The following is a 72,089-nucleotide window of genomic DNA, read 5'->3' as shown; positions in this document are numbered from 1 at the left end:
TTAGAGGTTCCCACTTTCCGATGCCAGGCTTGAGTGTAATGGAGAAGGTTGATGCATATTAGCCAATTAAGCAACCCTGAGGCAACAAATCAGGAATCAAAAACAACTTTTTGAATTAACTTTCTCACCACTGTATGGGCTAAATACAAAGTTGGAATTAACAAAAGGTGCTCCCTACTGTCCAGTTTCAAAAACTCCACACAAGCTGATTATATGATGAATAGGTTGCATCATATCATGCAACTGAGATTTCTATTTCTGCTTATTACTTTGCAAGCCTTCCAAAATTAAGACCAATTAGTATCAAAATGAGCAATTCACTGCAGAATGCGGCAATGCAACACCGTAAAATGTCATGCAGAAATACAAGTTTATGAAGAGTTAAGGCAGCATCATCTTGACTTCAGCAAGGCTGTAAGTGTTTCTCACATATCTAGATACTGACACCACCACCAAAGATGTCCTTCCCTTTCATATTAACCTGCTTTTTTAACCCTTGACAATTATAGGCAGTTAATTTATTTTTTTCCCCTACATTGCAACAGTCTAATTCATCCAAACCAATCCAAGGTTATTTCATAGACACAAAATGCTGGAGTAACTCAGCAGGACAAGTAGCATATCTGGAAAGAAGGAATGGGTGACGTTTCGGGTCGACACGAAACGTCACCCATTCCTTCTCTCCAGAGATGGAGAGTTACTCCTGTCCTGCTGAGTTACTGTCCTGCTGTCCTGTTCTGTCCTGCTGAGTTACTCCAGCATTTTGAGTCTATCTTTGGTTTAAATCAGTATCTGCAGTTCCTTCCTACACCAATGTTATTCCATTACTGCTTTCTTCCCTTGGTATTGGTACACAACCTGATCTTGTTCAAATATGAACGGATCTTCGGATGTTTTGGAAATTAATACATGACGGATTTGTGGCTTTTGTGTGTTTGATCGTTCAGGCAGAGTTTGCATGAACCATTAATAACTGACTTACACCAGCAATTTAAAATGGCTACTGTGATCCTAGCAGGTTGACTTTATTGCAAATAATTTATTTCTCAGAATTTCCTTCGACATTGTTTAATAAAAGTGTAATCAAATGGAATGGTGCACATTTTATTCATATCAATAAACAGGTCACTTGGAGGATGTGTTTCCTTGACACAGATATTATAGATATAACATTCAATGGAGATCTGAGCTTACTGAGCTGAGTTGTACTTAACTTTTGTTTGAAGGCAGATCCATTACCGTGATTGCAAGAACTATAAACCAAATTAAGAAGTTGAGACACACTGTCAGATTACTGCTGTACAGTGGGGCTTTCACTAATGAATGCTTTAATAGTGACACCTAAGGTATAGCTGCAGTCAATTTTTGGATAAGTATTGAAAATAGTAGGCATTGTGGTGTTGTCACAATTCCATCCAAAATCAAGCTACGTAGAAGCACAAGAACATTTATAAATTGAATAGCAGGTACACAGTAAAGCCATTTTATTTGAGTTCTGCCAAAATGCATTACTCTTCCCATTAATTACATCTTGATTACTTCTTGCTTATTTAGGTTTAGTTTAGATTAGCTCAGAGATACAGCATGGCACCAGGCAATTCAGCCCACCAAGTCCATGCCAACTGTTGATCTTAAATTCACACTGGTTCTATGTTATCCCACTTTCGCATCCACTCCCTAAACACAGTAATTTGGTAATTTACTGTGGCAAATTAACTGATAAACCGGAGGAAACCCACATGGTCACATCAGCACTCGAGACCAGGAATGAACCTCGGTCTTTGGTGCTGTGAGTCAACAGCTCTACAGCTGTGCCACTGAGCCACCTTAAGGTTGAAATCACAAACATGAAGTTGGCACATTCCACCCCTTGAAGTACTAAGTAAACCACTAAGTTTAGGATTGGGCATTGAAATTTAACCCAGAAAGTGAAGTCCACCTGCTGTCAATGAATTAAGAACATAACTGCTTTCCTTATCCATAATTGTATAATCTATAAGATGTACACATAATTTCTCCAGCTTACATTACAGATCATCTTTGTTGTACTGTATGGAATGTACAGTGTAGAATCTATTCGAGAATATCCCTTGTTAATGTATTACATATGTTGACTCTTATAGTATATTGAGATGTCATTAACCTGAATATGAACTCCTTATTTCTGCATAGTTGATGCTTGATTTTCTTAAATCTCAAATACTGTACCTGTGCATGAAAATGGTCTTGTTTATTGAGGAAGTCATTGGAAATATGTTTGCACCATTGCCATGAAGATCAATAACAATGAGTTGCCAGAGCATCATCCTCTACCTTAATGGAGCAATTAAGTCAATGGAGTAAATTTTGTAGCCAGAATAAAATGCACTAAATGCATCAGTGCTAAGTGAGAAGAAATTATTTATTCTCAACAGTCTGATGGAATTGAGGATGACTTGCTTTCATTCCGGCTTTGTTGTTCTGAGGTGGACCAAAATGCAGGAAAATAGACCCTTCCTGCCACCGGTGCCCGACAGGACAGATGAACAAATAGTTTGACATGGTGCACACTTTCTGGCACTTATGCAAGTGTTTGATGTGGTCCCAGTGCATGGCCTCAGGGTTCTCAAAACCATCCCGAATGCTCCTTCTCCAGTTTATGCAGTCATGGTGCAGAGATTTTTGGGAGTCTGTGGGATGTTACATATTTTCAAGGAGGTATTCATCACATCGTTTAACCTTTCCCTTAGACTGGTAACCTCTTTCCATGGCAGAACTGGATATAGAGTAGAGCTGAGAACTCTCAAGGGTCATTGTTACTCATATTAACTCCTCCAATTTAGGGTGATTTCTGCACACATCTCTTTTAAAGTTTACTGGAAAAGCAGTCCTTACCAAAAAAAGTAAGATGACTAATTCATTGGTATTTATACTTTGTTGCCCAATGTAAGATTTTCCTTATCCATAGAGAGTTGTTTAAAATGTTAATCATACAGTTTTAGCAAGTAGTAAAGCTCTCCCTTAAGGTTTGTTTATTGTAATTGTACATCCATTTGTTGTTTTGTCTTGCTTGTCTTTGTTTGAAATGTCATTAGCAGTAAAGAACATTAAAGTTTGTACATATTCATACACATTAAACAAAAATCAATAACATCCATCATTTTCTGACAGTATATTAAAACTGGATTGAATTGATACAATTTGATTGTCTATTGTGTAATAAATGCATGAACTAAGCTTCAGGGATTTTTACAGGCCTCTTTTGATCAATAGCCAGTTCACTTACTCACTTGTTCACATTAAAAAGATAAAAGCCATTGTACAATGATACACGTTTATTGTTGCCTGATGCTACAAAAGACAGTAAATTGATTGCTACTATCTACCAATGCTAGCTTGGATCTTTACAGATGGCATGGATGTTGGAAAGTAACATCCACGTGATCCAAACAGTGGAATATCTTAGTATTTTGCTCAGAAACAAAAAACAGTCAATTAATGTACAGTTACAGTTCAAGAAGATAGTGGTTCTGAAACTTGGTGATATTTTTGTGTGATTACTTTAAAACAATAATAGTTGTGATAGCGATAAAGGTGCACAGGCTGGTATACTCATAGAATCCCAGGTCTCAGTGGGTCAATAATTGAGGGAAGTATTCAATATATTAGCAAGATTATAGATGGATATACCGCTGGGTCAAGCTACTATGGGAGATACTGTAAGAGAAGCCATTCAGTGGATATTCATTCTAACTGCTTGTATTGCTGGGGGCTTGACATCCATTTTCAAATCTCTGATCACAGAACAGGCCCCATACATCTGGAGGACACTAAATGTGATGCCTTTATTCAAGAAGGCTGGAGGAGGTAAATCAGGTAATTACAGGTCGGTGCGCTAATATCACTGATGCAGATAGCATTAGTTAAAATTTCCACAAACAGGTTTAATTTAAACTTGGAAATGAAGGGATTCATCAATGAGTATAAAACTTGTTTAATGAAAGAACCTATCTGATCAATTTGTTTGATTTTAATTTTTTTTAAGTAACAGGGAGTCAAAATTATGGATATGCCATTTTTATGGTTTTCAGTACAGCCTTTGACAAAAGTTCCACATGGGAGCTTGGTTCAAAAGATAAATGCCCAAGGGAGTCAATCCAATTTGGCAAATTGGATCCAAAATTAGCTTGTATTAGTAGGCAGAAGATGATAGTCTAGTTGATTTTTTCTGACTGAAAGCTTTGACTAGTGGTGTACTATAGGCAGGTTACACAAAAAAGCTGGAGAAACTCAGCGGGTGCAGCAGCATCTATGGAGCGAAGGGTACTATAGGCATCTGTTCAGCGATCCTGGCTGTTTACTATTTACCTTAATGATGTGGATGTGAATGAACGACTGGTATGATTAGTAAGTTTTCTGATGTCACAAAATTGCTGGTATTGATAATCTTTGGCCACAATATTGGTGGGTTAGTAAAATAAGTAGAATAATGACAAATAGAATTTAATCCTGAAAATATAAATGGATGAATTTTGAAAGGAAATTCAAAATTAATGAAAGACCCTTAGATGTGCCGAGGAACTGAGGTGCCTTCTTATCCATCTACACTAGTCCCTGGATCAGCTGCCCAGGTACAGACAATGGTTAATAAGGTTCATAGTTATAGAGTCATACAGCATGGAAACAGGCCTTTCGACCCGACTTTTGCATGGCAACCTAGATGTCCCATCTGCCCACATTTGGTCCATATCTCTCAAAACCTTTTCTATCCATGTACCTGTCCAAATGTCTCTTACATGTTATTATAGTACCAGTGTTACCTACATTCTCTGACAGCTTCTTCTATATACCCACCTCCCTCTATATGAAAAAACTGTCTGTCAGGGTCCTATTAAATCGTTCCCCTGTCATCTTCAACCTATGTCATTTGATTTCCCTACTCCAGGTAAAAGTCTCTGTGCATTCACCCATCTATTCCCTTCATGCAATACTTACCTTTGTTAGCCAGAGAACTGAGGGTAAGAACAGGAAGGTTATGATGTCACTGTATAGAACATTACTTATGCCACAGCTGGAATATTCTGCTTGCCACTATATTAAAGGATGTAATTGCATTGGAGAGGTGTAGGAGAGATTCACCAGGATGCTGCCTAGAGCATTCCTGCCATGAAGAATGACACGATAAATTGGTTTGGTTTTCCTTTGAGCGAGCATGGCAGAAGAGGATATAGGGATGTTATCCTAACTGAAGTAAATAAAATAATGTTGGGTATATGTAGGATGCATAGTAAGAAACTGTTACTCCTGGTAAAGATGTCTAGAACCAGAAGCCAGAGGTTTAAGGTAAGGGAAAAAGTTAGAGGGGAATTTGAGAGAGTTTTTTCCACCCAGAGGATGGTTGAAATATGGAATGCACTGGGTGAGAGTGAGGTGAGAACAGGCACTCTCACAAATGTTAGTATTTAACTGAGCTAACCTATGGCATTGAAGGGTACTAGCCAGGGGCTAGAAAATAGAATTAGTGTAGATTAGTAAGGTAGTCATCATGGCCATGGTGGGACAAAGGGTATGTTTCCGTGCAATATGATTTATGGTAGCTTACTTAGTATTTTCTCATGCATCACTCAGTTAACTTTTGGGTGATATATCATTTTTTCTGTCTCCTGATACAGGAAGGAAAAACATTATTTTTCAATTTCAAAATACTGCAATGTATTTTCCACACAATTACATACTCTGAGGAATAGTTGCAGTGCTAATATAGAATGACATTTAGATAATGGGTGGACAGCAAGATCCAACATACAGCGATGAGATCAATTGAAGATAAACTGCTTTCAATATTTAGAATAGTGAAGTGGTAAAGATGTGAACAGCAAGTAAAAGAATAGAGATGAAACTGTGTTTAGGAAGGAACTGCAGATGCTGGTTTAAACCGAAGGTAGACACAAAAAACTGGAGTAACTTAGCGGGTCAGACAGCATCTCTGGAAGGAATAGGTGACATTTCAGGTTGAGACCCTTGTTCAGACTATGACTATGATACTATGGCAATGGTGAGGAGGCATCAAATACTTAGTCTCCAACCAATAGAAAGTGCAAGGTGGGTACAAAGGACAAATATTATATTCTGGGACACTCAGACACTCTTCATTGTGCCACGGCCTCACACTCCTTTCACCACACTGCCTTTAGCCCTGTCACCTCAGTGCATCAATTCACTATCAAAGAGTTGGTACTTTTATTAAATTTACCAAAATTCAGACTGGTGATCAAACTTTGGTCTTAAAAGATAAGAGAAAGGTGACGGTTAAATTCCATGATATATATTCTGCAACCCGTCAAAGACACAATAAGGAACAGTTAATTGACTTGAAGAAAAACAGATTGTATTCCCCCCCCCCCAAATAACCAATAACTTTTTTCTCCCACTAACCAATTCCCGAAACAAAAACGTTTTATTGGTGTTATTAAAAGTAAAATTTGAAACTATTATTTTTGCTCTTTTTTGGACAATAACAGATTATTGTGCTCAGTGGAGTGTGCATTTCAGTCAATTCTGGTCTATTTGTAAGGCACAATATTTATTTCCTGAAAAGCCCCATTTCATGTTATAGGGCAGGCATAATAAATGTACCATTTAATTATTGCTGCTTTGGGGAAAAGGTGAGTATGTGGAGTTGGATCACAGATCAGCAATGATCTCATTGAATGGGGGATAAGACTCAAGGGGCTAAATGGGCTACTCCTGTTCCTTTATGGTCATAAATCATGCCAAGTACAAATAAAGCCCAGAAACCTCACATATTTTGAGCAAACAAGATTGAATAAAAGATGAAAGTGCATAAAATGGCACATAAATTCTTTAATTCCAAACAATAAAGCCTGATCATAATGAATGTAATATTCCACGTGCAATGGGTTGGTATGAAATTATCAGGATACATCACATCACTTTGAATACCGAGAGAGACATTATGGTCTAATGATAAATCCGACTAGGAAATGTCATCATTTGAAACCAAAAGTGTTTCTTTGTGCAAAATAAACCATTGCTGTCTTCTAAATATGTACGACAGGAGTAATAAAATCTTTCATTGTAGACATCTTCTGGGGTGAACAGTTATATTTTGCTTGGCTCAATCTGCACAACTGCTGCTGGATATACCAGAAGAAAAACAACCCAGTGACCTCTTCAGCTAGGCAAGACAGCAGCTGGTCAATAACTTAAGCAGGCACTCGCAATGCCCTTTCCTTAGCACTACCGGGACTGAGTAGACAACATATAAAAAATGACAAGCAAATGATTGATGATGGGTCATATGTCTCATTTCAGCCATACAAACAAAACATCATGCCTCTGCGTTATGGTAATACTGTAACAGTTAGAAATTAGCAGATGTACATTGCATTTTTACTATCGATAACACACCAAAACCACAAAGGAATAGAGAAAGACATTGCTATGTGTCATGCAGCGAATGCTTGTCCATTTTTCATGCTGGTCAATTTATTCCAAATTAGGTTTTTTTTCTGGGAAGTTTTAGAGTAAACATTGACTAAGATGAAATTTGTTGGGATTTTTTTTATCAGTCTATTAGTATCCCTTCATGAATCAACTTAGTTAAAATATAGTAAAGGTGTTCCTAAGACTCTATTGACCATAGAAACATAGAAAATAGGTACAGGAGTAGGCCATTCAGCCCTTCAAGCCAGATCATATTCAATATGATCATGGCTGATCATCCAAAATCAGTACCCAGTTCCTCCTTTCTCCCCATATCCCTTGATTCTGTTAGCCCTAAGATCAAAATGCAACCCTCTCTCGGATAAATCACATACCAATACATCTATACCAAGTACAGAAGCCCTCATACTTTTTGACCCAGCTCAGGTATTCAATGTAATTTCAAGACTTCATTGTCATGGTGTACTGGCTCAGCAGTTAGATAATTATAATTGTTCTCTAACCTTGAAGAAGAAGCACAACTCAAAAGCTTTCACTGCCTTCTCTGTAGTAACTAGGGAGAGGGATGGAACACATGAGGATAAGGGATGGTATTTATGTTTGGAGTCAGGGGATATAGGTGAGGCAGCATACCAGAACTTTGCATCAGGAGTCACTCAGGAGAAGGACATGGTGAGTAGTGAGATTAGCGTGGAGTATATTGATATGCTGGTATAGGAGTAAGGGCATTAAGGCGAAGAAATACCAATGGTGTGATGAGATTTATCCCAGATTATATAGAGAGGCAATAGAGGCGGGAGTAGAAATTGCTGGTGCCATGAAAATCTTGATATCCTCTCTAGCCAAGTACCAGAGAACTAGACATTGGCCAATTTTGGTCCTTTATTTAAGAAGGGAAACAGGAATAATCCAGGAAATTATAGGGTAGCAAGCCTCACATTGATTACAGGGAAACTATTGGAGAGGATTTTCAACGATAGAATTTACTTGCATTTACAAGGGAATAGGCTAATTAGGGGCAATCGGCTTGGCTTTGTGCTTTAAAAGGACACGAGGTTCAGATCAGGCACAGAAATTGGCAGAGAGAAGACAGATAGAAGTTAATTTAGGGAAAGTGTACATTAAATGAACAATATTAATTCAAGGTGCCTATTCAGTACCATGATATGAGGAGGAACGGGATATATTTGAATTTCCTACATGAAAACAAATGGATTGAGTTTTATTATTTGCAATCAAAATAAAATTAGATTAGTAACAATTACAACATTTAAAATACATTTAAACAGGAACAGGATTGGGAAAGGTTTAGAGGGATACTAGACTAAGTGGGACCCATTCACACGGGAGGCCTGGTCCCCCAACGCAACCCATGAAGGGGGGCGTATGGGAGGTACGGGGGCGTGTGTGTAGGGAGACCCAGACCATCGTGGCCACACACTCATCTCCCTGCTATCTTCAGGTAGAAGGTACAGGAGCCTGAAGACTGCAACAACCAGGTTCAGGAATAGCTACTTCCCCACAGCCATCAGCCAAAACTGATTATTAATAACCCATTATCTGTTATTTACACATTATCAGTTTATTTATTCATGTGTGTATATATTTATATTATGGTATATGGACACACTTATCTGTTTTGTAGTAAATGCCTACTATTCGGTGGGCGGCGCGACTCTCGGCAGCAGCGGCCTCTGCAGTCCGTCTGTTTTTTTTATTATTTTCTGTTTCGTTTAAATGTAGTTTTTAATTATTTTTTGTCGGGGTATGTGTGTGTGGGGGGGGGGGGGGTGGGGGGGACTCCACTCAGTGGCCACTGGCCCCGGCACCACACAGCACCTCCCAGCTCCACTAAGTGGCTTGCCCTACTCCACTCATCGGCTTCACACAGCAACTTCCCATGACTCCACACAGCGACTTCTCCTGACTCCACACAGCGGCTTCCCCAGCCTCCAAACAGCTGCTTCCCCCAACTCCACACAGCGGCTTCCCCCGACTCCACACCGCGGCTTCCCCCGACTCCACACGGCCTGTTTACTCAGCCCCGCCTCCGGGGATTTATTCTCCTTGCCCGGAAGGGGCATTACCTTCATGGTGACAGACAGGCAAGAAGACCAATCTGCTGATCTCACAATTTTTAAAAACCTGCATAACCTTTGTAATATTCCACCGATCGGAACAAATCTTGGTGCGCTTGCAGCAGAGGAGAATGGTGAGTAACCTAGCGATATAGGGTACCATTTTTGTGCAAATTAAAAAAAACAAAACAAACCAGGTCAAGATGAGAGTTTTAGTAATAGTATACTATTACTTATACGATGGACCAGGCACTGCAAGTGAGACTAGCTCGGTTAAGCAACTTGGTCGGCATGGACAAGTTGGGCCAAGTTTGCGACTCCAAAAGTCATTATAAAGCTAGCAGATGGTCATTAAATATCTGTGGATCACTAATGTCCTTCAAGGAAGGAAATTTGGTGTGCACTGCATGTAACTCCAAACTTCACCAATCTGCTTTATTCTTCTCTGTCCCTTCCAAGCTACCCAAATATCCTAAAATATTTAGTCTAAAAATATATATATATATTTATATATAGGGAATGGGTGATGTTTCGGGTCGAAACGTGTATATATATATATATATATATATATATATATATATATATATATATATATATATTTGTTTTTAGTATTGTTCACAATTTATAAATGCTTTTTAAACATCAAAACATTTTGAAGAAGGTCTCGACCCGAAACGTCACCCATTCCCTATATATACCCAACTCTCCAGAGATGTTGCCTATCCTGCTGAGTTGCTCCAGCATTTTGTGTCTATCTTCAATTTTAACCAGCATCTGCAGTTGTTTCCTACACATTTTCCAAAACATTCATAATGTTTGACAGCCTCTAACTCAGGAAACATAGCCCATTTGCTGTCAATAGTTTGTCAGCTAGTGTATGGGCAGGACTTGTTTAGGATCACCAATGTGATTCCATTATATCGCTCAAAGCTTTCACCACAAGGAAGCGAGCCAGTACACATAGTGAGCTTCTTCTAGGGATTGCTTCACCATGATATTATCTTATGGCATTGGCAGATGGAACTGCAGATGGTGGAAAAATCGAAGGTAGACAAAAATGCTGGAGAAACTCAGCGGTTGAGGAAGCATCTATGGAGCGAAGGAATAGATGATGTTTCAGGTCGAGACCCTTCTCAGACTGATGTGGGTGTGGGGGGGGGGGGGGGCGGAGAAGAAATGAAGAGGCAGAGTCAGTAGGCTGTGGGAGAGCTGGGAAGGGGAGGGGAAAGAGGGAGAAAGCAAGGACTACCTGAAATTGGAGAAGACAATGTTCATACCAATGGGATGTAAACTACCCAAGCAAATATGAGGTGCTGCTCCTCCAATTTATGGTGGGAATCACTCTGGCCATGGAGGAGGCCCAGGACAAAAAGGTTGGATTTGGAATGGGAGGGGGAGTTGAAGTGCTGAGTCACTGGGAGATCAGGTTGGTTATTGTGAACTGAGCGGAGGTGTTGGCTGAAGAGATCGCCAAGCCTACACTTGGTCTCACCGATGTAGAGCAGCTGGCATCTAGAGCAGTGGATGCAATTATGAGGTTGGAGGAGGTGCAGGTGAACCGCTGCCGCACCTGGAAAAACTGTTTAGGTCCTTGGATGGAGTCAAGGTAAAGCGACAAGTGTAGCATGTCCTGCGGTTGCAAGGGAAAGTACCAGGGGAGGGGTTGGTTTGGGTGGGAAGGGACAAATTAACCAGGGAGTTACAGAGGGAGCGGTCTCTGCGGAAAGCCAAAAGGGGAGGAGATGGAAAGATGTGGCCAGTGGTGAGATCCCTTTGGAGGTGGCGAAAATATTGGAGGATTATCTGTTTGAATGTGGCAGCTGGAAGGGTAGAAGGTGAGGACAAGGGGGACTCTGCCCTTGTTACGAGTGGGGGTGTGGGGATTGAGAGCACAGTTACAGGGTTTAGAAAGAAACCCTAGTGAGAGCCTCATCTATATTCGAAGAGGGGAACTCCTGTTCCCTAAAGAATGAGGACATTTGCGATGCCCTGGTGTGGAACACCTCATCCTGGGTGCAGATGCGGCATCGACGGAGGAATTGGGAGTAGGGGATGGAGTCGTTACAGGAAGCAGGGTGGGAAGAAGTGTAGTCTAGATAGCCATGGGAGTCAAAGGTTTATAGTCGATTTCAGTCAGTAGTCTGTTACTTGCGATGAAGATAGTGAGGTCCAGAAACAGTTGGGAGATGTCGTAAATGGTCCAGGTGAATTTGAGTGCCAGATGGACGTTAGTGGTGAAATGGATGAAGTCAGTGAGTTCTGCACTTGTGCAGGAGGTAGCACTAATGCAGTCGTCGATGTAGTAGAGGTAGAGCTTGGGGATAGGACCATGGTACGCCTCAAACAAGGATTGTTCAACGTACCCTACAAAGAGGCAGGCAAAGCTGGGGCCCATGCGCTTGCCCATTGCTACGCCTTGTATTTGGTGGAAATGGGAGGAGTCAAACAAAAAGTTGTTTAGGGTAAGGATCAGCTCCGCCAGGCGGAGGAGAGTATCGGTAGACAGGGATTCTGCGGTCGAGGAAGAAATGGAGGGCTTTAAGACCCTCCTGGTGGGGCATGGAGGTATAGAGTGACTGGACATCCAAGGTGAAGATGAGGGAATGGGGGTCTGGAAAACTGAAGTTATGGAGGAGACTAGGACCGTGTGAGGTGTCTTGGACATCGGTAGGGAGAGTTTTAACCAGGGGGGGATTATGATGCAGTCGAGGTATGTGGAAATAAGTTTGGTGGGACATGAACAAGCAGAAACAATGGGTCTGCCAGGACAGTCAGGTTTCTGGCTTTTGGGGAGAAGGTAAAATCGGGCCGTGCGGGGCTGAGGAACGTTGAGGCTGTAGGCTTGTGAGGGCAGGGAGCTATAAGTGATGAAGCTAGTGATTGTTGTATTGTATTGTATATCTTTATTGTCATTTCCTGAATATTCGCATACACAGAGGAAACAAAAAAACGTTGCTCACCCAGTGTCCATTCAGTGTGCATGAAAAAATAAATAGAAATAAAAAATATATGTATCATGAACAAATTTAACACTCTACTAAACATTCAACAGCCGTTCCGACCGGCAGCGGCACAACAGTGGCTCTGCTGCAGTGTGGGGGTTTGTGCGCGATACTTGGCAGGGGGCAAAGTCCATTTAACAGTCTTATAGCCTGTGGGAAGAAGCTGAGGAGCATCATGCTGGTTTTGCAGCTAATGCTCCTGTACCTCTTCCCAGATGGGAGGATGGAGAAAATGTCATGCGATGGGTGGTAAGGGTCTTTGATGATGGAGATGGCTCTGTTGATACATCTCTTCCTGTATATGTCCAGCAGGAAGGGGAGTGGAGCACCAATAATCCTGCTTGCGGTCTTCACTATCCTGTCTATCTTGCCGTTCGTACGCCTTGCAGCTCCCGAACCAGGAAGTGATGCCGTAGGTCAGTGTGCTCTCGGCAGTCCCTCTAGAAAAAGTCCGTAGGTGTGTAGTGGGGAGTGGGGGGCCTGCTTTACGTAGTCTTCAGAGAGGGTGAAGTCGCTGCTGGGCTCTCTTGACCAGAGCTGTGGTGTTGGCCGTGGACGTCAGGTCATCAGACAGATGTAGTCCTAGGAACTTCATGCTGCTGACCCTTTCCACATCAGCTCCGTCGATGTGCAGAGGTGTATGGTGTTGTTTCCCCGCCCTCCTGAAGTCAACCACCATCTCCTTAGTTTTTCCCACGTTAAGAATGAGGTTGTGGGATTTGCACCAACCTGTGAGCAGCTCCACCTCCATCCTGTACGCCGATTCATCATTGTCACTGATGAGACCCACCACTGTTGTGTCATCAGCGAACTTGTTGATGAAGTTGTTATTGAGTCTGGCAGTACAGTCATGTGTCAGCAGACTAAACAGAAGGGGGCTTAGGACACAGCCTTGGGGTGAGCCAGTGCTCACGGCTATGGTTTTTGATGTCCTACTGCCCACCCTGACTGTCTGCTGCCGTTGCGTTTGAGATAATGGCCTGGTGCTCATCTGTGGGGGTCATGGTTGAAGGATAAGTAGGAGGAGGTGTCTGAGAGTTGACTACTGGCCTCAGTCTTGTAGAGATGAATGCTCCAGATTACCACGGCACCTCCCTTGTATGCAGAAACCTTACTAATTAAGATAGATCCCATATCTCAGTTGTAGATAGAATAATCTTTCTCTGAATCTATCTTGGATGAAATACTGATAGTATTATGCCATCACCTAGAGTTAAATACCAACAACACTAATATCCAAGTCTTTAAAGAAAAATAGTTCTCAAATAGTGCTGATCTGAATTGAAAACGAAAAACTGTTAATTCGATATTGAAAATTTTGAAATGAAAAACAGAAAATGCTGGAAACACTCAGTTAGGCAACATCTGTCAACATCTGTGGTAGGAGAAACAATGTTAACAGGTGTAAATACTTCAGATCTGATGGCTAGTAGAAGGCAGAGAAGCCATGGACTATTCTAGTACAACATTGAGGGTTCCCCCATTAACCTTTGTGGATCTCTCGCCAAGCTAAATCAGAAAAATTCAGAATAGATCTGAAGAGTTCACAACTGTCATCAGTACCAAAAGGAATATATCCAACCATAACCTATAATTTATTGATTCCGTTTATCCTTCACTCTATGTTAATATTAAGCCAAAGGACTTCAATACTCTTTCCTATAATAAGAGATCAGAAATGGGTTGATGATTGCACTCTTTTCCTCTGATAATTTCCTCATTTCCTCTGATAATGTGGTTGGACCTGGACAATATTCAGGCACCAGCTGGAAAGTGGAAAATAACATTTGCATCATACATTTGCCAGCTAATCACCATCTGCAGCAATACATTATGTGACCACTTCCTTTTGAATAACAACAGAAGAATATGATCAGTTCCCACCATCAATATCATGGGCTCACTAATAATAATTCACTCAACAAGGCCAGACACAAAATACAATGGTTAAAATAATAGATAGAGGGTGAGTGACTGGCCCACTAACAACCCAGAAACATTGCATCACTTCAAAGCATGCCAACATTACAGATGAAGGCTCTCCATTTGCAATAAAAGTTTTATTTGTTTATTATAAAGATGAAGGGCAAACAGTTTGAAAAGCATAGTCACATTCAAATCTGACTTCAATGTGTCAATACAAAGTATTGATTCTATTTCAGGAATACATGTTCTAATTCCAAGTCTGCTCTGGATAATATATATTTGTGAAACTAATCTCACGAGGTCTCACCAGGGCCCTGTACAACTGCATGAAGGACCTCTTTGCTCCTATACTCAACTCCTCTCGTTCTGAAGGCCAACATGCCATTAGCTTTCTTCACTGCCTGTTGTACCTGTATGCTTACTTTCAGTGACTGATGTACTAGGACACCCATGTCTCATTGTACTTCTCCTTTTCCTAACCTGACACCATTCAGATAATAATCTGCCTTCCCTTTCTTGCCACCGAAATGGATAACCTCACATTTATCCACATTATACTGTATCTGCCATGCATCTGCCCACACACCCAACCTGTCCAAGTCACTCTGCATCCTCATAGCATCCTTTTCATAGTTCACACTGCCCCACAGCTTTGTATCATTTGCAAATTTGCTAATGTTACTTTTAATTCCTTCATCAAAATCATTAATGTACGTACATTGTAAAATAGCTGCGGTCCCGGCACCAAGTCTTGCAGCACCCCACTAGTCACTGCCTGACCTTCTGAAAGGGACCCGTTAATCCATACTCTTTGTTTCCTGTCTGCCAACCAATTTTCTATCCATGTCAATACCCTACCCCAATACGATGCACTCTATTTTTGCCCACTAATCTCCTGTGTGGGTCCTTATCAAAGGCTTTCTGAAAGTCCAGGTACACTACATCCACTGGCTCTCCCATGTCCATTTTACTTGTTACATCCTCAAAAAATTCAAGAATTGTCAAGCATGATTTCCCCTTAGTAAATGCATGCTGACTTGGACCGATCCTGTTATTGCTTTCCAAATGTGCTGCTATTACATCTGTGACAATTGACTCGAGCATTTTCTCCACCACCGATGTCATGCTAACTGGTCTACAGTTCCCTGCTTTCTCTCTCCTGCCTTTCTTGAAAAGTGGGATAACAATAGCTACCCTCAAATCCACAGGAACTGATCCAGAATCTTTAGACCATTGGAAAATGATCACCAATGCGTCCACGATTTCTGGAGCCGCCTTCTTAAGTATACTGGGATGCAGACCATCAGGCCCTGGGGATTTATCAACCTTCAGTCCCATCAGTCTACCCAACACCATTTCCTGACTAATGCGAATTTCCTTCTGTTCTTCCGTCACCCTAGGTCCTCTATCCCCTAGTACATCTGGGAGATTGTTTGTGTATCCCTTAGTGAAGACAAAACCAAAGTAACTGTTCAACTCGTCTGCCATTTCCTTGTTTCCCATAATAAATTCACCTCTTTCTGTCTTCAAGGGACCCACATTTGTCTTAACTAATTAACTTTTTTTTTCTTTTTCATATATCTAAAGAAGCTTTTACTATCCTCCTTTATATTCTTGGCTAGCTTACCTTCATACTTCATTTTTTCTCCCCATATTACCTTTTTAGTTATCTTTGGTTGATCTTTTAAAGTTTCCCAATGCTCTGAGTTCCCGCTCATCTTTGCTATGTTTTACATTTTCTCTTTTATTTTTATACTCCCCTTGACTTCCCTTGTCAGCCACGGTCGCCTCTTACTCTAAGGGGAATCTTTTTTCCTCTTTGGAATGAAATGATCCTGCATCTTCTGGATTATTCCCAGAAATACCTGCCATTGCTGTTCCACCACCATCCCTTTCCAGTCAACTTTGGCTAACTCCTCCCTCATGCCTCCATAATCCTCTTTGTTCAATTGCAATACTGACATTGCCGATTTTACCTTCTCCATTTCAAGTCAAGTCAAGTCAAGTCAAGTTTATTTGTCACATACACATACGAGATGTGCAGTGAAATGAAAGTGGCAATGCTCGCGGAACAACAAAACAACCAAACAAATTATAAACACAATCATAACACACATATTATTTTACATAATAAATAATAGAAGGAAAAACGTTCTGTACAGTTAGTCCCTGGTGAGAAAGGCGTTTACAGTCCGAATTGCCTCTGGAAAGAAACTCCTTCTCAACCTCTCCATTCTCACTGCATGGCAACGGAGGCGTTTGCCTGACCGTAGCGGCTGGAACAGTCCGTTGCAGGGGTGGAAGAGGTCTCTCATGATTTTGTTTGCTCTGGAGTTGCACCTCCTGTTGTATAGTTCCTGCAGGGGGTTGAGTGAAGTTCCCATAGTGCGTTCGGCCGAACGCACTACTCTCTGCAGAGCCTTCTTGTCCTTGGCAGAGCAATTCCCGAACCAGATGGTAATGTTCCCGGACAAGATGCTTTCCACCGCCGCTGCGTAGAAGCACTGGAGGATCCTCGGAGACACTCTGAATTTCCTCAATTGCCTGAGGTGGTAAAGGCGCTGCCTTGCCTTACTCACCAGTGCTGAGGCGTGTGATGACCATGTCAAATCCTCAGAGATGTGGACTCCCAGATATTTAAAACAGTTCACCCTATCCACAGGATCCCCATTTATACTCAATGGAGTGTACGTCCTCGGATGATGTGCCCTCCTAAAGTCCATGATCAGCTCCTTCGTTTTTTTGATGTTCAAGAGGAGGCTGTTCTCCTGGCACCAGAGTGCTAGATCAGCCACCTCCTCCCGGTAGGCCCTCTCATCATTGTCTGAGATCAGGCCCACCACCACAGTGTCATCAGCAAACTTAATTATTGAATTGGAGCTGAACCTAGCCACACAGTCATGTGTGTACAGGGAGTACAATAGGGGGCTGAGGACGCAACCCTGGGGCGATCCTGTGCTCAGGGTGAGGGACTTCGATGTATTCCCTCCCATCTTGACTACCTGGGGCCTGGCGGTGAGAAAGTCCAGGACCCAGGCACACAGGGAGGTGTTGAGCCCCAATTCCAGTAGCTTCCCGGCCAGTCTGGTGGGGACTATCGTGTTGAAGGCTGAACTGTAGTCTATGAACAGCATCCTCACGTAGCCCCCCTTCTGGCTGTCCAGATGGGAGAGAGCGGTGTGCAAGACCTGGGAGACCGCATCGTCCGTGGACCTGTTCGGACTGTATGCAAACTGCAACGGGTCCATGTTCCGAGGGAGGAAGGCGCAGATGTGATTCTTCAAATTGCAGATTAAAACGTATCATATTATGGTCATTACCTCCTAATGGTTCCTTTATCTTGAGTTCCCTTATCAAATCCAGTTACTTAATCCAGAATTGCTTTCTCCCTGATAGGCTCCAGTACAAACTTCTCTAAGAATCCATCTCGGAGGCACTCTACATACTCCCTTTCTTAGGGTCCAGTACCATCCTGATTTTCCCCGTCTATTTACATGTTGAAATCTCCCATAACCACCGTAGCATTACCTTTGTTACATGCTAATTTTAACTCCTGATGCAACTTGCACCCTATCTCCAGGTTACTGTTTGGGTGCCTGTAAATAACTCTTCTATTTAACTTCCAGAGTTACCAAACTGTTGGTTCTTAAATGATGTAAAAACCACATCAAGATGACTCATTGTTGCTATCAATCATGTTATTCTTGTAACATCCACCTGATAAATGTCAGAGGATCAGGAATAATATTCCAAATTGAGAGAAGATTCCCCGTTGTAGTCATGCAACAGTCTGAGAGTCATTTTTGTAGCTGGACTTCTCCAGCACATTTCTTGAGTTATCTGCGGTGCACACCTTAAGGTTGGAGCAGCACATTGGTTTACAGGAGGGAGGACATAGGCCAGAGGGCCCTCAATATTGACTGCAGACCACATGAAGCCTCATAGTGTCATTGAGACATTGGCAAAGAAACCTCTTCCTTAATGTTATCGACCACCCTTCCTCGGATAATCAGGGTTCAGTGTATAAGGACACTAGGCAGGAGCATTGAAAATAAGATAAAGGTGTAAAGATAAGGGTGTAATATAATTGAATTGATTGAAAGATACAGCATGAAAACAGGACCTTTGGCCCACCGAGTCACAGGAAACTCTTGCAAACTCCACACAAACAGCATCCGGTCAGGATTAAATCTGGGTCTGTGGCATTGTGAGGCAGCAACTCCACCACCTGTGCCACAGTAGCTAGGTTAAGGACCATGAATAGCTTGATAGCACTACAGCTAACTGAGCTGGCTGAACTCTGAGGGACATATTTCCCCATTTGTGTCTAGAGCATTAGGAAAACCAACCTGACCTCATCCTTACAAACCTTCCATGTGGCAAATGCACTTGTCTGTGATAATATCAGTAGAAATGACCACTGCACAATTATTATAAAGAGAACATCTCATATTCACACCGCGGCTGCTGGCTTCGTCGCCCCGCGTGGCTTCACGACCGCTGAGACCCCATCGCCGCGACGCTCCATCACGGCCAAGGCAGGCTTTTCCACAGCCTCCTGGGAAACCTGTGGGGGTGATTCGGGTCTACCAGGCAGGATCCCTACCGGGCGGGTTCCCCAACCGGGCGAGTTTGGGGAGAGCATATGGGTGATGGAGTGCGTTGGGATGTTGGGGGAAAGACGGAAGTGAGTGGATGGACTCTATGCACCTTAAACTGAATACACAGACACAGCTAATCTCACAACCACCAAATCAGATCAAAGTTCTGCAGACTAATGACATCTCATCATGAATGGTGGTAGACACTAATGTGAACAGGAGACTCCAAGAACATTTCCAATTCATTATCGTGGGGCTGAGCAAATAAATGTTGAAGACAACCATCTGCAGCAGAAAGTACTAAACAAAAGATCCATTTTGACTTCTTCCCAAGATTCCCACCATCACAAAAGCCACTTTTCAGCCAACTTTATTCAATCCACATGATAACATGAAAAAAAATAATTGGACATGGCAAAAAGCAATCAATCCAGACAACATCCCAGTTGTAGCAATAAAAAAAAAATAATGGTTCAGAACCAGCCACATCTCAATAATCAAGATATTCCAGTATTGTTTAACACAGTGGCATCTTCTGGATGTAATGAAAAGTGTCCAGATATGTTGTGAGCACACACGCAGAAAAAAGTAAAATTCCAATCAGGCAAATCTGCTCAATTAATCTACTTCCAATCATAGTCAAAATGATGGAAGGGGAAATCAACAATGCAATCAAGCATTGATGTCACCAGTTTACCTATTTAATGATACACAGCTTGGGGTTCATTAGAACTAAAGGTTCCACACCTTAATCTACTCCTCATTCTGATGTAGCTCAATGAGTTGAATTTCAGAGAAGATGCAAGAGTTACTGCCAAGTTTCAAGGCAGCATTTGACAGTATGTGGTGCTCAGAGCCCAGAACTGAAATCAATTGGCATCGTTCAACATTCCAAGAGTTGGAGTCATGCCTCACACCATGGAAGAGGATTACAATTGTTGATCAGTCACCCTAACCCTGGAATATCATTGCATCAGTTTGCTGCGATGGTGACCTAGGCCTACATATCCATCTTCAGCTTCTATATCTAATGACTTTTCCTTCGACCCAAAGGGTTGGAGGTGGTGTCCTTCAAAGATACTTGCACACAGTTCAATTCTATTCACAACTCCTCAGCAAATGTAACTGTTCTTGCCTGCCTGCTGCAAGACCGAGCCATCTTTGGGCTGATAAGAGATAAATAACTTTTTTTTGTGCCACAAATGTGTCAGGCAATGAACAAAAGAGTCTCATCCTCGACCGTTGACATTCAACGGCAAGTCCCCTGACATCAACATTTTGCAGTCTGTGGTAACCTATCACATTCTCAAGAGTCATTACGGATGATCAATAAATGCTAGCCTTGTCAGTGACATATGATTGCTGCAGTAGGAATTAATTAAATTTAATTTGCCACATAAAATCTCTCCTCAAATTTAATATAGAGGCTATATTATGTCTGTCCATGCTATCCAAGATGTGTGTAGTGATCTACTACTGAGATATATACACATATGGTGGCTCTGACTTTCTTCGTAATTAAACCAAATAGTGAAAGGCCCTGATAGACTGGTTGTGGAGAAGATGTTTCCACTAGTGGGAGATTCGAGGACCAGTGGTCATAGCCTCAGAATTAAAGGATGTTCCTTAAGTAAGGAGACGAGGAGGAATTTCTTTAGTCAGAGGGTGGTGAATCTATGGAATTCATGGCCGCAGAAGGCTGTGGAGGCCATCAATAGATATTTTTAAGGTAGAGATATATGGATTCTTGATTAGTGGGGGTGTCAAGGGTCATGAGGAGCAGAATGGGGTTAAAAAGGCCTGATTGATCAGTCATGATTAATAGCAGAGTAGACTTGATGGGCTGAATGGCCTAATTCTGCTCCTATCACTTATGACCTTATGAATGGATGAACAATGGCTTCCAAGATAACATCTAATTCATGGAATGGAAGTAATTGGTGATGACAAAGCCAAAGTGTTTTTGGCTATAAAATAGGCTGACCTCTGGATAGATTAATAACATATTCAACGAAATCAGTGCCACGTGTATCCTTTTGATTTGGTTACTAGGTTTCATTGTTTTCCACGTTGTAAAAAGCATAGCTTCATGTTGGCACAAAATTATAGCTGTCATCACTGTTATTTGGCTGTTCATGAGACTCTATAATCATGGGATTGCAAGAGGCCTGATTTTGGACACATATTATCCATATGAACACAATGTACTTATTCAAGTTGTTGAACTGCATTGCTGAAGATTGTCTCTGATCAATGACCAGTAGAGTATTGGGCTTGATTCGTTGTTGCCAATGGAGCTATCGTTTCATGCAAGTGTTTGGATTTAACTGCTTTTTCACAGTGATTCAAACTTACAACTTTCTCTCTCAAAACTTTGGATTTAAACAATCATGCATACAAATAAAGCTAATAAAATGAATTCAACAAGTCATATTGCATTGTGTGGGTCTTCTTCTATTGTCTCACCAGGAGTGAACTGTACTTTACTGTTGATTTGCATTCCTCAAAACATAGTAAGTTGTCTTGATGCTGATGGATATGATTTGGATGGTCACGGAAGTTTACCATGAGAAATGTGTTCCTGATAGGATTACAGTATATTAACATTTTAATTCATTTATGGGATGCAAATGTGGGCTAAACCACTATTCACTTGTTTCCTCTTGTTCTTGAAATGTTAGTGGTGAGCTACCTTCAAAATTCAACATGTTGATACTGCTGTGTTGTCTGGGAAGGAGCTCCAGGATTTTTGACCCTTTACCATTGATGAATGCGTTTCCAAGCCAGGATAATGCATGACTTGGATGAGACGGGAAGAATCACAAATATATCTAAATAGGCCAGATTTTGTGGACTGCACAACACACACACAACAGATGTTGTGGTTTATTTTCAAAATCGTATCTCTGGCATTTCCTAGCTTAATATTATGCATTGTAGTGATCAAAAGGAAAGGGAACAGGATGTGACCTATCCCATCTTTTTCAATTCCTTTGAAATCTAGAAATTTATTAGTAGAAACAAGGAACTGCAGAAGCTGGTTTACACAAAATGAGACAACGTGCTGAACGAACTCAATGGGTTCAGGCAGCCTGACCCGCTGATTTACTCCAGCACTGTGTCATTTTTTTCTGGAAAGCTTTGATCTCTTTAGGAAATTGAAAGAATTGCTGAGCCTCACTATTCCTCCAATATATGGAGCTTCAAAGATTCATCACCCTCTGAATGAAGTAAATTATCCTTATTTCAGTCCTAAATGGCCACCCCTTATTTTGAGATTGTTACCCTCATAATTCTAGACTCCAGTTAAGAAAAAAAAGCATCCTTCCTGGAAATCATACAAAGGGATTGTCAGGTCTGTCTGCTCTGTTTCATGTTACTCAGACAATTTTCAATCCACACTGCAACATCTCTTTTTATTAAAAAATCTTCAATCTTCACCAGTATTCTCCATCAATGTTTAAAACAAAATCCTGATGTTAAATGCCACCTCAGTGAGATGCTGTACAGAGACATAAAATAGAATTGACTAGAATTAGGGGCCTGTGGGATTGTTGAGGTAAGCTTCTTTGATACCATAATTTTTGTTTCACTTTAAATAAAACCGGCTCTCTCAGGTGTTATTACACCTACGACGTTCAACTCACGGCCAATAGAAAGATTGAGCAAAACTATTTAAATTCTGCATTTATCAAAAATTTGAAGGCACGATACATACAGATATTGTAGCAGCCAATTTTATACACATCCCATTTCCATTTTGACAATAGAACAGAATTAATTAAGGAATTAACAGTTTTTATTCTCTGATAAGCAGCTTCATACTTTCAATACAAAAAGGACTAGCAAGTAAATATAAAGACAAAAACACACAACTAAAAATGTCATTATATCCACTGTATATGTATGCATTTGATCTAACAATATTCCTTTGAGACAAACTTTGCTACTGTGAATATTTATTATGAATATATGCATATTTCCTTTTGTAACTAAAACAAATTAAAATAAATTCACTGCTCCACACAGCCAAAATGTAAAGCAACACCTGCGTCAAAAAGTGATCACTTTTTGCATCTTTAACACAAGATGAAAATGCAATGGGATTAAAAAGTGAATGCACTAATTATAATACACATAATTGTAATTCTTATTTTAACTTTGTTTGGATCAGTAATGATTTTTTAATATAGCAATTTGCATAAGCAGCAATGAGATAGCTGTCTTACCAAACCTGTGCACTTATGATTCATGCTAGATACATCACAGCTCACAGCAATGTAAAATCACTGTGCTAATTAATAAGCCATTTACTGAACGCATCTAGTTAAGGTGGTCCTACAGCTGACCTTATGGAAGATGAGCTGTCCCAGAAGTGTGTGTGTGTAACTACAAACATAATGATGTGCCAGGAGGGAATCATTAAAAATAATTTACACAAGCCTTCATTTACAAGATCTTTTGATAGCATGCTTCCCCGGTGTTTAGATCCAGAGTGCAGCCTCTACCATTTGGAAAGCACCAAGTGAGAGAGCAAAGAGAGATACCTAAGTGGTTAATTAAGAGCTGTTCGGGCACCACAAGAGCCTCCTGCAAATCCCTCTGATGTCTGCTGTGTCAAGTGGCTCTCACAGGCAAAAGCACAAGAGGTAGCCACCATTGCAGGCTAATTACTGGAGATTGAGAGCAGCTGAGAATGGCCTGGTGCTGGCTACTTGCTGTGAAGCACCAGAGAGTCGATTTGAGCTGAACAGGCTTTGTGCACATCTGTCCTCAGTTTCAAACATTGGCAGATAAAGGATGCAACATAAAGTATGGTATGCAAGGTCCATGCACTTTTCAACAATACATAAAATAATAGTTCACTATTACCAATGCCAGAATATCGAGGTTATTGAACTGAACATATTGAACAACATTAAATACAATTAAGGAAAAGTAATAATAGCTGGTGTTATTTATAAAGGCTATCAGTCAAATTTTGAAAAGGATGAAACTTCTTAAATCTCTGCTTACTATACAATTTGCCCTATACTGAAAAGTAAAGCTACGTTTCTTATAACAATAGTAACTCTAACTAAATATATCGCGTGACATTAAAAAAATAGCAAGACCAGATAATGATGGTTATGTTCTCTGATGCTATTTTAGAATGATATTTTAAAAGCTATTTTGGATTCCAGCATCTGCAGTCTCTTGTGTCAGCATGCTACTTTATTATTTCAATGTATATATAGAAATATTCCAAAATCTGTCATTTAAAAAAAAATCTTTGTCCTCTGGTGCATTGGATAAATCAAGTATTACCCTGTATTCATTTCTGGGTTGCTCAATAACGTGATAAATATGATGGTGCTTAAACGTCAGATGATTCATACTCCACTTTCTCCTAACATGCCCAGGGTTTTTTCTCAGAAAATGTGAGCAGAAACATAATCAAACCAAAGTTCTGGAAAGGATCAAAACATCTCTGATAAATCTGCTCATTATGAAAGATTTGCTTCACTTAGACTATTACCTGTAGAGGTGATTGGGTAATGGAAATCCTTGGGGAAAGTGCACCTCCTCATCCCTTAACTGGCAATTAAAAATACCTTGGAATGCAGACAGAACTCTACTCAACCAATTATCAAGACCCATTGGGAATACAGTGTGATATTAAGTATGTTTAAGTGATTTTGGTGTGCAGATGAATACCGATATTGCTAGGTTTCACTAAAGAGGATTTTGTAAATGTGGTGGTTTTATGGCAAATTAATACTTCCAGTTGCTTGGTTTATTTTTGTTTGACAGGCAGAATGCTTGTCTGAGCTTCTTTAAACACCAAGTGACAATAGCTGATTAGGCTTTTTTTTCAAGGAGTAGGAACAAGCTTGTTATGCAATTTCTGGTCTGTAATTTGACACAATTGACTTATGTCTACTTAATTTATATTGAAATATTTATATCATATTTTTTAAAGTCATTATCTCTTTTTGATTGACTTTTCCCCGAAACAAAATAGTATCTCAAACCAAAATGTGACATTACAATTTCATTGCAAGAATAAAATCTCGCATATTTAATTTTTTAAATATTTATTCGACATGTTCCTTCCAACCAACTTACTACACAAGAACAAATCATCCTTTGACCATTGATATGGTCTTATATGCAAATATTAATTACTTGCACATTACCAAAGAGCAAACAGTGCAGATAAAACCATACACTGGTAAGGAAAGAGAAGGCAAAAGAGTGCAAAATAAAATATTTCTGTGTAATTTAAATTGTTAAATGGTTTGCAGTTTTTTTCATGCTGCTGACGATTCTTGAAATTGGGAATGAGGATATGGCTGGTTATGGCGTTTGCAATAGCAAATAACCTGTAACATTCTTACTGGGAAGCTAGGCCATTGAGGTTAGTCTTAAACATTAGGAACCCCTCGCATGGCCGTCCGAAGGGGGGGTGTGCGTTGGGTGCGACCGCATCCCCCTTTTTCCCCCCAGAGTAAGAAAAAATCCCGAGAAAATTAAAAAAAATATATCAGAGCGCAATCAGCGTTTCCACTTTGACAGAAACCACCCGAAATTCTGGTTCCAGCCCGCTGGATGATTTGGGTGAAAAAAAATGCGACAATCCGTGCCTGCACAGTTGGGGAAGTGACGCAAAATTACCCCGTCTCTCCACGCATCTTCAGTGGGCCCGGGCGGGATCACACTGCCATTTGCACTCCACATATTCAGCTCGATGCCTTGTGTCTACTCCAGGTAAGTAGTAGAATATTGCGTTGCAGGAGGGGGAGTCTACACATGAGGGGGTCTAATCCGGTCCATGAGATGATTTAGAAACAAAAGGGAGTGCCCATTTCTCCTGGCCCGGGGATGGGTGGTGCATGCACGCAGTGTTTGCAAGCCGGAGCCTGGCCAATGGCCAGCGATGGGAGACCGTTCTCCCGCTGGAAATCCTAGGTCCGTGACCCTTACATCAGTTACAGAGAAATTAATGGAGAAGATTCTGAGGGCCAGAATTTACTCACAATTGGAAAATGCATACTTAGCATGGCTTTATGCAGGATAAAACTTGCGTTTTTAAGGAGGTTACAAAGATGATTGAGGTTAGGGCAGTGAATGTTGTTTATGTGGACTTTAGCAAAGCATTCAACAAGATCCCCCATGGTAAACTGATTGAGAAAATTAAGGCATGTGGGACATTGAGATTTGGTAGATTAGGTTCAAATTTGGCTTAGCCATATAAGACAGAAGGTATTGGTGGAGGGGTTTTATTGTAACTGCAAGTCAGTGGTCAGTGGTGTTTCACAATGATGAGTGCTGGTGTCTCTGTTCGTGATATATAATGATTGAGGAAAGTATAGGTACACTGGTTATCAAGTTTGCAAACAGCACAAGTTGGATTTGAGGATAATGAGAAAGGTTATTAAAGGAAGCATCAGGATTTGGATGTATTTGAAATATGGTTGGAGAAAGTGCAGATTTTCAGATAAATTGCAAATAGTCAATCTTATCTGCTGTTTGAGGGCTCACTCAATTCTTTCTGTATAATTTTCCTCTTTAATTCACAAGCAGCCCTATATAGCTGCTTCACATTGACAATCTATCATTGTTAAGTGCTGGTGTCTGGCACTGCTCCTTGCATTATCTCTGCTGATGAGTTGATCCACCTGCTTGAAAGCAATGATAGACTGAAGAATATACCAGACTATGATGTTGCAGATTGCGCTGTTGCTGATGGTCCAAAACATCTCACAGATCATTGAATTTGAGTTATCAGATCTGATTGAGTCTATCCAACTTTATACAATCGTACAGCCTTGTATCCACTGAGAATGTCCTGTGTGAAGACAGAACTTTGTTTCCACAACAATCTGGTGGTCACTTCCTTCCATCTCTGATTTCTACCATCATATCAGAGCTGTACAGCATGGCAAAAGGCCCATGCACAACACGTCCATGCCCGTCAAGATGCTCAAATGACCTAGTCCCACTTACCTACACCTGGCCTATAACCCTCCAAACATTTCCTATCAATGCGCCTGCCCAAATATTGTGTAATGTCATAATTGTACAAATTTCTACTTCTAGTGGCAGCTTGTTCCATGGACACCCAACGCTCTGTGAAAAGCTTAGCCCTTGGGTCCTAATTAATTATTTACCCTTTCAGATTAAACCCATGGCCTTCTGTTTTTGATTCCCCTACCTTGTGGAAAAGACTGTGCCTATTCACCTCATCTACGCCTCTCTTGGTTGTATATCTCTTAGATCACCACTCAGCCTATACACCAAGAAAAAAAATGTTCCATCCTATCCAGTGATTCATTTAACTCAAATCCTCCAAACAGTAATACCCACAAATCTTGTTTGCATCAGTTCCAGTTTAACGACATCCTTCCTATAGCAGGGCAACCAGAAATGTGCACTGTGCTCCAAATATGGCCCCAGCAACCTCTCCGACAGCTGTAACATGTCATCACCATCAAACAAACCTAACCAGTCTTGCAGGGGAAGCAATGTTCACTTGCGCTGCTATCAATTTAGTGTATTATATTTAGTACTTAATGAGTCTCCAATATTCTATTTGATTTCGTAAGTGATAGGAGAAAATTCGGCCTATCAAGTGTACTACTCCGTCATTCAATCAGGGTTGATCTATCTTTCCTTTCTAATGCCATTCTCCTGCCTTTTCCTCATAAAGCCTGACATCTCTACGTAACTTCTCCAAATGTCTTTAGTGTGCTTCTGGAAAATCTCTCTTACCATCTCTATGAAGACTTGCTTTTCACAATACAAAATCTTTGGTGACTGCATGTTCCCATGTTCTTTTAATCATATTTTTCAAATCTAATTAATTTCTTGCAAGGTGGCCAACACTTGTCGCAGAGCGCTGTGCACCCAACCCCATACAGGACTGCACACATATGTGGATGCCTGCACATACACACTTCAAGTAGTGCACCTTTTAAGTTTATGCTCACTGAAACTGCCAGCAAGTATTAGTACTGCACGCTCTGCTTGCACCCAGTCAACACCATGGACGCCATTTGTAGAAACAGGGATTATAACAATAACAGGGTTTGCAAAGTTGCAATTGCTGTATTCTGATGAATTACCCTTCCTGGCATCCATGCTAGGTTTGGAAGAATATCCAATTCAGACCTGATAATTTTTTGCCCTTTATCCTAATAAGGATTTAAAAATATTCCAGCCTTCACTAAAACCAGATTTTGTCGGAAATAATGTTCCAATGCATCACCATATCATTATTAATGTTTGTAATGTTGGCTGCCCTCTTCTACAACTCGATAATACAGCTTCAAAGCTTCGCTCTACAGGAAGTGGATGGATTTGTTGAGAGAAATGTAGAACAAACAAGTTAATGCATCTAATATGGTGTCATGCTTTCAGCGTTGAAGATATATATAACATAACTTTAGATATCGGGCTTTTAAGTTGATAGACGGCATGTAAATTGTGACCTACATGCCTACAAAAAAGGGCGGCATAGTGGCGCAGCGGTAGAGTTGCTGCCATTTTCCGGAAGTGGCGGCGCTGTTGAACGGTGCGGCTCGCCAGCAGTCCGTCTGTTTTTACTTTTTTTTTTTTTTTTTTTTTTTTTTTGTCTTGTTTAGTTAAATTTTTAGTTATTAGGCTGTGCTATGTGTGGGGGGGGGAGGGCTGAAACAGGGCTTTCTGTCTCTCCCTTCGGGGGAATGCGACTTTTTCTTGTCGTATCCCCCTTCTCTGCCTCCGTCTGCGCTGAGGCCTAATGGCGGAGCTGGCGGCCTCCAACCTGCGACCGACCTCGAGGCTCTGGAGGCAGAGCCAGCCAGGACTCACCAACGCGAGGCTGGCCATCTTCAAGCTGTGGCGGCGTTCAGGCGCTCCAGTGGCAGCGGCACGACTCGGAGCTCTGGTGAGGGCGGCCTGGTGCGGGGCTGGGACGGTGCTGGCTGAGATGCTCCAGTGGCAGTGGCACGACTTGGGGCTGGGACGGTGCTCCCGTGAGGGCGGCCCGGCGTGGGGCTGAGACGGTGCTCCGGTGGCTGAAGCGGTGTTCTGGCGGCGGTGACCTGAATCCGGGTCTCGGCCACGGGCCAGTGGACGACATCGTCGGGAGCTCGCAGGTCACAGGCTGGTGCCTGTTTTCCAGAGCTCCCGCTGCATCCGCTGGACTGGAGGGCGGCAGCTATGACCACCCCGGGCCGCGGAGCTTTAACTGGCCCACTCGCGGAGCTCGGTGAGCCGCGGGACTGATTACCATCGCCCGGTGAGGTATCGCCTCAGCGCAGAGGGAGAAGAAGAGGGAAGAGACAGTAACCCTAGGATTTTTGCCTCCATCACAGTGAGGAGGTGCCTGGTGAACTTACTGTGGTGGATGTTAATTTGTGTTTATTGTGTGTTTTGTTGTTTATTATTACATGTATGGCTGCAGGCAGCGACATTTTGTTCAGACCGAAAGGTCTGAATGACAAATAAAGGATCTAAGTCTAAGTCTAATTCTTACAGCGCTTACAGTTCTGAAGACCTGGGTTCGATCCTGCCTATGGGCGCTTGCCTGTACAGAGTTTCTACGTTCTCCACGTGACCGCGTGTGTTTTCTCGGAGATCTTCAGTTTCCTCCCACGGCCGAAAGACATATAGGTTTGTAGGTTAATTGGATTGGTATAGTGTAAAATTGTCCCTAGTGTGTGTGGGATAGTGTTAATGTGCGTGGATCGCTGGTGGGTTCAGATACGGTGGGCTGAAGGGCCCGTTTCTGTTCTGTATCTCTAAATTAAACTAAATTGATATCAGGAGAACATGAAGTGCATTCTCAATCTGAGTTTGTACATTAATACTTTAGACTGTATAAAATGGGGAAAAATGCTACTATCTGAATATTTTTGCACTTTGACTGCATGCAACAAACTCCACACTCCAAACATTTCTAAGAATGGCAAAAATGTTTTAAAGTCCTCAATCTAATATGGATTTTTAGCTATGTTCTTTTCCTCTGTATCCTTATTTTGTGTTTAGGTGGTTTGTCCAGCATTATCTGCAAGAGTCATTTGAGTAAAATGTATCCTGGCGTGTTTGGTTTGATTGAACAATTGAGAAGTGACTCCCCTTCAATTGCAAGGCAACTCTTTGGTCTGTCCACACTTCTCCAGGCCCTCAAACTGAAGAACATTGAAACACATGGTAAACTGACACAATATGGTGCACTTGTGCTGATCCCAATTAAGGTTTTAGGTAAGGGGATTTTTACTTGCATGTGACTGGTATGGGATTGCGTGTCCATGCAGACAATTCCAGACCCTTGACACAATCTTGTACAATAAGCAGATTGGGACTGCTGCTTTACAAACTACTGACATGGCAGAAGTTTGCACAGGTCAGCTAGTTCTTAGCACTTGAATCTTGAAATTGCAAATGATTATTGTGACTAATAGTTATTTTGTAGAGAAATCATTGGGTCCACAAGATTTGTAAGTCCTGGTGATTTTGCTACTGCCACTTCTATACTCATTTTAAACTCATTAGTTCTGCATTTGAGTTACAGAAAATGGAATATATTCACATTTGGGTTGTCTATAATTAACCTCATAAGAAACAATTACAAAGCCAATAAGTTCAAATTAAGTGTGGGAAGAAACTGCAGCTGCTGGTTTAAACTGAAGATAGACAAAAAAAAGCTGGAGTAACTCAGTGGGTCAGGTGATGTGAGTTACTCCAGCTTTTAGTGTTTATTTCAAATTCAAATAAAGATTAGAACCATTTTCTTCTCAAAGTAGATTTGATGTTTTTTTCTTCTGCAGTCATAGTCAAACAGTGTGGGAACAGGCCCTTTTGCCCAACTTCCCACACCCACCAACATGCCCCATCTGTGTTAGTCCCACTTGCCTGAGTTTGGCCCCTATCCCTCTGAACCTGTCCTATCCATGTACCCGTCTAATTGCTTCTTAAATATTGCAATAATCCCTGCCTCAACTACTTCGTCTGGCAGTTCTGTCCAGGCATCCACCACCCTATGTCTGAAAAAGTTACCCCTCAGATTCTTATAAAATCTTTCCCCTTTCACGTTACACCTATGCTCTCTGGTTCTTGATGCCCCTATTCTGGCAAGAGACTCTGACCGTCCACCCAATGTATTCCTCTCATGATTTTATACACTGTAAGATCACCCCTCATCCTCTTGTACTTAGGGAATAGAGTCCAACCTCTCCCTATTGCTCAGACCCTCGAGTTCGGGCAACATCCTTGTCAATCTTTTCTGCACCCATTCCAACACAACAACATCTTTCCTAAAACATGGTACCCAGAACTGAACACGATACTATTAATGCAGCCTCACCAACGCCTTATATAACTGCAACCTGACCTCACAACTTCATTTAGACCACCCCATCTAACTGTCATGCCGCCTTCAAGTCATTCTTCAATTTGTTCAAATACTTTAGTCTCAATACTACAATTCAGTCAATACCTTAGTCTTAATACTTTAAGCCTTTGACGTTGAAGACGATTTCCCATTATATAGTGGGAATATAAATCATATGTTGTGGTCCTCGCTGAGAACCATCAGCTTTGACACTGTTGTATTCTTGCACTTTGGCATTGAAATAGCAACATAGATTTTAATGATGAGTCTTCGGAGCAGCTTGAACCCACACTTTTCTCAGTAATACGGGTGTTGTCACTAACACAATTTATCCAGTTGTGAAGGCAAATAAATATCAAATACAATTCGATTTTTGTTTGTAAGGCAGAGGCATTTCAATTATTTTTTTCTTTATCATATTGATTCTCACAGAAAGGTTGTAGAAAGTGATATATTTTATAATGATACCTTTCACCCAAATTATTTGGCTTCCATTTTAATATTGTATTTTGAACGTTAATTTAGTTTAATCTTCAGCTCTCTCAAAGTAATCAGTAATGAATACCAATTACATTCCAAAGGACAAGTATCACAAAGACCAGAAATTAATTTAAAAAGTAAAACTATTCTTGCTACTCCAGCTGTAGATGACAGTCATTTCTCTGCCAATCACTTTGTGCAACTGGAATGGTTTTCATCCGAGATCGTAATGAAAATTGAACTTATGTAGTGCATTATGTTGTCAAAACCTTGTCAAACAATCCTCATCTGTTTTGCAATTGAAGGCACATTATTATTACAACTTTATCAATGCAACTCATTGCTATTTTGCACCAATGTCCAATTTGAAGCATAAATCATTTGTCAGCTTGGCCATCCTCCAAAGTGAAGACATCTGTAACTCACTCCAAGAGCACTCTCTGCATACTCTCATGTGATCGGTGAGTTAAATATGGCTCAGTTACTCAGTGGCACAAAGCAGCGGGGGACACTTGCGTCATCGCTTGTCCAAGCCGACCCTGCAAGCCGACCGGACAACGGGCCTTTATGACCAGCTGCACTTGAAGGAATTTGTCTTTGAAAATGGTACCAATGCCTGGCGACTCTTGTATATTGTCTCAGTGGACTATTTCTATACATTTTGTACTTAATCTAAGAATGTGTTTATGTATTGGTACAATTTACTGAACTGGTATGCAAAAAATAAAATTTACTGTACCTCAGTACACGTGACAATGAAGAAACATTGAAGCATTGAGTCTCCTTGTTTAACCATCTCAAACTTTAAATAATTGGATAGTTTAAAAACTGTTATCCACATTCTCCAAGACTGGAAGATAGTGCCAAACAGAGCTGTCTTGTACAGCAGAAAGTTTGCATTAAATGGATGTTTTACCCCTATCTGTATCATAAGGAAAGAAGATTCTAATTTTGATGGGAGAATCCATATCCACCTATCAACCCCCACTTCTTACCCCATCCCATTTACCTCCCAAGCAAAAATCTGGACACCTGGCAATTCATTTTCAAGAGCTTTTCTCATATAGGGCATTTAAATTGGTGCAAGACTGCCAATGTTATTTCAATTTGATAGTGTGGTCCTGACTTGACAGTTAAACGAAGATAGAAGCACGGATCAACATGCAGGTGAGCATTTCTACCTTCAATGTGCACCCAAGCATTATAGGTCATTAGTAGTATTCCAAACAATTTTTCCATAAAGTTTTAAATGTATCTTCCTTTTCTGCTCCTTGATCCCTCTGCACCATAATATTGCTATTTAAATCAACTTCTTAAGGTCACTGATTTTCTAGTATCATTGCAAACAAATGGAATAGGAAAATGCAATCACATTATTCAAAGTAATTTAAAAATATATTTTACTGGGTCAGCATTGGCTCAGTCACGAGTCCAACCCTCACTCCAAAACCCTGAGCATATATTATGTGGGCTGATACATTATACAGGATTGTTGGATCATTGAACCATTAGTAAGCCCTATGGATTATTTAGGAGCGTGCACTTGATGTATTGGCAAATATATATACCTCAACCTGTATTATCAAAACAAATTGTTTTGGATTCTTGTCTGTCATACCAAAGCATGTCCAGCAACAAAAAAAATCCAGTCCTATGCAATGCCACCATGTTAAAGCCAGACGTCAGGTAAATGCTAACACTATATAGCTAGTGCTGTATAGAACTTAGTGAGTAATATTTTGGAAGTTCTTAGCCTTTCATATACAATTTTCAATAATTTAACTTGACAGATATCAAAATTGGTTTGACCGATGTCAATGCAAAGTTGTAAAAATATTTTCTTTTGGATTAGTAGAGCTGAAAAGACCATCTAGGACATAAATGGAAAAATGTTACATTAGAAAGTCGTTAAAAAGGAATGTACATAGAAAAACGATTTCTACCTTAAAAAGGAATAGAGGAATGCCAAATGGCATTCAATCTTTCAATTTAATTTCATCTGCCAAGACTTGATTGTCCTTAAATGGAATACCATGGAGAATGACATACTGCACCTTATATTCTTTCACTCAATGTCCAAGTACTGATCATTTTGATACCTTGAATCTGGTATTCCACCAGGAGAAATTTTTATTAATGGACCTCTCAGGATTTGTCTACTAGGTCACTCAAAAGTCAACAATCTGGAGTCTTGAAACAAAATATGCGTTTGACCCAGTTTGTGCAGAGCCTACCACTTGTCTCTGTCAACTGTCCTGTTTGTTTTTATGGATACTTTTAACATCCTTTTATAGTGCACAGGATTAAAATTTACCTTTTGCTGTGCTTGTCCAGCTTCTTTTGACCGATGGATGAGATCTAACCAGTGATGGAAATGGGGGGGGGAGGGGGGTATGCAGGGGGATGGCATTCCCTACTTTTCAGTTTCCAGTTTCCATCATGTGCGTGAATTTGCAGCTTTATCCTGCGCTACTTAATCCAAGCGCGAGCGAACGAGCGGACAGACGGACGAAAGCAACGATCATAGAGGGTAATAGGTGACATTTTGGGTCGAGACCCTTCTTCAGACTGACAGTCAAGGGAATAGGGAAACGGGAGATATAGGCATATTGTGGCGGCTTCCAAGGGTCGTGCCATTATACTGCCGAACCCCTCGGCACAGGAGTGGTGCAGTCCGGAGGCGGCCCTCAGCCGGAGGGTTTAAAAGGCAGGGGTTTGGGTGCCATCTTCCTCTGGTTTCATCTTCCCTACAACCGGGAGGAATAAAATAAAGGTGCTTCTCAAAACACTGGACTTCGTGCCTCCTTTCGAGACCCACGCACCACATTGGTGACCCCGACGTGATTTGAACACGCAACCCACGCACCACAATATCTTCCATTCATTTGTCCGTAGTACCATCTATATCTCTTGTTCCTCTTTCCCCTGACTCAGTCTGAAGAAAGGTCTCGACCCAAAATGTCATCTATTCCGCTCTATGTTCATTGTTTTTGTCCGTGCACCTTGGATTAAGTAGCGCAGGGTAAAGCTGCGAATTCACGCACACGATGGAAACTGAAAAGTAGGGAACGCCACCTTCCTGCATACCACACCCCCCCCCCGCCATTTCCATCACTGGTTAGATCGCATGGGATCCAAGAAGAGATAGCTGAATGGATAGCAAATTGGCTCCATGGAACGTAACAGAGGGTAATGGTGGAAGGTTGTTTCTCAGACTGGATGCCTGTGACTAGTGGTGTGTCTCAGGGTTCGGTGCTAGGCCCATTACTGTTTGTCATCTACATCAATGATTTGGATGAGAACATGCAGGGTAGGATTAGCAAGTTTTCTGATGATACAAAAGCTAGTGGAACAAGGACATGGCAGACCAATTGAATAACTACTTTGGTTCTGTCTTCACTAAGGAAGACATAAATAATCTGCCGGAAAAAGCAGGGGACCGGGGGTCAAATGAGATGGAGGAACTGAGTGAAATCCAGGTTAGCTAGGAAGTGGTGTCAGGTAAATCGAATGGATTAAAGGCCGATAAATCCCCAGGGCCAGATAGGCTGCATCACAGAGTACTTAAGGGAGTAGCCACAGAAATAGTGGATGCATTAGTGATAATTTTTCAAAACTCTTTAGATTCTGGAGTAGTTCCTGAGGATTGGAGGGTAGCTAATGTAACCCCACTTTTTAAAAAGGGAGGGAGAGAGAAAACGGGGAATTACAGACCAGTTAGTCTAACATCGGTAATGGGGAAACTGCTAGAATCAGTTATTAAAGATGGGATAGCAGCACATTTGAAAAGTGGTGAAATCATTGGACAAAGTCAGCATGGATTTATGAAAGGTAAATCATGTCTGACGAATCTTATAGAATTTTTCGAGGATGTAACTAGTAGAGTGGATAAGGGAGAACCAGTGGATGTGTTATATCTGGACTTCCAGAAGGCTTTCGACAAGGTCCCACATAAGAGATTAGTATGCAAACTTAAAGCACACGGTATTGGGGGTGCAGTATTGATGTGGATAGAGAACTGGCTGGCAGACAGGAAGCAAAGAGTAGGAGTAAATGGGTCCTTTTCAGAAAGGCAGGCAGTGACTAGTGGGGTACCGCAAGGCTCAGTGCTGGGACCCCAGCTATTTACAATATATATTAATGATCTGGATGAGGGAATTGAATGCAACATCTCCAAGTTTGCGGATGACACGAAGCTGGGGGGCAGTGTTAGCTATGAGGAGGATGCTAGGAGGCTGCAAGGTGACTTGGATAGGTTGGGTAAGTGGGCAAATATATGGCAGATGCAGTACAATGTGGATAAATGTGAGGTTATCCACTTTAGTGGCAAAAACAGGAAAGTAGACTTTATCTGAATGGTGGCCGATTAGGAAAAGGGGAGATGCAACGAGACCTGGGTGTCATGGTACACCAGTCATTGAAAGTAGGCATGCAGGTGCAGCAGGCAGTGAAGAAAGCGAATGGTATGTTAGCATTCATAGCAAAAGGATTTGAGTATAAGAGCAGGGAGGTTCTACTGCAGTTGTACAGGGTCTTGGTGAGAGCACACCTGGAGTATTGCCTACAGTTTTGGTCTCCTAATCTGAGGAAAGACATTCTTGCCATAGAGGGAGTACAGAGAAGGTTCACCAGACTAATTCCTGGGATGGCAGGACTTTCATATGAAGAAAGACTGGATAGACTCGGCTTGTACATGCTAGAATTTAGAAGATTGAGGGGGGATCTTAAAGAAACTTACAAAATTCTTAAGGGTTTGGACAGGCTAGATGCAGGAAGATTATTCCCGATGTTGGGGAAATCCAGAACAAGGGGACACAGTTTAAGGATAAGAGGGAAGTCTTTTAGGACCAAGATAAAAAAATCATTTTTTACACAGAGAGTGGTGAATCTGTGGAATTCTCTGCCACAGAAAGTAGTTGAGGCCAGTTCATTGGCTATATTTAAGAGGGAGTTAGATGTGGCCCTTGTGGCTAAAGGGATCAGGGGGGTATGGAGAGAAGGCAAGTATGGGATATTGATTTGGATGATCAGCCATGATCATATTGAATGGCGGTGCAGGCTCGAAGGGCCGAATGGCCTACTCCTGCACCTATTTTCTATGTTTCTATGTTTCTATGTTTTGCAGACAGTGAAGATGGTTTGTGAGCAAATGCAGCAGAATCTGGATCGATTGGCCAGGTCGGCGGAGGAATGGTTGTTGGAATTTAATACAGAGAAGTGTGAGGTGTTGCATTTTGGGACGTTGAACAAGGGCAGGACCTACACAGTAAATGGTAGGCCTCTGGGTAGTGTTGTAGACCTGAGTGATCAAGGGGTAGAGGTGAATGATTCTTTGAAGGTTGAGTCACAGGGAGATATGGTGGTCAAAAAGGCTTTTGGCACTTTGGCCTTCATCAGTCAGAGTATTGAGTATAGAAGTTGAGAGGTCATGTTGCAGTTGCATAAGATGTTGGTGAGTCCACATTTAGAATATTTTGTTCAGTTCTGGGCACCACGTTTTAGGAAAGATGTTGTCAAGCTTGACAGGGTTCGAAAAGGATTTACGATGGTGTAAGCTATAGGGAGGGGTTGAGTAGGCTGGCTCTCTATTCTATTGAGTGCAGGAGGATAAGCGATGTGTATGGAAGTGTATAAGATCATGAGAGGAATAGATTGGGTAGATGCACAGCCTTTTGTCTAGAATAGAGGAATTGAAGACCAGAGGACATATGTTCAAGGTGAAGGGGAAAAGATTTAATAGGAATCCGAGGGGTAATTTTTTCACACAAAGGGTCGTGGGTGTATGGAACAAGCTGCCGGAGGAGGTAGTTGAGGCTGGGGCTATCCCATCATGTAAGAAACAGTTAGACAGTTACATGGGTAGGAAGGTTTGGAGGGATATGGACCAAGCACTGGCAAGTGGGACTAGTGTAGCTGGGACATTGTTGGCCGGTGTGGGTGAGTTGGGCCGAAGGGCCTGTTTCCACACTGTATGACTCTAAAACTGGTAAATAAACTGATTTGGGGTAGTTAGGCATTTTAACACTTCAATTTACTTTGGTAAAATTACATGCAAAATTTGGAGAACATTATTAGAACAACTGCAATTGAATGATATGATCTACAAAAAGACAGATTGTGTCTGTATATAAAGCAAAGCTCTAGGTTGTTGTGAAGCATTTTTTCCACAATCTGTACTTACAAATTAAAATCAAGTGAAGGCAGTACTCTATTTCTGGCCCAAATATGTCAATTGTGGCCAAAGAACAGCCTGTATTTAAATCCAATTGTACAAAATACTCAATATTTCTTAAAAATAGCAATGTGCAGGCAAGCGAGGGGACTGGAAATTCAAATGTGGCCACAGAACAAACAAATCCTGAGGTCCATTAATAATAACCAGATTTGCTTTATCAAAGCTCCAGGACATTGAGTGAAAGAATATAAGATACAGCATGCCTGTCTCCATTGTATTCCATTTTCGGAAAATCAAGTGCTGAAAGACAAATTTGAATTGAAAAATGGATAAGAAAGATGAAATGCTCTAAATTCGCAAACACACATGAAACCACCTGGGTTTTGTAATTAACCGGCACTGGAAAGAATCCTATTGTTTGAACCCCAAATGAACCAGGTAGAGTGCACAAGATCGCTATTCTACGCAGATTACAAAGTTCTTGCTGTCATCTGCATCATACTACATGAGTGCAACACCAGGAGAAAACCCAGCTATCTCACACACTGTGCCCGAGTCTATGATGTGCAGCAAAGAGGCAGTAACCACCTCCAAGAAGGGGCAATTAGCATAGTCTGCACCTGCCTATCCATGTCTGTGTAAATGCTTCTAAAATATTGTTAGTGTATCTGCTTTTGCCTCTTTATCTGGTAGCATGTTCTGGGTAACTACTACCTTCTATTTAAAATGAACATGTCTTGTATACCTATTCCTGGAGTTAGTATCTGGGAAGCTCACAATCTTTCATCCCTGATCTTCATGTTTACCTGCGCAGGTTATCTATAGGACTCTATAGTCTATAAAGGGTTGATGGTTGAAAAGACAGCCTTGGTTTTCTGTCCCCCCCCTCCCCTCATATTCTATGTTCTTACTTTGTGAAAGGACAGCAGGACAAGACCTATGGGTTAAATAACTGGAAGATTCTGCAGGGGTGGGTGTTAACTTTATGAGAGGTTTGAAACTGACTGAGGATAAGATTGAATATTGGTTGTTTTTTAAATGAAAGGCAATGTGAGGCTGCAATGAATGAGAGGTTCTGGACTTTCAAACTGAGTGGATGTGTGGAACGATGTGTACAAGTAACCTTAAGAGGGCACATTAAGTGGGTTGGAGACATGGTCACATCAGGATGTTTCACCCAGAGAATTGTGAATCTGTGGAAATCTCTGTCACAGAAGGCAGTGGAGGCCAATTCTTTGGATGTATTCAAGATAATATAGCTCTTAGGTCTAACGGAATCAAGGGATATGGGGAAAAAGCAGGAACGAGTTACTGATTCTGGATGATCAGCCATGATCATATTGAATGGCGGTGCTGGCTCAAAGGGCTGAATGGTTGACTCCTGCACATACTTTCTATGTTTTTATGTTTCTATATTCCTATGAAAATGTGACACCCTTCTTGATCCAAGTAGGTTGGGGCTTGTTGAGGTTCTAAATCCAGGAATGAACTCAACTCCTGCTTATGATTTTCTCTCAGCCTCCAGCACTACCCTGCAAGCATCAGCCACTGATCTCTTCGTCCTGTCAACAGATAATGGGATACACCTCAGACCCTATAATGAACTCCAGCATGGCTGGGTAAAATTGATCCAGCAAATGCAGAAGATTTCAGATCTACCATCCACATGTGGTCTCCACACGGACCTTTCCAAGCACACATCCACTCATCTCATTTCTGTTCTCCACACCTGTGTACATTCAGAGGAAAAGTGTGGATAACTTTGAGACAATATCTGGTATCAACGGGCTTGTACACCAAATTGAGTGCATGATCAGGAAAGGAGAGAGAATTGTGTGAATGCCTTCAGGTAGGAGGGAAAACAGAGGATGGCTTTGAGGAAAATGGAGACGTGCATTGCAGTACAGACTATGCTGATAATGTCAATTCAATCAAACAGATGCAAACATAAGAGTCATCAACTAGAAAACTACAACACATAGCGAATGATTGCTAAGTTGACAGTCCAGATATAGTCATAAATGTGTGATATAAGTCAATCAGCAATGTTACCCAATTCATCTGCAGACATGAAGGAAAAATAATATTTTTAAAACCAGTGATAGGACCTATTGAATGCACTTCTGCATTTATATGGTTGTGTTTACATACCTTTCCTCCCTGAGATCCCACCTGCATCCTCTATTGTTTTGCGAATCAAAGATGATTTATTTTGTAAATCAGAAAAATAATCCCTCTGCTTGTGTTTGTCCTTTTTTCCCAGTGTGTATTTTGTAGTGTTCATATACGTTTCTACATCATTAATTTCACATCCTCGCTATTGATCAGACTAAGCCGACATTCAAGTGGGAGGATATTTTAATCTTTCAAAAGTTAAAAAAAAACGTGCAGATCTTCCAAAATGACAGCCTTATATAAACAGATCTGTAAAACCGCATTGGAATTTGGAATGAGTTTATGAAACAGCAAATTATAGCCCACTCAGTGTTATAAGCAACATAGCAATTTCATGACAAAACAGCCTTCATCCTTACATGCCTCACGATATTCTTCCACTGATGTCAGAAAGAGAAATAAGAAGAGAAAATAATTAGCATATTAATCTTTTTTATAACATCATCTTTCAGACCTATGCGACCATGGTGTAATTTAAATCTAAATGCTTTCTTGGCATTAGAATTCATTTTAGATGGGTCAATTGTTCCATAATAAAGGGATAGAAGGTGTACTTCATGCAAGAGATTTACTGTATGTTTGCCATTTGTTTATATTCATGTGCTACTGAATACCCTCAATTCAAATGGTGATGGCTGCTCATATCAGTATACATCCAGCACAGCAGATCACTAACCGGCAGCAATGAATTTCATTTGCAGGACAAAAAATACAGTGAAATTAACTCCAACAGTTTATTGATTTTTGCTTAACAGAAGCTGGTATAACAGCTCCATTGCCCTCATAATGATTAGTGACAAAAGTTTAATTAAGCAATTATGAAGCCAATAATAGAGTTGTCTGGTTTGCTTAGCTTTAGTCCGTTTAAGACTTATCTCCCTCTTGCACATCATAGCAGCTGGAATATGCTTGAAGAGATTAATGCTCGGAGAACACAGATGCCGACTTTAATTCAGCTTCACGATGCTGTTTGAATGGAGTCAAGAACACAAGCTACCCTTTATCAAATTACAAGCCAGCTTTTCATGAATATGTAGTAAAATTCAGTTGTGGCTTCAAGGTGTAATTATAAAGACATAGAACAAAAAAAGACACACAATTCTGTTGCAGTAATCCCTTCAATGAAATATGCATGATAATTTACAGCTGAATAAGTCCTACAATGTAATAAGGGGCTTTGGCATCATGCAGTTACACAAACAACTGGCAACACTTTTGCTGTACCAGATCTGAATTTGCTGAGTTTGTTTTTCTCTTTGTGTTTTCATTGGTTTGATGTTGTTTTTTCGACTGGTTAGGAGGGGCATTCCTGTAGCTTTGAACTAAAACGAATTTCAGGTTACATTTCTTATCGTCTTTCTAAGACAAATATAACTGATCAGTATCAACGTAGTGACTGACATTCCAGTCAACTAGTCATGAGTATAATGTATCATAGCAATTCGCTGCAGATCCACTGGGTGGGATCTTTTCAACGAGGTAGGATGTTTCACCTTGCTGAAAGGGAGGCAAACATATGGGTGATGTTATCCCTTCCCCACCACAAATGCATTGGAGTGACACCAGAAATAATAGGACATCTGTAGCTAAATCAATTCATTGAAGAAGGGTGTACGGATTAATTTTGTGAGGAAGAAATTAAAATGTTCAAATATTTCTTCAATCTCCTGAGAAATATGTTTGATGCTTTTGCAAAAGCTACCTGCTAGGTAACAACAGAGTGAGCTGTGGTATAACAAGGAATTTAAGTGTTCATGTCTTGTACTATGTTTGGCGAGTAATGATTAGCCAGTGAGAAACGAGTTCTGCAAATTTTACAGCTAATAGACTGACTTTGGCCGCTGGCTGGGTGAAATAGCCTGGGGCAGCAATTCCAAAAGGTGTTCTAATGACTGGAAGAGGAAAACAGATACATAAAAAAGAAACAAAATAGTGGATGTGGGATTAATCATATGGGAGTGTCACTGGGACTGGAATGAGGCTCAGGGAGAAGTAATAATGGATGTGGGAGTTAGAATATGAGGGAGGAGGTAGGGCTGCTTATGCAATTAGCACCAAATAAGGTCAATGGTACCCCATGATCCTTCCCCTGATGGTTTTAAATTTGCAGCAAATTAATTTAAAAAAACTATCCAATTAGCTTGGAAGATTCTGTTGTCCATTTGCAGCAGTACATAATGATTATAAGGCAATGGCTTACTAAGCAGTAGATAAAAAAAATAAATAATGGAGAATAATGGATAAAGGAATTAAAAGATTACAATATAGATGAAAACGTATAAAAAACCATCAAACACCATTGTCTCTCCTTTGAGGTTGAAATAAAGCCATGAAAGTACTTTGCAATGGATTATTTCAATATTATCGACACCATTGCAGCTTTATCAGATAATTTTATTTCTTTTTTTGTCAAAGGTTGGACAATTACTTTCACAAAATCAAGTTTATATCAGACTTTATCTTGTACTAATTGTTGTACCCTTTATCCTTTAGCTGTACACTGGAAAACTTGATTATAATCATGTATAGTATTTTCTTTAATGGTAGCACACAACAAAAAGCTTTTCATGTGATTAAGAAAGAACTGCAGATGCTGGAAATCGAAGGTACACAAAAGTGCTGGAGAAATTCAGCGGGTGCAGCAGCATCTATGGAGCGAAGGAAATACGCAACGTTTCGGGCCGATACCCAAAGCTTTTCATTGTACCTCGGTACATGTGACAATAATAAACTCAACGAGCTCTCTCAAAAATGATCCATTCCTAATTATCTGAAATTTGTGAATATGGTATGTATTATAGCAAGGTAACAATGGTTAACTAAACTAAAAACACAAAATTGCCATATACAGTAGAAAAACAATGTGCTCAAGATAATATACAAACACGGCTAATTGATTAGGGCAGGACAATAAATATTCACCAGACAATGATATCCAACCCCACAAATGAATTAAAAAAATAGATATAATTGTTCCAGATTGTAGCATCTTCCATATTCTGTCAAGTCCAGTTCTGAAACCAGCACTAAATTCAGCAAAGTTGATTTTAGCTATCAAGCTTTCTCAACTCAGCAAATAATTTCTAAGCCTCGGTTGCCTCTTACCTAAAGTTCTTTTGGACAGTATATAAGACTTAATTCATTATTTATTTTTAAGCACTTCAACAATGTGATTGTGCAGAGGTCAGTAATCATCAAGATCTTTTGTTTAAATATTTGGTGTCTCTAAACACTCTGGTGCAAATGTTTGGAAAACAGTTGACCCGATAAAGACCAGAGTTATTCTGGGGATGCCTGGTCTACAATTATCTGAAGTTTCACAAAAAATAATTATTTTTACTATATTTTACATCCTATTTATAGTTCAGTTTCAATCAACGTCTGCTAATTTTAAACTGTGGCAATCACAAACATAGCATTGTTAAATTACAATGTTCATTTATGTTCTGATGCAATTATGTTGACACACCAAACCAATTATGCACATTAAAGATACCGTAGGATAAGCCATAGTTTACATGCCACATTGGAAGACCCTGAAGTAGCAGTTTTGACTGTAGAAACACAATTACTGAGTCAAACCATTTACATTTGGAAGCATTGCAATGCAATTATCAGTAGATAGAGCACTAGTAATGTGAGAGCAGATTGAACATCTCAAGTGCTTGTAAGGTTCAATAACGCTTGTCCCCAAAAAGTAAATGGGTGTAGATTTGTGGTTATTTCAAGATTCTGTCTGCCAGTAACTTGCATCACTCGCTTCAGTAATTCTAGGGTTGTCAAAAGATATCCAGTATGCATGAAGCAAGCTCATGGCTCTGCACATATGTACACAACAAAATAGAGGCTGCAGTAGCTGACCAGTCCCTCAAGCCTTTCCTGACATTCACTGGGATCCTGGCAAATCCATGTTGGCCTCAATTTCTCTTCTGCATTGATTACCCATAACCGCCAATGCCCCAATTTGTCAAATGTTTATATATCTCCATTTTAAACATTCCTAAAGATTTGGCCATCACCACACTCTGGAGCAAAGAATTCTAGAGATTCACTACTCTTTGAGAGAATACATTTTTCAACACCTCTGTTTCCAATGATTGACCCTTGTCTTATAGCTATGTCCCTTTGTTGTTGAATCTCATTTGTGAAAACATATCAACATCTAACCTGTTAAGTCCCCTCAGGATCCAATAAGTTTGAATAAGTTCACCTCTTCATCCTCTCAACTCTAATAAATATAATCCAAGCCTCTCTTGATAGGACTACACTATCATCCAAGGAATTAGCCTGGTGACTCTCCTTTGGGCTGCCTCCAATGCTCCTATTATTTTTTTTTGTGTAAAGACCTAAACCAGTGAACACTACCCCAGGTGTGGCCTCATAAACGTCATGTGCAGCTGCAACAATCTGAGCTACAATAATTAAGCCATCCAGCCCATCAAGTCTATTCAGCCAATCAATCTTGGCTGATCAATCTCTCCCTCCTAACCCAATTCTCCTGCCTTCTCCCCATAACACCGGACAATATTTTTGCAGCATTCTTCATGAAAGATAAAAACAAGAGAAACATCTGAGTGGGATAAACATAGTTTCTCCTAATATGAGGTGCCGATTGCGAATAAAACACATTAATGGGAAAAGGATGACAATTTCCCTCCTAGCAGAACAATTGTGAACCTGGTAGATTATTATAACAATCCAGTAGTTTCATGATTACTCTTACCCAATTTAATTTATTTTTAATTCCTGATTTCATACATTTCATTTTCAGGTCAGTACAGCAGGAGGAATCTGTTCTGGATCCTCAGGTATTCAAGATCTACAGTATGTTTATAAATCAAATGAAGAGACAAAGGATGATGGATTCAAGGTTGCTCATTGTACAAAATTACAATCTGTAAGAAGGATACAAAGATTATGTAAAATCATATAGCTAGTTTAAATTAGTGGACACAAAGGTAGCAGATGGTATACATTGTAGGAAATATTTTGAGAGGAAATATAGGAAAACAGATTTGTTTTAAGTGGTGGTATGCTTGTGTAAAATTCAGCTTGGTGTGGTGCATCATGAGGCACAGAAAGAAAACTTATTGGTTCAGAAAGCAATTAGGAAGGCAAATGGTATATTAATCTTCATACTGAGGATGTTAAAGAACAAAATAAGAAAGCCAAATAGAGAGTGCAGGGTTTTGATGAGACTCTGCCTCAAGTTTTGGTTTCCTTATTTAAAAAAAGGGTAAATTTGCTTTGGGGAGTGTGTCAGATCCCCTATATTAATTCCTGGCTTGAGAAGGTTGGCTAATGAAGAGAGAGGACTAGGACTGGCCTGACCACTCTGACGTTCAGAAGAAATGTCAATTCATTGATGCATATAAAATTTTGAGAGGGTCTGACAGGTGAGATGAGCTACTGTATATATTACTATTGCAAATATGACACTTATGAAGAGTAAAATCCTTGCACAGAGAGAGAAGCATCTCTTTTACATTAATCTACAGTGAATTCAGCAGAGATTACCTTGGTTGGGTAATGTTATACTTCCTTAATGCTGTGTTTTGCTGTCTCAGCAGTTACAGTTCTGCTCATTCACTCAATCTAACCTAGCCAAAAATGGCTCGATGCAATAGCCAGTGACAAGTGATGTAATCCAAATATGTTAAAACAAAAACTGCATATACTGGAAATATGAGGTGAAAACAGAAAATGCTGGAAACACACAGCAGGAAAGGCAGCAGAAAAGGGAAACATAATAAATGTTTTAAATAGAAACCCTTTGATAGAACTGAAAAGGTAAAACAAAATTAAGTTTTAAGTTGTAAAGGTGGGGAATGGATGGATGGATTTATGGATTGATGGCTTGATTGATGGATGGATGGATGGATGGATGGATGGATGGATTGATTGATGGATTGATTGATTGATTGATTTTTCACAAAGAGAATTGTGAGTCTGAGGAATTATTTGCCTCAGAGGGCGGTAGAGGCCGGTTCTCTGGATACTTCCAAGGGAGAGCTAGATAGGGCTCTTCAAGAGTTGGGGGATATGGGGACAAGGCAGGAATGGGGTACTGATTGGGGAAGATCAGCCATGATCACATTGAATGGCGGTGTTGACTGGAAGGGCCGAATGGCCTAATCCTGCATCTATCGTCTATTGTCCATTGTAATGTCCAACAACAAAGCAAAATGGTGAATATATATCGGGAGAGTATTTGACTTGGAGGTAAGTCTACAAGCATTGGTGTTCCTATGCACAGGCTGTATAAAAACCTGCTTGTGGAGTTGTCTAAGGGAGTATCTGCAGAGCACTTTGTAAATACACACTGCAACCATTGTGTGTTGGTGCTGGAGGTGGTGAACGTATATGTGGTTGAAAGGATACCCTGAATTTAAAGTAAGGATGAAGCAGGCGTACTTTCCCTTAAAGTGCCCCTAAAGAAATCCTAGCTGAGGGTTAGGCTAGAGAATTATTCCCTGAGCATCCCAACCTGATATATTTCTTGCTCTTACCTTACCTCTAGTTCTTCCTGTTTGTCCTTCACCTTATTTTCTCAATCATATGTTATCCCAAGAGAAGCTGAAGCACATCATAATATACATTTATGTAGAAGCCTTGAAGTTGTATCAGAGTCTCTTCCTTATGCCCATTACATCCTATAGTTTTTTTTAACACTTGAAAGAAGGCTTAAAACTCCAAAATATTAGTTCCAATATGTCAATAGCAAATTTTTTAAAAGTCAAAAATATGGATGTGCTTTTTAATCAAGCTGGTAAGGAGCTTTGTCCACATTTAACATTGCAAAGTTAAGAGAGAACATTACTGGAAGCATTTAGCATCATACAAATATTGTATATTCATCGTAATTTGCTTACTGAGCAAACAGCCATCAAGATAATAAATACCCTCTCTAAGATGGCACAACTGGTTCACAGGTATGTATGTTTGGAGTTGGACACCATTTTAAAGCAGAAACTTCTTCCACAGCACTCAGCAATGGGTGCTTCTGTCATAATTTTGTTCCCAATCGTTTTATGGGCATGGATCATTATCATGCATTAGCAAACATAATCCATATTTAGTATGCATTAATATCTGTTTCTCGTTTGGCTTTCACATTTTACTTCAGTTCAATTCACTGGCCTGAGTTTATTAGCATGAATTAGCATCCGTCATCTGCAGTATGCAAAGTACCTTGTTCCCCATTGTCACCTTCAATTTTTCTGTAAGATTCTGCAAAACTATCTTATCTCATCTGAAATACTTAACAGTGCCAAAGTAGATTATTATTTCATTGTGCCTTACATTTGAGAGCATGGATCTACATTGCATAAAATGAAACTTATGAAAATTTGTCCCTTCAATTGTAGAGTAATATAGTTAATGTTGCAAGCAGCGGAATTTATGATAGTTTATGCACAATAGCTGCAAATGAAATCTTAAAGATAGGCTGCAGATCATTCACCCAGGCTTAACACTATAAATGCATGCTAATCATGTGGAATTGTCAAAACCTGTTAACAAACTTGCACAGAGTAAATCACCTTCACTGAGAAAAATGCTCTCTCCTTTCATGCAGGGGAGATAATATGCTCAAACTACTGATTTGACAGCTTGTGCCATTGCTTTGCCTGGTTAATAATAAATAGTGAGTGAATTGTTTAAAACTTTACAAGATTTTGTGACAGTTTCATTGCAATTAAAAATTATCATTTGGTTAATGGATTAAATAATGATTACTTTTAGTAGCAGGAAGGAACTGCAGATGTTGGTTTACACCAAAGATAAACATAAAATGCTGGACTAACTCAACAGGTCAGGTAGCATCTCTGGAGAAAAGGAATAGGTGACATTTCGGGTCGAAACCCTTCTTCAGACTGAGAGTCAGGGAAGAGGGAATCTAGAGGTATGAAAATGTACAGAACAAATCTAGATGGCAAAATAGCCCACAACTGGTCCATTGTTGGCTGTGGAATAGATGATTACGAAGGGATACAAACAATGAAACTGGCAGAACAACTAGGGTGGGGGAAGGATGGAAGGAAAGGAAATGCAAGGGTTACTTGAAATTAGAGAAATCATTAGTCATACTGCTGGGTTGTAAGCTGCCCAAGCAAAATATGAGGTGCTGTTCCTCCAATTTGCATGTGTTAGTCAAATGTTTAATACACTGCTACTGGTAATGGGTAGCATTAGTCATTTATTGTTAATTGCCACGTGCCATTCTCATGGGCAGAGTGAATAGATGACAAGAGGCTATAAAGCATAGTTGGAACTGCCATTGGCAACCAAGAGACAAAATGCTCCTATTACAGTTCAAAGAGCTCATTAAACACATGGAAAAGCATGTCAAATTATTCAAGTCATAATATTTTGTCGCATCGCTACTGCAAATATGTGTCTTTGAATGAACTTACAGCTGTATTTTGGTGGATTCTAGAGCATTCGCTATCCCATCAGCCTGTCAGATTTCCCAGTATATTAGTCAAGAGACTCAAAATGAAACAGGACAATGAAATTCTTACTTGCAGCACAACAGATATGCAAACAATTTATTACAATGTATGCGCAAACATTTATTTTTGTTTTGTAAACTCGGAGGATAAATTCACCAGTTCCTCAGCATTGAATAAGAGCTAGGTCTGAAAGACATATAAATTGTGGATTTAATGCTCTTGTGTTATGTTCATTTCACTAATCTGTACTCCATTCAAGTGCCCTTCTGCAGACACTGGAAATGTGAATTTGCTCTCAAATCTTCAAGCCATTTTGCCCTCCTAGAGTGTCCACTGATGGCACTCTCTCATGCCTATGGCTATCAAGCTCCCTCTGGTATCTCCTTCAGATGCTCGGAGCTCAAACAGTGTATCAATGCCTTGTTCAAATATTGATCATAATCCACCAAGTTGGATTTTACACTTACGCACTTTTACAGAAGTAGACACCAGCTGCCAATCTTTATCAGAAATCTGATTTGTTTTCCTTGGTTTTGAGGCTGCTTAATCAATTGTAGTGCTTCAACTCAAGCTCCTGAAACAAAGATCATGAATTGCCTCTGGGAACATTTTGATCTGTACTTGGCTTCGATATACTGTATGAATAGTGTAATTGTTGACAAAGATCTGGGGAGATCTATATTTATATATCTTAAAAAGAATCACCTATGGAATAAATTAACAATGTCCAAATGAAAGTGTTCTACAGCACAAATTTAGCAAAGTGATATTAGATCAATCAATTAATTAATTAATTTTGCATTGGAAATCATGTTACATTATTTTGCCAGTCATTTGTAAAAAATGTGATGATAAGTAAAATATATTAAAAAATACTGTAATATATTTGCTTTTATATCTCCCATAAACTTAATTTAATACTATCAGTTCCAATACAAGAACAAGTTACATTATAGTGTTTAATTGCGTAATGTGGAAATAGTTGTAAAGGGCTCTGAAGTCAATTTATTTGTGACACTTTATTAAAAATGTAAGGCATGACTCAACCAGAGTAGAACTATGGCTTGTACAATAACATGGATCAGTAATTCGATTGCTCAAGAATAAAGGAGGGTGCAGAAAATGGTGGACATAGTCTGATCCGTCACTGGTATTGACCTTCCCGCCATCGAAGGAAGTTACGGTAAGCGCTGTCTTAACAAGGCAGTAAATATAATTTTAAAAAACATACCTCTGGCCATGGTCTTAATTCACTGCTACCATTGGGAAGAAGGTATAATTCTGTCCAGTACTGCAAAAATTGCAGAGTTGTGGATGTAGCCCAGCCCATCACACATGTCAGTCAGAAGTCATAGTCATGGAATTGTACAGCACTTAAACGGACCCTTAGGCCCAACACATCCATGCTGATCATGGTGGCAATCTATGCTGATCCCATTTGATGTGTGTGGTGGAGAATGCACTGATTTGACAAAGAGTGATAATGAGCAGACTGATATGATGGAAAATGTGAGGGAGAACACCACCCTTGTGATGAACCAGGAAAATAGAGGGTAGCCATGCCCTCCAGGATCCATTCCTCCAGCTCAGCTTCTGAAATAATTCACAAATGCAGACATTCTGACGTTGAAGGCATCATATGTAGTTCCCAGAAATATGGCCCAGGCAATGAGGTACTTATTTTTAACGATGTATAACCATCCACACATTGAGAGAGTGTAAACCTTTCCTGATGATGGAAAGATCCCGAAAATGAATGTGACCTTATGGGCACATGTCTGCAGTCAATGGCAGCCTATGTTTGTGGCAAATCACAATGTTCAAATGGTAGTCGCCCCTCATTGAACATCAAAGTACATGAAATCACCTCTCTGTGAATACAGTAATTGGACACCCTCTATGTTGCAGCAGTGAACAACAAACACATGGAGAGTTGTGACAATAACCTTTTACAACTGTCTGGAAATATCCTTTGGAAAGGAAGCTGAGGGTGAAGGAATCCCACGGAAGGAGTGGTCCAGGAAAGTGGGCATGGCTAAATGTCTTCCCACAGCACCGCACATATCTCAGCCTTGGAAAACCTGAAGCTGCAAATATCTTGCTCATCTGAAAGATCCAGTTAAAATATGGTATATTTGAAAATTATATGGGGGTGTAGTGTTTCTTGGTCTGTGGTCCCGATCCAATCTGTGTTTCCATATTAACTGCTCCAGTAATGTTACCATTAAGGGACCCTTTTAATATTTCTCCAGCTAAATGCTGGGGGTCAACATCTCCGATGACCTCTCCTGGACCCACAATACCTCAACTCTGGTCAAGAAGGCTCACCAGCGTCTATTCTCCCTGAATAAACTAAAGTAGGTCCATCTGTCTCCTCAGATTCTGGTGAACTTCTACCGCTGCACCAACGAGAGCATCCTTACCAACTGTATCACAGTATGATGTGGCAACTGCTTTGTCTCCGACTGGAAAGCATTGCAGAGGGTGGTGAAAATTGCCCAACGCATCACCGGTTCCTCACTCCCCTCCATTGAGTCTGTCCAAAGCAAGCGCTGTCTGCGAAGGGCACTTAGCATCGTCAAGGACTGCTCTCACCCCAACCACAGACTGTTTACCCTCCTACCATCCAGGAGGCGCTACAGGTCTCTCTGTTGCCAGACCAGCAGTTAGCATCTTCTGGGTGAGATGCTAACTGCATTTCGTTGTCTCTGTACTGTACACTGCACAATGACAATAAAGTTTGAACCTGAATCTGAATCTAAATGCTGGATACAGCATTCCCTTTTATTTTAAGGGCTCACTGTGGACTTTGAATAGCTGTTACACACTCCAGACAGGTCTACCATTTGGCGGAAATCCCGGGGGGGGGAGGATGGGAGGGCGTGTGTCCCCCATGTTTTGAGAGGTGGGGGACAATCCCCCCCCCATGTTTTGTCATGAGGCGATCGAGGCTTCTGATGTTGAAGCCCCCGCCGGTTGATGATAGATCCCGCGGCCCGATTTTAAGCCACGCCGGGCGATTAAAGGCCCTGCGAACGGGGCAATTCAAGCCCCACGATTCGGGGTAGAAGAAGCTGCTGTTGTTGCTGGAGCTCCCGAAAGCCGGTCATTAACCAGGGACCTGCGAGCTCCCAATGTTACCGTCCACAGGGCTCGTGGACGAAGCCTCTGAAGTCGAGTCGCAGCCGCAACGCCACCACAGCCTCCGAAGGCAGCCAGCAGCATGATGGTAAGTCCACAGGGTCTGCGACCGGAGCCCTCAAGGTTGATTCTAGTTGGAGGCCGCTAGCCTCTCGATGTTAGGCCTCAGTGGAAATATATATCTATTTTAAGTAACACCATTTTTGGCCTTCTTTCACTGTCTCTCAAGTCTTCCCCAGGCCCCAGGATCATTCAAGATGTGTGTAAGATGTGTGTGTGTGTGTGTGTGTGTGTGTGTGTGTGTGTGTGTGTGTGTGTGTGTGTGTGTGTGTGTGTGTGTGTGTGTGTGTGTGTGTGTGTGTGTGTGTGTGTGTGTGTGAGTGTGTGTGGTGGTGGGGGGGTGTGGTGGGTGTGTGTGTGTGTGTGTGTGAGAGGGGGGGGGGGGTTGGGGGGTAGGGGTCCCAATGACAACAGAAATGTCACAAAATAACAACCATATAGCATGTTGCACTCACAATTGAAATGAGAATGTGCTCTAGTGGTCACATGTTACACCTTTGAGTTCCATCTTACTTTAGAAAGGGAAGAAACTGATGTTGCATGAATAACATGTAATTAACTGTACGTCTGGCACTGGGAAAATGAGCAGCAACAGGAATAGCGCACAGACATGCTTGATCTAATTTTGTGAAGTGAGCAAATTCACAATCTATTCTGGATTAAATTGATAGTTGCAGTACATAGTGTATATAATTAGATAGGATTCCTTGTCACATTTCAGGAGGGCAGTAGTTCTTCTATCATGAAGGCAGTAATTTGTAGCCCACTTGTGATCTGCTAAGACTGAGAGGTAGAGGACTGACAATCTAGAGGCATACAAGAAATCCAAATTTCACAGTGAATGGTAGAGCCCTAGGGAGTGTTGTAGAGCAGGGAACAAGGATTTGAGAGTACAGGTGTAGAGTTCCCTCTAAATGGCATCACAAGCAGTGGCGGACTGGGTCTAAAAATATTGGTTGCCAGGAGACAAAGGAGGCCCACTTCATCAGGGGCCCACTTGATATAGGGGGCCCACTTCATCAGGGGCCCACTTGCCATCGGGCAAGCTGACACCCTGGCCAGTCCACCACTGATCACAAGTAGCTAGGGTGGTAAATAAGACTTTTGGGTTATTTGCCTTCATCGGTCAGGGTATTTTATATAGAAGTAGGGATCTTATGTTACAGTTGTACAATACATTTGTGAGGCCGCATTTGGAATATTATGTTGAGTTTTGGTCACCTTGTCATAGGAAGAATGTCATTAAACTGAAAAAAGTACATCGAAGATATACGAGGATATGGCCTGGACTTGAGGGTCTGAGCTATGGGGTGAGATTGGGCAAATTATTCTTGGGGGTGTAGGAGGTTAAAGGGTGGTCTTAGAGGTGAACATAATCATGAGTGGACTAGATAGGGTGAATAGTCTTTTACCCAGAGTAGAGGAATCAAGAACTGGAGAACTCAGGCTTATGGTGAGAGGGGAAAGATGGGAACCTGAGGGGCAACATTTTCATTCAGGCGGTGGTGGGCATGTGCAATGAACTGCCAGAGGTGGTGGTTGAGGGAGGTATTATAACAACATTTGAAAGACACTTGGATGGGTACATGCATAGGAAAGGTTCAGTGATATGGGCCACAGTGATATGCAGGCAAATGGGACTAGCTTAGGTGAGGCTCTTGGTCGGCGTGTACGAGTTGGGTTGAAGGGCTTTTTTTCATGCTGTATGACTCTATGACTATCACCTCCTGAAGGCTACCGTGAGCCAAATAAACTACTCAGGTAAGCTGGAGTCACAGACAAACCCGCACAGCTGCTGTGGCAGGGCTTGCTTGCTGTCATCACTTAGATTAGATTAGATTAGATTATGCGGTAAACACTGGGTAGTATAAGACCATGTCCAAAATGGGGACAGGCCACCCCACTGTCAGGTAGCTGGTATCTATCATCCCACCATCCAGTCGTGTCCTTTTCTCATTTCTATCATCAGGCAGGAAGTATAGAAGCCTGAAGTCCCACGCCACCAGGTTCAAGAACAGCTATTTTTCTGCAACCATCTTGCTCTTGAGCCAACATGCTGAGCCCTACCTTGGTAATGGAACACTATGGACCATCTATTGCTATAACCACCTATCCTGCACTCGTTTTCTAATTGCGTTGTCTTGTTTTTTTTGCAGTCTTGCACTTTTCACTGTTTTGTGGAACATATGTATAATTTTGCATAATGTATGGCTTTGTTTGTTGTTTGTGTCTGTGTGTCTGCGATACTGCTGCATGCAAGATTTTCATGGTATTGTAGCTCACTATATTTGTGGAAATAATAATAAACTCAATTTGACTTACTTGTCTAAGACTTTCCTGCAAATATTTTATCAGTGAGAATCAGCACCCTTAAATCTATTTCTTCCTTGTTAGTACTGACAATAATGTAATTTTTTCTGAAATACATTCAGTCAGAAAGTACTTATTTTTATCTGTCTTTCCATTAATACAAGATATCATCAACTGCATGCACATTTCAATTAGTTTAGTTTGGAGCTACAGCATGGAAACAAATCCTTTGGCCCATTGAGTCCACAGGTACCATCGATCAGCCACTCACACATTAGATCTATGTTATCCCAGTTTCTCACCCACTCCCTTCACACTAAGGGCAATTTGACAGCAGTCAATTAATCTACAAGCATGCATGTCTTTGGGATCTTTGAGGAAACCCGGACACCAAGAGGATACCTATGCAGACAAAGGGAGAATGATCAAACTTCACACAAACAACACTGGAGGTGAGGATCGAACCCGGGCCTCTGGTGCTTTGAGGCAGCATCAATTAAGGCACCACCAGATCATGCAGGTGTGTTTTTAATCTGCAAAGCTTTTGACTGAAGGAGGCACAAGGAACTGCATTTGGTGGAATCATCAGTAAAACACAATGTACTGGAGTAACTCATCAGACCAGACAACATTCTGGAGGACATGGATAGGCAACATTTCTTGTCGGGACCCTTCTTCAGATGGTTTTGCCTGCTCTCTTACTCATCATCCCAAACAAACTTGGCACAAACTAGCCTGCATGCAAAAAAAGGGCAAATCACAAATGGGGTGGGTGGAAAGAAAGAATATTCTTGTGACAACAATGTGTAATCCCGATATACATACACATGAACCAATATAATTGGTTTCTATTCCCTTCATTAACACTGCTGCATGCGACAAAATGTGCTTTCACCAGAAAAACTGCTCAGATTTCTTCTCAGAATACAATAGAAGCAGATAGAATCACAACTTTTAAAAGACGTGGACATGTCAGTCTGATATCCCAAATTAATTGACATGGACGAAGGAAGTGCAGAACTTGTTCCCGTGCTATGTAGATCTATGACTATGACAGAAATGCTCTCGGTCTCTGGATTTGATAACTTTGACATTCTCACCAAATATTGTATAACCAGCCCCAGAGTAGGGAAGACTCAAACATTATGAGACAGTATATTAGATGTTGAATGGGGATGAGAGGGGATTACTCATGAGAATCGTGTTCGGAACCATTTCTAGCAGGTTTATTTTTAGTTTTTGAAACTCTATTAACACAACATAAAATAATTGTATTCTCATCAAGATAAAACAGGGTTGTGGTGAGCAGGAATAAATACCTGGAAGTTTGCTAAAAATAGAAAATACTGGATGGTTGCAGTAGCTTTTACTGCCATTGTTAATTCAACCCGACCAGTTGAACAGGCTTTTTCTCTGAGGCTGCCATGATGCACAGACAGCTGAAATGAAAATCTCAGCAAGCAATGGAAGCATTCTTCCAAACAATGAAATATGTTGCACCTACATCTATGCACACTTTTATATGGGTAGTATCTTATTGAACTTTGTCCCTCTATTTGCCTCCTATCTGCTGTTCAGCACCTCTTGCTTCACTCTGCTGGACACATGTCACTGGATATCTTCCTCCTGTGCGGATCTCGCATGTGTGTGTGTTTTCTTAATGGTTCCCCACCCTTTTATGAACTCATTACTCTTCTGTGCACCAAATATATGTATCTCTTCCTTGCGTGCTTCTCTCTGGCGCACCTATCTTCTAGGCACCTGCTGATCTCACAACAGCATATCGTCACTGCTACAGATGCCAGTTGTCTTCCTTGTCTGAAGTAGTGCTGAAAAATGCATGGCACTCACATCTTGCAACTGCCAAAACAAAAACCCTAAAAGGCTCAACAAAGTCATCTGAGCTGACAACAACAGACTGTGAAATATTTGCCAGAGGGAACTGGCAACATATTTGTAAGCACTGAGCCTCTACTGCAATTGGAATATCTGAACTTTAAAGACCCCCAAGAAGGGCACTTGAAACTCGCCCCCTTAACATTGACGAGTTTCCCATGCTCGGCAAACCCGTGCTGGAGGCTGCATCAAAGAAATCTTCAAATGAATTGATATTCTCCATGTTTTCATGTGCCACACTCTCATTGTTATTATTGTTTGGTCCCAGCCAGCCTGCACTAATACTCAAAATGTGCAGGAAGGAACTGCAGATGCTGGTTTATACTAAAGGTAGACACAAAATGCTAGAGTAACTCAGCGGGTCAGGCAACATCCCTGGAGAAAAGGAGTAGGTGACGTTTCGGAACAGAACCCTTGTTCAGACTGAGAGTCAGGGGAGAGGGAAACTAGAGGTATGAAATGAACCATCATATTTGTGGTTCTTTGTACCATTTCTGAAAAAGGGTCTCGTCCCAAAACGTCACCTATTCCTTTTCTCCAGAGATGCTGCCTGGCCCTCTAAATTACTCCAGCATTTTGTGTCTATCTTTTGTACTAATAGTTCTTGCTCATATATACAGGTACTTTCACACGGCCAAATACATCTTATTTTAACTGAAAAGGAGATTAACTCAGAAGTTGAAGATTAATATGCCTCTGATTTGTGATTAGCCTGACCCATTTTTATTCACCTGTCACCATTTCCTCAAAGCAGTCACAATGGCGTAGCTGGTAGAGCTGCTGCCTTACAGTGGCAGAAACTCGGGTTCGATTCCGACCTTGCGTGCAGTCTGCATGAGGTTTGCACATTTCCCCTTTGAGTTTCTTCCGGATGCTCCTATATCCTCCCATGTCCCAAAGATGTGCAGGTTTATGTTAATTGGCCTCTGTAAATTGACTAGTTTAGGGAGTGGATGCATAAATGGAATAATACAGAACGAGTGTGCATGAGTGATTGATGGTCACCATGGACACATGGACTGAAGGGCCTGTTTTCCTACTATATCTTTTAATTCAATCCATCAATTCATACCCTTTAATTTAGCATTTAATCAGACCAGAGCATTAATAGCCTTGCACACTAAACAAAAGCAAGTAAAGGTGCCTTCCAGTGATTGCTCTATTAAATGTCCTATGGAATAATTGCATCCTTGATGAGCTAACTGACCATAATTAAATGTCACATGTTTGAAAATGAAATGTAAAGTAAAACTGGTGGCCATGTCGAAACCTGAATAAGGAAAATAAATCCATTAACTCCAAACTACTAGCTATCTCTTGACCTCGATTTCCAAGTGAAGTTTGACCACCTTGATAATTAACGATGCTCTAGCTTGCAGCAGTAGTGTCTTCAAGAAATAATGGTGATAAATGTGGGTGGGGTGGGGGAATTATGATTTTGATCTTTACTTTGGAGGCTGAAGAGCAGCAAGATTCACAGTGACTACCTCCAGTTGCAGAGTTAAAAGGATATGTTGAATTTATTGACATAATTCTCTAACAGCTTTTTTATCTATCTTCCAGTCAATCGCCTCAGTGTCTAAATCCCTCTATCCAAAAATCAACAAATTAAATTTACTTAATAGTTCAATAAAGCATCAGAGCAGACATTGATATGCAAAAGCCTTTCTTATTCAAAGCACCACCATCATAATAATGATTTTTTTTTATGTTAAAGGAATAAAAATCTAATAAGTCCGGTGAAATGCAGTAGGGAAATAGTGTGAGGCAGCACAAGAATGACGGCCTATAGATGGTTTATTTCAAGTTGCAATGATCCATTCTCTCAGTTTCTCCAATCATCCTGTTATACAAACAGAAGCAGTTTTGAAAAATGCAGCTGCTTCCTAATGGAAAGCCCAGCTTGTTACTGGCACTTATTTGCAGTTTTCCTTAACTTGCCATGATTACATTCTAGGGACCTTTCACTTTTCCCCAGCTGATCCTCGTCTTGTTACACTACATTAATGACACTTCAGTCATTCTGGCTTTCAAGTAGAGCCCTTCCAGCCTGAACAGAGGGTTGACATTTCCTGACATTCTCCGAACTAATTACAGTACAAATAATTAAGCATGTTCTCATATGTAACAAACGAAGGCAACGCCGTCTGTCAGCAACAGTGATTGATGACACTCCTGGAGACTTTATCTGATGGGTCCTGCCATGAGGTACAGGCGAAGCAAATTTATTAGAATGAACAATGCAAATTCCACTCATCTGATGGAGATGCGCACCCAGTCAGTATCCATGTCAAGGTGAATGTGACAATGAAAGCAAAATATTTGCATTTTGTTTTACCAGTCGAGGAGAGAAATCAGAGCGAAAGGATGACAGGCCTAATTATTCTTGATTGTACAGGCCAGGACAGCTATTTCTGCTGTCCAGAACAGGGATGTCACTGAGGTAACTAAGCAGGTCTATGTATTAGCTTGTGTCCAACACTATACAGTAAGTGCATACTTGCTCTGGCTTGCATTGATATTACTGCCATTCTCTTCAAAGCATTATATGTGTCAGAGTGTAATCTCTCTGTGTGGCAGTCATCTCTCTGCTACATAATTACTTGTTAGTAAATTAATTCCTATCTGTCAGTATCTGTGCCACTGGCAGCATCGACCATGACAAATTATAATGTCACTATAGCAACACCTCCCACAGCTAAGGACAAAAAACAACTGGGCCAGCAGGAAATCAGGCTGCTTAAGCAACATCAGTTACAGTAAAGCTACAATTCAAGTATTGCTTATAGTGTAATCCCAAGCCCAGCCTGACAACTGGATAACAACAGTGGAATCTCATTATAGCCCCAGTGTTATTACAGTTTTTGTGTTACTCTTTTCCCAGAGTACCATTTGAAGCTTGTTGAAGAGCTGCTGAAATTGCAATAATAAATCCATAACAGCAGCTGCATTATTGGTCTTATTGGTTGTGTGTCCTTTTTAAACTGTCTCACTTTTCCTCAACAATGTGTTTTATCTCTATCACAATCAAATGTTTACCTCTGTGCATTTTGTTTCCTGACAATCCTCTTCAGCAAATTCTTGACGTGTTGATCGAATTGTTAGTCAGACCACATATTTGACTTAAACAGCAATTATATGCTTCTTGGTAAAGTCTCAAAGTTGTTTGGGCAGTTTTGATGCTTCTTCACTTTTTCCTCTGTTCCCTCAGAAAAAAAGATATATGAAATCCACATTCTGGACCAGCTGAGCTCAAAATGTCAAAGGCTGACTACAAACTTTAAATTTATACACGGGAACAAACTTCAATTGGTGAAATTAAATCTTGAAATCAAACTTAATGAAAAAGATTTTTTTAACTGTCAAAAACTGCTGTAAGCATAATGCTTTTTAATTTACAGTGAATGGAATTCAAAGCATGTGTTATAATAATGAAATATGAATCATTGTCAAACAATGCAACTGAATCAGGCTTTTTAGTAACTATTTCAACTTGAACTTTCAATTGCATTGATAAAATGGCACATTCATGAATGTCATTATAGCTTTCAAAATAAGGTGGAGTTGACAATAACTTACATTTATATAAAACAATTTTAATGGGATAAATTGTTTTGGGGTATTATATAAGCAGGGATAAGACAACAATTACTAAGGCATGAAAAACATAGTTATTGTGACTAATTTCCAAAGTCACAAACTGGCAATCTGAATTGCACTGATAAATGTATGAATTCATGAACAGAAATCTAAGAAATAAATGAGTAGTTAGAATATTTCTATTATTAGGGTTCAATATTCTTCATTTCAAGGAAAAAATGACACGTTAACAGAAGTTCAACATGCTGTGTCCTACAACAATATTTTGCATTTCTCTGCAGACATTTAGAGATAAATCTTGAATCTCTCAAAATGTTTGTAGGTTAGAGTTGTGCTAACAATTTTCTGAATGAACTGGAAGAGGAAATGAATTCGGCCCAAGCTGTTCATGAAGGACAATGAGTAGTGGGCAACCATTCCGTGAGAAAGATACATGGTTAAATACCCAAGTACTGAAATTAGGTTTATTTCCTTCATTTTAACAGCAAATTTCATGCAAAAAGTTGTCTTCAGAACAGTAGCACTAAACATATGACAAAATGGCTTCAACGTGTTTTAACCTGCTTCTAAAATTCAATTCCATGGTACTCAATGGAAGCAAATCGTGGAAGTGGATATGTTTTCCTTTTGTGTGTCTTTACAGGTTGGGGGTTTTAAGTCAGAGTCTTTCATGTTATAGTCAAGCATTGTCTGAAGCATATGATGAAAATGTTATTTGTCTATTTTTTGTTCTCTCCTGAATGTTGCCAATATCGTGCTGCATGCAAATGTTTAATTATGGTGCTTTGGTCATCAAGCAATGAAGGGCAGGCTTCATGAGCCACCTTTTCTTTTTCTGCACATCATTATTTTATTAATTTGTACAAAAGAGATCAGGTACCAACATGCTTGCTGAGACTGCTGTTAAAATATGCTATGCTTTAGCTGATGGAATGGGGACAAGACTGGAGTTGTCAAATGGTGGTCGAGGGTTAATTACTGAATCTATGAAAATCCAGGTGCAACTATAAAACATGTGGCATGCTGTCTCTTTGATGTGTCACTGCTAACTAGTTTACTATTCATTCAAGTACAACTAAGTGTATCCCTATGTCAGAATTATCATTTGGATGTTGTCATGGTCAAGTATCCTGCTGAAATTTCTTTCCCACAATAAAATTAATATATTATAATGCAAAAGTAAAATTAAATCACCAACTAATTCTAATTTATTGATTGAAACCATGGTCAATAAATTATCTCTGAAATAGACATCTAATTTAATTGCATTTCATTTGAACTACACAGTCATATTGTACTTCCTACTTGTTACATATATTATTTTTGTTTTGTAATTAGGAAGTTTCTTAACCGATCAGCAATATAGTAACAGATACTGATTGTCATCTCAGCAAAATTCATGCTTATCGATCAGCTCTGAAAGCTTAATGATAATGCACTTCTAATACCACTTACATTTATTGTGCAAGATATATTCACAGTCTTCAAATTAGTTTAAAAAAATCAGATCTATGAGAGCTTTCTAATACCAGAAATTAATTATTCTGAGTTTATCATGTCCATCACTTGATAGACATTGTGAATTTAGGAATAGACACAGCTTGCTAGTTTCAGGCCCTGAGATTTCTTATATTACCAGAGATTAGAACTTTAATTTAACCAAATATATACATTTAAGTATCATAATGGAATGTTGGGATGAAAATTATTTGGTGTTGATTCAAGATTGAAACTTGAATACATTTTTGAATTTCAACATTAAAAATATTTGTTATTGCCTATTTTTATTAGAATGGATATGTCAGTATCTTCCATACACATAAAAATAAACCAAGATTGGTGACATTAAAGATTTTATTTGGATAGTTTAAAGGTATGTTTCCTCTTATTATCTTTTAGTTTGCAAAGGTGTTGACTTATATTCTAATGCAGTTCACAATGTCCCTAGAGCAATCTGCCAACGAGACAGTTTTCATGTGTGCTGTCGCTGGAAGACCATTTAACATGGTGGCCATAATGCATGTTCTGAAAACTGTCCTCCATGAGCATTTGCATCTGTATATTTTCAGAATCAAATGAAGTATACCAATTAGAATTGTGAACTCTCCACTCTAGCCTGTGGAAAGCCGATGATTGAAACACTCACGTTGCAATCTTGTCTAAATTTAGTTAAGTGAGCTTCATTGTTGAATAAAACATTTTTTTTTATTATTAGATGGTATATCTTGGTATCACATTTCAGGAAAACACAATCTTACATAAACGCAAATGCCCTTGAGCTGTCTCCACCATTCTTTAGAATATTTCCGATCCACATTCAAAACCAGTTATCTACCTTTATTTCACAGCCCACAATATGTTTATCTGAAATATTTATTAATCTTCATCTTATATTAATAAACTTGTTATCTAAACATAAAGCCAGCATAGTGGCGTTGCTCGCAGATCTGTGCCTCATGTTGCCAGATGCTGGTTCGATCCTAACCTTGGGTGCTAATTGTGTGGAATTTGCACGTTCTTCCTGTGACCACATGGGCTTCCTCCAGATTTCCTCCCACATCCCAAAGACGTGCGAGGTTGTAGATAGCCTCTGTAAATTACATGAGTGCTTAGGGAGTGGATGCCAAAGTAGAATAACGAAGCAGCAGAATTGCACGACGAGGGCGGCACAGTGGTGCAGCGGTGGAGTTGCTACCTTACAGTGCCAGATACCTGGGTTCAATCCTGACTGCAGTTATTGTCTGCATGGGGTGCTCCCTGTGACCACGTGAGATTTCTCAGTGTGCTCCGCTTCCCTCCCATATTACAAAAGGCTTGCAGATTTGTAGGTTAATTGGGTTCTGTAAATTGCCCCCAGTCTGTAGGATAGAACTAGTGGATGGTTGAATGAGGTTTGCGTGGACTTGGTGGGCTGAAAGACCCATTTCCATGCTGTATCTCTAAACTTAAAACTAAAACACTAAAAAAAACAGTGTGAATCGGTGATCATTGGTTGGCATGGAATTGGTTGTCCGAAAAAGCCTGTTTCCTTGCTGAATCTGTCAATTTGTGACCAGAGTGTCCAGCTACTTGCAGTGTGTGGAACTGGTGGTAAGCGACAACTCAGAGCATGTCGCAGGAAAACAGAATCAGTTGGCTTGTAAAACAAGATGCTGCTTAATTATTGTCAACATTGTTCCAGCATTCAAGACCAATTTCACACCTCCTCCACCCCTGCTTCATACAGATTGCACATTGATTTGATAATGCTAATAGTCATAGTCATAACCATAGAGTGATACAGTGTGGAAACAGGCCATTCGGCCCAACTTGCCTACACTGGTCAACAATGTGTCAGCTACACGAGTCCCACTTGTCTGCACTTGGTCCATATCCCTCCAAACCTGTCCTATCCATGTAAACCTGTCCAATCCATGTATCCATAAACAATGATCATCACATAACAATGGAAAATCCTAACATTCAAATAAAATTTCTGAAGATGTGCCAATAATTACACTTTATAATAAACATAAAAGATGATTGAGATGCCTCATCAAAAGGATGGAATGGAAAATCTGCCCCTTCATTTGCATTGGTGTTGGGTAATGCAACATATCTAAGAAGATTGCAGTTGATAAGCCTCACTCAATCCTTTGAACCTGTTTGGTAGCATTAAGGTATGTCAGTGTGTTTCATTTTTCTAGTTGTTTCTTTTTTCCCCTTTAATCCACTGTGATGCTGGCTGTATGACAGGCTGATCTCAAATCACACAGGCATACATCTGAATATAGACCAGTAACAAAAAAAGGGCTCATCCTCTAGGTCATAGATCCATGTACATAATGACCGTCAAACAGAAATGCCATGTGATTGCCCTGGCAAGTGTCAGTACAGGGCTGCATGTATAAGGAAGTGCTGAGATGATTTATTGGTTAAGAGAATGCTGTCGCCATTTGAGAAAGTACACTTGAGACGCATGTAAGAATAGCTCAGCTAACATTTGAAGTTCAAAGAAGCAAAGAATCCTCCGTAGATAATCATCTCCAAGCTTCAAAATAGAAGAGACAACATGAAAACATATGAAATAAACTTAAATATTGTGAATCATATGTTTGTAGCAAATCATTGATTATCTGATGAATATTAAAATATAGATAGAACTTTTAAGAACACAAATATAAGACAGTTCCTCAAAAGCAATTTTATTTAGTCCTGTCTACCAGATCATGGGGTCTCCAGGTGAGACCCCAACACCGACATAATACAGTCAGGTCTTTGATCAGTGCCCTATATGTTCTTTGAATTGGTAATGTTAATTGTTTATACCGTTTATCCAGGGAACATTATGTATTTAATTTTACAGAAGAAGGAACCACCCACAATGTGATGGGTCCACCTAGTTTCATTCAATAGTATTCATCAGGAATTGGAGTAGAATTGGGCCATTTGGCCCATCAAGGCTACTCCGCCATTCAATAATGGCTGTTCTCTCTTTCCTAACCCCATTCTCCTGCCTTTTCCCCATAACCTCTGACATCTGTACTAATCAATAATCTATCTAACGCTGTATTGTCATTGCATGTCAAGGGAATGCAATTAGGTGCTGCTTCTAAGAATAGTTCATTTCTTGCACTCTATAGTTTGAATTTTACATGCTTCTTACCAGTTTATTTATGGCTCCTTATAACTACACCAATGATTCATTTAATACGTTTTTATGGTTTTCAGTTTCTCAGGCTTTTCCAATATAGGCATCCTTTTCATTTACTCCTCTTCCCCATTCAGAATGATCCATGATCTTTCCACTTCTTCTTTGAATGATGGCCAAGTTTATATTCGAGCCCCAGCCCTCTCCTCGATCTGAATGAACTTGTTTTCAAATCAAACGTTAATCAATTTAATCTTCAAATCTTCTCATTCCCCCAAAACAAAATGTGTGCCTATGGACAACCACGAGGATCCTACGTATGCCTGCCTGCATTATTGTAATATACTTGAAGATCCATGTATCTGTCAAAGAGATTCAGCATGCTCTTTTCGCAACATGCATGTCCATGCTGACTTTCAAGCACCCATTTACACTAATCCTTCTCTAACCTATTTTGTTCTCCCCACACTCCATAGATACATAGGCAATAGGTGCAGGAGCAGGCCACTCGGTCCTTTGAGCCAGCACCACCATTCAATATGATCATGGCTGATCAGTACAATCAGTACCCCTTTCTTGCCTTCTCCCCAGGGCTGGCCTTAGGAGGTGCGGGGCCCAATTGGGAACAATTTTGGTGAGCCCCAGGTTCCCAGCTAAGGTCAGTCAGCCTTGTTATTTAGTATATGTTATGAAATTGTACACTAAGGTGCTATGGATTATAATCTGTCTTAATCTCTCCTGCTCTCGCCTGACTGTCAGTACCTCTGCTGGTTTCCAACATTTACCATAGTTGCTAATTACCATTCAACTGCATTATTTGATTTGACACAATGCCCTTGGATACAGCGGGCTGATTGGACAGGAGACCGATTTGTTGATTGGACTGGAATTTTAAGGGAAGCTGGTCAGTGATTGGTCACAACATCCCTCGGAGACGGCGTCGATTGGCCGCCGAGTGACCAGCACATTATGTGATTTGACCCAATGCCCTTGGAGACAGCGGCTGATTGGACGGGAGGAGAACGATTTGGTGATTGGACGAGAATTTTAAGGGAAGCTGGTCGGTGATTGGTTGCAACCCCCTTAGAGTCAGCAGTTGATTGGCCGCCAAATAATCGGGCACAAAAAGTTGACAAATAGGAAAACAAAAAATAGGAATTACGATTTAAATATGATATAAGGTACATAGGGTGGGTATCGATTAATTCTAGACAACAGATTAAAAAAAATAATCCAACCCCATTAATTCACTCAAGGTGTATTATGATGTGTTCTACAGTATGAAGTGTACAGCAAAACTTGCGCTTCCAGATTGGTCTATCGTGGTGTTTCTTCAACGGACCACGGATTTATTTTAAGAGCAAAACATAAAGTGCTGGAGGTCAGGCTGGATCTATGGAGGGTCCGAAGAAGGGTCTCGACCCAAAACGTCACCTATTCCTCCTCTCCAGAGATGCTGCCTGACCCGCTGAGTTATTCCAGCATTTTGTGTATCTATGGAGGGAATGGCTAGGTGATGTTTGGGATCGGGCCCTTCTTCAGGCATTTTTTAAAGGGTTGTGAAAGAACCAAAATTTCACGTATTTCAATTTGTTGTTACGAATATAACTAGCCATGTAGGATATGACTATCAACACGATAGTCCCCACCAGACTGGCCAGGAAGCTAATGGAATTGGGGCTCAACATCTCCCTGTGTGCCTGGGTCCTGGACTTTCTCACCGCCAGGCCCCAGGTAGTCAAGATCGGAGGGAATACATAGAAGTCCCTCACCCTGAGTACAGGATCGCCCCAGGGTTGCATCCTCAGCCCCCTATTGTACTCCCTGTACACACATGACTGTGTGGCTAGGTTCAGCTCCACATCAATAATTAAGTTTGCTGATGACACTGAGGTGGTGGCCTGATCTCAGACAATGATGAGAAGGCCTACCGGGAGGAGGTGGCTGGTCTAGCATTCTGGTGCCAGGATAACAGCCTCCTCTTGAACATCAAAAAAACGAAGGAGCTGATCATGGACTTTAGGAGGGCACATCATCCGAGGACGTACACTCCATTGAGGATAAATGGGGATCCTGTGGATAGGGTGAACTGTTTTAAATATTTGGGAGTCCACATCTCCGAGGATATGACATGGGCATCACACGCCTCAGCACTCATGAGTAAGGCAAGGCAACGCCTTTACCATCTCAGGCAATTGAGGAAATTTAGAGTGTCTCCGAGGATCCTCCAGTGCTTCTACGCAGTGGCGGTGGAAAGCATCTTGTCTGGGAACATTACCATCTGGTTTGGGAATTGCTCTGCCAAGGACAAGAAGGCTCTGCAGAGAGTAGTGCGTTCTGCCGAACGCACAATGGGAACTTCACTTGCCCCCTTGCAGGAACTATACATCAGGAGGTGCAACTCCAGAGCCAACAATATCATGAGAGACCCCTTCCACCCCTGCAACGGACTGTTCCAGCTGCTACGGTCAGGCAAACGCCTCCGTTGCCATGTGGTGAGAACGGAGAGGTTGAGAAGGAGTTTCTCCCAGAGGCCATTCGGACTGTAAACGCCTATCTCACCAGGGACTAACTCTACTGAACATTTTTCCTTCCATTATGTATTATGTAAAAGAATATGTGTGTAATGATTGTGTTTATAGTTTGTTTGGTTGTTTGTCTTTTGCACAAAAGTCCGCGAGCATTGCCACTTTCATTTCACTGCACATCTCATATGTGTATGTGACAAATAAACTTGACTTGACTTGACTTGACTTGACTTGGAGACAATTCCATGCCATAATTGCTACATACATACCCAAAAGTAGAAATGTAGAAAGTTACAGTGTGTTAAAAATAGATATTACGAGCTTTGTAGTCTCCTTGTACCAATCTAACGGCAAATTCAAAATTCTATATTTTGAAAATGGGCAAAGCCAAAAGTAGTATGTTCTCTAGAAAGGCTTATCCTAAAATAATTGATCGGGAGGGTGTGATTTTCAGTCAGGACGTCTGTATCATTCAGTCAGTGAGCTCGCGGTACGGAGCCCTTCTCTATTACCACTCTACATAAAAACAAAGTGTCAATGTCTCTTCAAGGTCTAGTAATCCACCCGTAGCTTCAGTTGCAGGTACAGCTGAAGGGATTTGGCACTTGGGCAACGCTATGAATTTATATGAATTTTAAAAATCCGATACGTTTAAATCGTTCAAAAGCTACAACCACAACGTGATAAATAACTAAATAAAACTGAAGCAAATAAAGGCAAACAGAACAACTAACCTTGAAGGAGAGAGAGAAAGCAACACTCATAAACTTATTTTTATTAAATTCATATAATATCCCTAAATGACGGGTACAAATTATTAAATAACGTGAGTGGACAAAAATGCTGGTGAAACTCACAGGTGAGATGCTGCCTCACCTGCTGAGTTTCTCCAGCATTTTTGTCTATCTTTGATTGTTCCAGCATTTGCAGCTCCTTCTTAAAATAACGTGGGTGAACGACTGTACCTGCACAGAAGAAGCCCATGCACGCGGACCGGAGCCCTTATTGACAGTAAATTTAAAGAAATTCTGCTGTGAATTTTATTCAAAGGATTGCGGCGTCATTAATACTTGGTCAAAACACAATTATATTGACTGTGGAATGCAGATCGATGTATTGGTGACACATTGTATAACTACGTGTTAACTACTGGCTGTTAACAAGTGCTAACAAATCGTTTTCGTCTCAGTTGAATCAAGTGATAAACGACTCCAATCTTTCTGCAGTACTCATTAAACCCAAGCTGGAAAATGAAAAGTAGGGGAACGCCGTCCCCCTGCGTACCGCCCCATTTCCATCACCGGTGCCGGTGACAGTATTGAGAGTTAATTACGGGGCTGCGTTGTTGCCGGTGAGGAATTTCACCTACTGGGTTCGCTGCTGAGGGGATAGAGTGTGTTGCCCACCAGCCTAGCGCGGGTGCCCAATTGGGAGCAATTGGTCCAATTGGCAAAAGGCCAGCTTTGCTTCTCCCCATACCCCTTGATTCTGCTAGCCCTAAGAGCTTTATCTGACGATCTTTTGAATGCACCCTTTGAATCAGCCTCCACTGCCTTTTAAGGCAGCGAATTCCACAAATTCACAACTCTCCTTCTGAAAATGTTTTTCCTCATCTCAGTTCTAAATGACCTACCCCTTATTCTTAAACTGTGGCCCCTGGTTCTGGATTCGCCCAACACCGGGAACATGTTTCCTGCATCTAGCGTGTCCAATCCCATATGTTTCTGTAAGAATCCCTCTCATCCTTCTAAATTCCAGTGAATACAAGCCCAGTCATTCCATTATTTCATCATATGACTAACCTGACACCATTCAGATAATAACCTGCCTTCCTGTTCTTGGCACCAAAGTGGATAACCTCTAATATATCCACATTATACTGCATCTGACATGCATCCGTCCACTCACCCAATCTGTCCAAGTCACTCTGCATCCTCATAGCACTTCACAGTTCACACTGCCATTCAGCTTTATGTCATCTGCAAATTTGCTTGTGTTACTTTTAATTCCTTCATCTACAGAGTGTAAATCATTGATGCATATTGTAAATAGCTGCAGTCCTAGCACCGAGCCTTGCGGCACCCCACTAGTCATGGCCTGCCATTCTGAAAGGGACCCGTTAATCCCTACTCTTTGTTTCCTGTCTGCCAACCAATTTTCTATCCATGTCAATACCCTACCTCCAATACCATGTGCTCCAATTTTGCCCCCTAGCCTCCTGTGGGACGTGATCAAAGGCTTTCTGAAAGTCTAGGTACACTACATCCACTGGCCATGTCCATTTTACTTGTCACATCCGCCTCCTCCATATTCTGCAATTTGCCTGCAGACTAGCAGCAAGTTACAGTGGCCAATTAACCAACTTTTCCATGTCTTTAGCACATTAGAGAAAACCGAGTATTGTGAGGAAACCCACTCACTCACAGGGAGAACTTGAAAATTCTACCCAGACCAGAGATCAGGAGTGAACCTAGGTTGCTGGAGCTGTGAAGCAGCAGCTCTGCTAGCTGCACCATTGCACCATCTAAAAAAGAGAATTCTTCATTAATTTGAGTGTCACTTTGTTCAGGAGCCATGCTAATCTCTAGAGCATTCCAAGTTTAATGTTTGCGCTACCACAGTGATGTGTTTATAATTCTCTACTTAGGGAGTCGCAAGCTCATCTCTGACAAGCAGGCAAAAGCAAGCACAAGCATTTTTGAGCACTGTGGCCAATGCAATGGTTTCACCTTTGAGAATACCTAAATAAAAATTTAGGGTAAACAGAAACTGCAAGAGATTCACCATTGAATAGACCAACAGTTCTGTGGCCTTGCCTAAAATATAACAAGTTTATAATAGTGGCTGATGGGCAGGTAGTAACCTTGGGTACTTCCTGTGTGGAGTTTATACGTTCACCCTGTAACCATGCGGGTTTCCTCCAGGCACATTAGTTTCTTCCCACATACCAATGACATGTGGTTTGTAGGTAAATTGTCCTCTATAAATAGCCACTAATCTATAAGGAGTGGATGCAAAAGTGGAATAATATGGAACAGGTATAAACAAGTGATCAATGGTTAATGTGGATTTGGTTGGCTGAAAGTCCTGTTTACCTGTCGTATCTTTCAATCAATCAAAATTGCAGCCACTTTTCTGGCCACATGTGTGGTTTCTGAGGGAACACAGACTGACACAAAATGCTGGAGTAACTAAGCGGGTGAGGCAGCATCTATGAAGAGAAGGTATGGGCGGGATTTCAGGTCGAGATCCTTCTTCAGACTGATGTTCGAGGAAGGAGCAGGACAAAGATAGAATGTAGGCAAAAACAGTAAGACTAGTGGGAGAACTAGGAAGGGGAAGGAGAGAAAAAGCAAGGGCTATCTGAAATTAGAGAAGTCAATGTTCATACCACTGGGGTGTAAACTACCCAAACAAAATATGAGGTGCTGTTCCTCCAATTTGCACTATGCCTCACTCTGACAATGGAGGAGGCCCAGGACAGAAAGGCCAGATTGGGAATGGGAGGGGGAGTTGAAGTGCTGGGCCACAGGGAGATCAGATAGGTTAAAACGGACTGAGCAGAGGTCTAGCCGATGTAGAGAAGTTGACACCTGGAACAGCGGATACAGTAGATGAGGTTGGAGGACGTCCAAGTGAACCTCTGCCTCACCTGGAAAGACTTAGGTCCTTGGATGGAGTCGAGGGGGGAGGTAAAGGGACAGGTGCACATCTCCTGTGGTTGCTGGGGGAAAGTACCTGGGGAAGGAGTGGTTTGGGTAGGAAGGGACAAGTTGACCATGGAGTTATGGAGGGAATGGTCTCTGCGGATGGCAGAAAATGGTGGAGATGGAAGATGTGGCCAGAAATGGGATCCCGTTGGAGGTGGTGAAAATGTTGGAGGATTATATGCTGTATATGACAGCTGACGGGGTGGAAGGTGAGAACAAGGGCTAGCCTCTTTAGGTTATTCACCTCTGGAAATGTTGTGGTATACAAATCCCAGAGATGACAAGAACATCATCGAGGCTACCATCAGATTCCTTCAACTGAGATTTTGTTTCCTGGACAAGTTAAAGAGCATTCTTTGCCATTGCCTTCATTGTAGCATCCATGTGGTATGGGGTAATGGAGGCAGTCGATAATGTGACAGTTTGTGGTATACTTTGCCTACAGTTGTGTGTTAAACTTCTGAGCAGAAGAAGTGCCTGGGTTAAACACTATTCCATGAGATTTTGCCAATATTATAGTATTTTTTTTTTTAACTTTCTTGCACTACTGACATATTATGTATATTGTATATGCTCAGTAATCAAGAAGGATTAAGGGGTTTACATTAAAATATTTGGATTAGCTTGTCTCTCTCACTCGTGGTTTGAATGCTTCCTTAGTATCTGTATCAGTGGCTCCACAGCAGTGGTATAAAATCTGCTCTCCTGTATACAGAAGCAGCGAAAAGGAAAGTGGCAACATGGGGACTGAAGAAATAATAAAGTAAAATGGTCATAATTTCCAATTAAGATGGCAAAATGATAGGACAATGTACTAGATCCCCAATAGTTGTCACGGAAAGCACTTCATGAAGCAACAAAACACTTAGGAGAGGAAAGGGGACATAAAATAAGTGATTACGTGACAGTAGAATCAATAACAAACAGATAATGATATCTTCAATTTCTGTGCAACTAAGTGACATTAATCCAAGGACTGTAAATGAAAGTAATGGGTGGGTATAAACTCTATTTGTACAACCTATACCAGGATGTTGGGATGTGTTATTTTTTCGCCCCTGCCGCAAAATGCATTTTCCAGCATTTAGTGCTTTGAAAAATGTTATATATATTGTGGTATTCATAACCTCAGTAAGATTGCAGGTTAAAGATTAAGTATCAATTTCTTTTCAAAGAGTGCTGAGGAAAGCAGTGATGCATGTCAAAGAGTTCGGATTAATGATCCCAATGGCTTAACTCAAGTCATTTTATTTGCATTTAATGTCATAAAACTTTCGCAGGCTGAAAGACACAGCTTGAGGAACATATGTGACAATGATTTTCCACTTGTACAGCAATAATTTCAGCTGGACATGGCATAATAATGAACACAAATGTCACAAATTTGTGGTCTTTCTCAGGCAGGTGAGATTAGAATATCTTCTGCAAATTGTCATCTGGTTTTCCATGAGTCATAACAACAGACATTTATTCCACTTGAAATTATCCTAGGAATGAGTAGGTTAACATATCATGAGCGT

General features: G+C 40.7%; 1 long non-coding RNA gene and 1 pseudogene across 2 annotated transcripts; one reads left to right on the top strand and one right to left on the bottom strand.

Moving 5' to 3' along the window:
* Window positions 1–25,162: 25,162 nt before the first annotated feature.
* Window positions 25,163–57,043, top strand: LOC129711443 (uncharacterized). Of its 2 annotated transcripts, XR_008725848.1 has the most exons (4): window positions 25,163–25,803; window positions 29,557–29,691; window positions 45,013–45,049; window positions 53,865–57,043. It is a non-coding gene; the product is annotated as an uncharacterized LOC129711443 (long non-coding RNA). The 2 variants fall into 2 exon arrangements; XR_008725849.1 differs by lacking the exon at window positions 45,013–45,049.
* Window positions 57,044–69,384: 12,341 nt separating this feature from the next.
* LOC129716437 (U6 spliceosomal RNA) lies at window positions 69,385–69,483 on the bottom strand (annotated as a pseudogene).
* Between the last annotated feature and the right edge of the window lie 2,606 nt (window positions 69,484–72,089).

This window comes from Leucoraja erinacea, chromosome 2 (genome assembly GCF_028641065.1).
Source record: "Leucoraja erinacea ecotype New England chromosome 2, Leri_hhj_1, whole genome shotgun sequence".
Classification (NCBI taxonomy): Eukaryota; Metazoa; Chordata; class Chondrichthyes; order Rajiformes; family Rajidae; genus Leucoraja; species Leucoraja erinaceus.
Note: the sequence above shows the minus strand (reverse complement) of the source record. Positions and strands in the feature narration are given on the sequence as shown.